Source organism: Drosophila bipectinata, chromosome XL (genome assembly GCF_030179905.1).
Source record: "Drosophila bipectinata strain 14024-0381.07 chromosome XL, DbipHiC1v2, whole genome shotgun sequence".
Taxonomy (NCBI): Eukaryota; Metazoa; Arthropoda; class Insecta; order Diptera; family Drosophilidae; genus Drosophila; species Drosophila bipectinata.
The window spans coordinates 14,005,785-14,070,431 of NC_091734.1; the positions used below are offsets into that span (position 1 = coordinate 14,005,785).

The 64,647-nt window shown below is 43.9% G+C and overlaps 16 protein-coding genes and 1 long non-coding RNA gene across 29 annotated transcripts in view; 8 read left to right on the forward strand and 9 right to left on the reverse strand.

Annotated features, from left to right (window-relative positions):
- Positions 1–1,205: 1,205 nt before the first annotated feature.
- Positions 1,206–8,733, forward strand: LOC108129041 (uncharacterized). Of its 2 annotated transcripts, XM_043209823.2 has the most exons (5): positions 1,206–1,247; positions 1,309–1,900; positions 2,910–3,060; positions 8,416–8,532; positions 8,598–8,733. In XM_043209823.2, the coding sequence occupies exons 1-5, from the start codon at positions 1,212–1,214 to the stop codon at positions 8,713–8,715; spliced, it is 1,014 nt and encodes a 337-aa protein (XP_043065758.1). In that variant the 5' UTR covers positions 1,206–1,211; the 3' UTR covers positions 8,716–8,733. The 2 variants fall into 2 exon arrangements, with proteins under 2 accessions (XP_043065758.1, XP_043065760.1); XM_043209825.2 differs by lacking the exons at positions 8,416–8,532; positions 8,598–8,733 and adding an exon at positions 3,295–3,405.
- Positions 3,682–7,085, reverse strand: LOC108129039 (uncharacterized). Its single transcript, XM_017246955.3, has 3 exons — positions 6,559–7,085; positions 5,766–6,410; positions 3,682–5,707 (listed from the first exon to the last, which is right to left on the reverse strand). The coding sequence occupies exons 1-3, from the start codon at positions 6,773–6,775 to the stop codon at positions 4,086–4,088; spliced, it is 2,484 nt and encodes an 827-aa protein (XP_017102444.2). The 5' UTR covers positions 6,776–7,085; the 3' UTR covers positions 3,682–4,085.
- Positions 7,708–9,978, reverse strand: LOC108129043 (uncharacterized). Its single transcript, XM_017246960.3, has one exon. The coding sequence runs from the start codon at positions 9,713–9,715 to the stop codon at positions 8,972–8,974; it is 744 nt and encodes a 247-aa protein (XP_017102449.2). The 5' UTR covers positions 9,716–9,978; the 3' UTR covers positions 7,708–8,971.
- A 94-nt stretch (positions 9,979–10,072) lies between these two features.
- Cdk7 (Cyclin-dependent kinase 7) lies at positions 10,073–11,548 on the reverse strand. The gene is made up of 2 exons (XM_017246956.3): positions 11,372–11,548; positions 10,073–11,307 (listed from the first exon to the last, which is right to left on the reverse strand). Exons 1-2 carry the CDS (start codon positions 11,435–11,437, stop codon positions 10,315–10,317), a joined length of 1,059 nt encoding a protein of 352 aa, XP_017102445.1. The 5' UTR covers positions 11,438–11,548; the 3' UTR covers positions 10,073–10,314.
- A 376-nt stretch (positions 11,549–11,924) lies between these two features.
- Positions 11,925–12,886, forward strand: snf (U1 small nuclear ribonucleoprotein A snf). Its single transcript, XM_017246901.3, has 2 exons — positions 11,925–12,401; positions 12,458–12,886. The coding sequence occupies exons 1-2, from the start codon at positions 12,049–12,051 to the stop codon at positions 12,753–12,755; spliced, it is 651 nt and encodes a 216-aa protein (XP_017102390.1). The 5' UTR covers positions 11,925–12,048; the 3' UTR covers positions 12,756–12,886.
- Positions 12,887–13,060: 174 nt separating this feature from the next.
- LOC108129006 (uncharacterized) lies at positions 13,061–14,351 on the reverse strand. 2 transcript variants are annotated; one of them, XR_006245953.2, is made up of 6 exons: positions 14,109–14,351; positions 13,979–14,065; positions 13,650–13,920; positions 13,517–13,595; positions 13,299–13,461; positions 13,061–13,235 (listed from the first exon to the last, which is right to left on the reverse strand). It is a non-coding gene; the product is annotated as an uncharacterized lncRNA (long non-coding RNA). The 2 variants fall into 2 exon arrangements; XR_001773534.3 differs by having other exon boundaries at positions 13,979–14,050; positions 14,109–14,350.
- An 850-nt stretch (positions 14,352–15,201) lies between these two features.
- TrxT (Thioredoxin T) lies at positions 15,202–16,248 on the reverse strand. Its single transcript, XM_017246981.3, has 2 exons — positions 16,105–16,248; positions 15,202–16,033 (listed from the first exon to the last, which is right to left on the reverse strand). Exon 2 carries the CDS (start codon positions 16,022–16,024, stop codon positions 15,500–15,502), a length of 525 nt encoding a protein of 174 aa, XP_017102470.2. The 5' UTR covers positions 16,025–16,033; positions 16,105–16,248; the 3' UTR covers positions 15,202–15,499.
- Positions 16,105–21,645, reverse strand: LOC108128979 (uncharacterized). The gene is made up of 6 exons (XM_043210058.2): positions 21,416–21,645; positions 20,764–21,357; positions 20,490–20,698; positions 19,871–20,416; positions 16,527–19,811; positions 16,105–16,467 (listed from the first exon to the last, which is right to left on the reverse strand). Exons 1-5 carry the CDS (start codon positions 21,560–21,562, stop codon positions 19,259–19,261), a joined length of 2,049 nt encoding a protein of 682 aa, XP_043065993.2. The 5' UTR covers positions 21,563–21,645; the 3' UTR covers positions 16,105–16,467; positions 16,527–19,258.
- Positions 16,796–18,866, forward strand: LOC108129057 (trichohyalin). The gene has a single exon (XM_017246980.3). The coding sequence runs from the start codon at positions 16,796–16,798 to the stop codon at positions 18,686–18,688; it is 1,893 nt and encodes a 630-aa protein (XP_017102469.2). The 3' UTR covers positions 18,689–18,866.
- Positions 21,646–21,845: 200 nt separating the features above from the next.
- Positions 21,846–23,359, forward strand: Sas10 (UTP3 small subunit processome component Sas10). Its single transcript, XM_017246896.3, has 2 exons — positions 21,846–22,441; positions 22,500–23,359. Exons 1-2 carry the CDS (start codon positions 21,950–21,952, stop codon positions 23,304–23,306), a joined length of 1,299 nt encoding a protein of 432 aa, XP_017102385.2. The 5' UTR covers positions 21,846–21,949; the 3' UTR covers positions 23,307–23,359.
- A 560-nt stretch (positions 23,360–23,919) lies between these two features.
- Positions 23,920–27,503, reverse strand: Rnp4F (RNA-binding protein 4F). Of its 2 annotated transcripts, none has more exons than XM_017246997.3 (10): positions 27,392–27,503; positions 27,186–27,264; positions 26,746–27,122; positions 26,509–26,684; positions 26,278–26,447; positions 25,455–26,217; positions 24,951–25,388; positions 24,765–24,885; positions 24,608–24,704; positions 23,920–24,556 (listed from the first exon to the last, which is right to left on the reverse strand). In XM_017246997.3, exons 2-10 carry the CDS (start codon positions 27,201–27,203, stop codon positions 24,248–24,250), a joined length of 2,469 nt encoding a protein of 822 aa, XP_017102486.2. In that variant the 5' UTR covers positions 27,204–27,264; positions 27,392–27,503; the 3' UTR covers positions 23,920–24,247. The 2 variants fall into 2 exon arrangements, with proteins under 2 accessions (XP_017102486.2, XP_017102487.2); XM_017246998.3 differs by having other exon boundaries at positions 27,386–27,468.
- Positions 27,504–27,704: 201 nt separating this feature from the next.
- Positions 27,705–29,652, reverse strand: LOC108128978 (uncharacterized). 2 transcript variants are annotated; one of them, XM_017246868.3, is made up of 2 exons: positions 29,523–29,652; positions 27,705–29,445 (listed from the first exon to the last, which is right to left on the reverse strand). In XM_017246868.3, exon 2 carries the CDS (start codon positions 29,327–29,329, stop codon positions 28,094–28,096), a length of 1,236 nt encoding a protein of 411 aa, XP_017102357.3. In that variant the 5' UTR covers positions 29,330–29,445; positions 29,523–29,652; the 3' UTR covers positions 27,705–28,093. The 2 variants fall into 2 exon arrangements, with proteins under 2 accessions (XP_017102357.3, XP_070134297.1); XM_070278196.1 differs by having other exon boundaries at positions 27,705–29,461; positions 29,523–29,584.
- A 188-nt stretch (positions 29,653–29,840) lies between these two features.
- Positions 29,841–32,733, forward strand: Mcm3 (minichromosome maintenance 3). Its single transcript, XM_017246953.3, has 3 exons — positions 29,841–31,357; positions 31,423–31,656; positions 31,725–32,733. The coding sequence occupies exons 1-3, from the start codon at positions 29,999–30,001 to the stop codon at positions 32,583–32,585; spliced, it is 2,454 nt and encodes an 817-aa protein (XP_017102442.2). The 5' UTR covers positions 29,841–29,998; the 3' UTR covers positions 32,586–32,733.
- Positions 32,734–32,778: 45 nt separating this feature from the next.
- LOC108129038 (protein DENND6B) lies at positions 32,779–35,677 on the reverse strand. Its single transcript, XM_017246954.3, has 3 exons — positions 35,387–35,677; positions 34,190–35,322; positions 32,779–34,126 (listed from the first exon to the last, which is right to left on the reverse strand). The coding sequence occupies exons 2-3, from the start codon at positions 35,294–35,296 to the stop codon at positions 33,287–33,289; spliced, it is 1,947 nt and encodes a 648-aa protein (XP_017102443.2). The 5' UTR covers positions 35,297–35,322; positions 35,387–35,677; the 3' UTR covers positions 32,779–33,286.
- Positions 35,678–35,830: 153 nt separating this feature from the next.
- On the forward strand, positions 35,831–38,265 carry XRCC1 (DNA repair protein XRCC1). The gene is made up of 5 exons (XM_070280173.1): positions 35,831–36,138; positions 36,197–37,465; positions 37,528–37,619; positions 37,679–38,013; positions 38,072–38,265. Exons 1-5 carry the CDS (start codon positions 36,088–36,090, stop codon positions 38,200–38,202), a joined length of 1,878 nt encoding a protein of 625 aa, XP_070136274.1. The 5' UTR covers positions 35,831–36,087; the 3' UTR covers positions 38,203–38,265.
- A 315-nt stretch (positions 38,266–38,580) lies between these two features.
- CanB (Calcineurin B) lies at positions 38,581–40,182 on the forward strand. The gene is made up of 3 exons (XM_043209959.2): positions 38,581–38,729; positions 38,974–39,031; positions 39,124–40,182. The coding sequence occupies exon 3, from the start codon at positions 39,174–39,176 to the stop codon at positions 39,684–39,686; it is 513 nt and encodes a 170-aa protein (XP_043065894.1). The 5' UTR covers positions 38,581–38,729; positions 38,974–39,031; positions 39,124–39,173; the 3' UTR covers positions 39,687–40,182.
- Positions 40,183–43,975: 3,793 nt separating this feature from the next.
- Positions 43,976–64,647, forward strand: part of SK (small conductance calcium-activated potassium channel) — a 65,300-nt gene continuing 44,628 nt past the window's right edge. For 6 of the 9 annotated variants that reach the window (XM_070282314.1, XM_070282316.1, XM_070282295.1 and 3 more), the window contains exons 1-4: positions 43,977–44,705; positions 44,812–45,426; positions 55,842–57,098; positions 60,141–60,242. In XM_070282314.1, coding sequence (XP_070138415.1) covers positions 55,842–57,098; positions 60,141–60,242 — 1,359 coding nt within the window. In that variant the 5' untranslated portion in view covers positions 43,977–44,705; positions 44,812–45,426. Of the gene's footprint in view, positions 44,706–44,811; positions 45,427–55,841; positions 57,099–60,140; positions 60,243–64,647 lie in introns of all 9 variants that reach the window. The other 3 variants (XR_011443482.1, XM_070282320.1, XM_070282312.1) reach the window with 3 other exon arrangements.

Genomic DNA, 64,647 nt, shown 5'->3' on the forward strand with positions numbered 1-64,647 from the left:
AATATAACTTTATGGCCAAAACAAAGCGCCAAAAAAAGTCAATGGCCAAAACGGCTAAAAAACAAAATGTAAATATTTACTAAAATGTTTTTGTTTTTTGCATTTTTGAATGAATCAATTTTTGTTTATAGGGTTTTTAGCCAGATGAGGGCGGCTAGAAAATGGAAATATTTAAAATGCACTGAAGAAAATTAATATAAGTAGAATTGAATAGAATTTTAAATACTTGGTGAAAGTTGGTTTTTAAAAATTAAATAAATAAAATGGCGAGAAAGAAAAGACTTCTATTTTCAATATTATATTATTAGTATATGTCCCCCTTTTTTCTTGCAGTGTTTATTTGGCTTTTTAATGAGAATCGAACTTCCAGCATCTGCATATATATTTTTAGCCCAGAAATCTGTTTAATTTTTTTGTTTTTGATTTTGTTGGGGGCCGGTCCAGACCCGGGTTCAATTGCCCGCCGTAAACCCGTTTTTCGTTCCGTAGCCCTGCTCTCCCCCTCCCTGGATTGTGCGTAAACTAGATGATGCCATTAAAAGTAATGTTTAAAATTGAAAACTCTTGAAAAAAAAAATGCAACAAAAATTACAGTTTTTTACTTTTAACGCCTTGACAGGCCAACAAACATGTTTAACATAAAAGATAAGCTACAAAAAGGAACGAATTCATAAAAAAAAATAAGTTAATATTGTGTATAAGTGTGTGCGAGTGTGCGTGTGGGCCTGAATTTATTTATAAAGGGCTCTTGGCCATAAAGTCGAAAAGCAGATCAGGTGGACGTCCTTGCAATCTGCGGTTAATGCAGCCAGTACGAGGTACACTAGTTTAAAAGGCTTGGGAAAATGGATAAAAATATATATACTAAAATATGGAAAATATGCAAGAAATATTTGGAATATTATAAATAAAATATACTATAAACAAAATATATATATACAAAATATATATACATATTTTAAAGCATAATAATAAACACAAAGTCATTAGTTTTATAAATTATATTACGATTCCTGGTTAAGTATATAAAAATATTAATAATATTAGGACCACTGTCTTGAAAGCCAAAAACTTGTTTTCGGCCCAAACGACGGGCCAAGAGGCCTCAAGTTAAGGCCCTCCGTCGAATGCCACAGGCCTCCATTTGCACCATTTATCATGTCTCGTGTCCGATTCCTTTCTAGGCAACCTTTTGAGGAGTCATCGTGGGGATGTGGATGCCCAGTACCATAACCAGAATGATGCTAGTGAGTATCCTTAAATCAAAGACACTATCTTACCACCTATAACCAAAAAAAACCCAAACAGTTAGCCGTCCTTGCAGCCTTCTTGGCAACTGAGGTCCAAGGACATGGCCGTTTGATGGATCCTCCGGCCAGGAACGCCATGTGGCGCTTTGGCTACCCTAATCCCGTCAACTACAACGACAACGAGCTCTTCTGCGGCGGCTATGCCATCCAGTGGGAGAAGAACAGCGGCAGGTGCGGAGTCTGTGGAGATGCGTACCACGTCAAGTCCCCCAGGCCCCATGAGGCTGGCGGGGAATATGCCAAGGGAATCATCTCCAGGTACTACACCGCCGGCCAGGAGATCGATGTGGAGGTGGAGCTGACCGCCAACCACTACGGACGCTTCGAGATCTTACTCTGCCCGAACAACAATCCCCGCCAGGAGGCCACCCAGGAGTGCTTCGATCGGTATCCGCTTCTCATCTCGGGCAGTCGGGAGCACCGCTACCTCATTCCCCGCGACGCCAAGAAGAAGGACATCTTCCGCTACCGAGTCCGCCTGCCTCCCTACGTGACCTGCACCCAGTGCGTCCTCCAGTGGACCTACTACACGGCCAATATGTGGGGCACCTGCGCGAATGGAACCGAGGCGGTGGGATGCGGCAAGGCTGGTGAGTTACAGGGCTACATAAAATCAATTATAGGTCTAAAATCTAAAGGGGGCTTTGGAAATGTTGCTCAATGTTGGCCAAAAGTTCCTTTTTGGCCATGACGACCTCAACTTGGTTGATTCCCATTTTTTTCATCAGACCAAAGGGCATAACTTGGCTTATATTCCTCTGATCAACGAATGCTATACCTTCCCGAACTTGTATCATTGAGTTTAGTAACAGAAGCTGGCAAAGAAATTTTTCAACCATTTTTAATTTTTCCAAGGGGTACCCTCATAATTTTTACCAAAAACTGACCCAAAATTTTTTTCGTTTAATATTTTTAATCTTTTAATGCAGATCGAAGGCAAATAAAACTCTGATTCACAAATGGTATTTCGTTTTTGAATCGGCAGCGAAATAGTAAAAATATTCACTAAACAGTCCATAAAAAATTTCGATTTTTCAAACTTAAAAAATTACCTAAAATGATTTAAAAATTTTTTGATTGTTGTGATGGTTAAATGAGCATAACTCGGCTAATACTTGGAAGATCCTTAAGTGGTATACCTTCTCGATCTTAGAACTCCTACCAGCATTATTTTTAATCAAAACATGTGTAAATACTTTTTGACCCATTTTTTCAAATTTTTTCAAGGGGTACCCTCATGATTTTGACCAAAAATTTGGATACATTTTTTTTGTTTTATATTTCCAATCTTTTGATGCGAATCGAAGGCGAATCGAATTCTGATTCACAAATGGTATTCCGTTTTGAAATCGGTTTTGAAATGGCTAAAATATTTTCTAAAAAGTATATACAAAATTTTTATTTTTGATAAATAAAAAAACCCTATTTTTCATTTTCCAGTCTTTGAATTTTTTTGATAGAAAAATGTGTATAACTCCGCTAATACTTGGAAGATCCTTAAGTGGTATTCCTTCTCTATCTTAGAACTCTTAGGAGTGTTATGTTTAATAAAAACATTTACCGTTCACTCTTAAGAAAAATTTATTTCTTTTTTTTCAGAAACTTTCCGTAACTGTGCGGATATAGCCATTATATCCAATACAGGCGGTGGAGTTCCCCCGATCTTTGTGAACAACAAGTCACCATATCTGCTATACTACAGGGACTACAGGGCACCATCGGATAACAATATATTCCCACTTATTGTGCGGTAAGTGTTGAAACTTTGCTATCTATATCTTTAAGATTTAGGATCTGTATCTCTTTAGTTTTTTCAATTCTCTGACAAACTGTCGCTCTACAAGCTTCTCAAGACTTTTATCCTTCTTCTCGATCTTTCATTTTCATCTTTCGACTTTCATTTTGAAAGTCTCTACCTTCTTAATCGGTTAAGTTTGAAAATTTTGAAAAAAGAACGCTTTCTAACTCTTGCTTTGGTTTCTAGCAATGCCACGCGGCATGCGCGCCAACGAGGCAAGGTTTAACCGCTTACCCGCTTAACCGCTTACCCGCTACACGTTCGAAAAAGCTTTGAAATCGTTTTTCAGGTTGCACAATATATATAGACACACTCATTCCATTGGAGTCCAGACTGGAAAATCGTACTAATTGGATATTGTTTTGAAAAAAAACAAAACGGGTAAACTTAGTTTAAGTTTTTGGTTTTTGGGATAAAAACACAAACACACACACTGCTGTATATAAAATAAATGCTTAAATAAACTTTTAAAATTGAATATTGCTCTTTCAGTTTAGCTTAACCGATTCGCTAGAACCGATTCGCTTGGTGTTGGAAAATCAATGGAGAAAAAATGGAAAACAGTTCAAAATATCATATTGCACATGAAATTTTATTAACATTGATCGACTTGGCATCCCTTTCCCCTAATCCTTTTCTTCGTCTCTTGCTCTTTCTTTCTTTCTCCGTTCGTCCTTTACCTTCAGCTATCTGTCCCCTTTCCTCTTTCGTTCTACAAGCCATCGATATTAAGTTAACGAGAAATTCAGAAATTTAAGGTTAAGAACTTGATATAACCGATTCGGATTCGGGTCTCGAGAGCCCCGAATCGGGTAGGGTTTGCTCCAATATTTAGGTTTCGGCGATCTTTCCAAAATGCTATTTTTTGCAGCTTTTTTTCGAGGGGGTTTTGGGGCACAAGCTCTCCGATGAACTTCGCGTTTTTTTAGGTTATGAAATGTAATTTGTTGAATCTGATTTGGGTCTGGAAAATGAACTTAGCAACTTATATCCGGATAGGTGAAGGCCATGATCAGGATAAGGAAGACAGTCACCTGGACCATGCCCACCAGAACGGTCTTGAGCAGTGGCATCCGCACCTTGGGCTCTACATTGCGACCGTTGGCGATGGGCGATTCCGGTGCCACCTGCCTTCCTGTGGGCCTCACCATCGATCCGGAACTCTTCTTCTTCAGCTTCATATTATTATTATCCTTATTATCGTTGTTTTTGTTGTTATTGTTGTTACTGGGCTCCGGTTGAGTGTCTTTATATTTTGGGCGGCGTTTGGTTGTGATCGGTTCCGGGTCAGATTCCGGTTGCAGTTTCGTTGCCGGTTCCTGTATGGCTCTCTTCAAAAGCTTCAAGCGGTTCTTCTGCATGTCCTCTTCCGTTTCCGGTTCCTTTTTAGCTGCTGTATCCGCATCGGTGTCCGTCTTGGCGTCCTGATCGGTTTGGGTTGTGCTGTGGACGACCAAACTGCTGCTTATCTTCCTCAAGAGGGAATCCTGAGCCTCCAGAGGGAATCTACCTTTATTGGCAACTTCCGTTACCACCGAGAGACGCGAACAGGCCATGGCACCGCCTCCGTAGTTGATGCCACCACCCCCCGCCTCTCGCTCCAGTTTCAGGGAGCTGCCCCGCATCCCCGCCTCCGCCTTGGGATCGACGTAGGCCAGGCTATTGAAGAACATCTGATCCTGGTCGATGAGGTTGAAGGTGGGTGGCGGCTTCTGGGCCGGACCATGGCTCAGGGGTCGCAGCTGCTGTAGCAGGAAATTTGGATTCTCGCGCAGCATCCGGAAGTTGGTGCACTGCAACGGTCCGCCACTGGCTTCTTCGACGGCGAGGGCCGAAGCCACTGGCTTAGCTACCGGATGGCTCCGATCCCGGAGCGAGGGCAGGTAGAAGCACTGCGAATCGTCGGCGGTCTTTAGCTCGTTGAGGGTCTTGGTCTCGATGCGGTACTCCCGGACAATACCGAAGCTATGCGAGAAGCCCAGGATGCGGGCCCGCTGGCAGACCATCGAGCAGTGCTCCACCCTCAAGTACCCCACCCGGGTGATGGGCAGCTCCTCAAAGTGGACGGGACCGGTGCGCGGAGTGTAGAAGACGCTCGAGGATTGCTTGTCCGGTTCGGCTTCTACCACGAGGTTGGTTAAATTCAATTCTGGCACGGCAACTTCTTTTTCTCCCACTTCTCCTATGAGACCTCCTCCGGTCTTCCTCTGTGTTGTGGCTGTCACCCGCAAGGTGGCTTCCAGCTTCTCTCCCAGCTCCTGCAGCATGCGGATCTCGTGATGCAGAGCCGGCAGATTCTGATTCTCTGCCTCTGGTCGCCGGTTCTTGGGGCTCTGAGTTTGCTCCAGCTGGCGCAAATGGCACTGACGATTACGCACCTCCTTCAGTTGGCGGCGCAGATCCTGGTTATTGGCGGCCTCAACCCGATCCTCTAGCTGGGTCTTTACGGTGGGGCTGTTCATTGGGCTGGACGCCGAACTGGAGGAGTACTCTTCCATATCCATCAAGGGGGCCATATCGAAGATGCCGGCATTGGCGGCATCCACCTGGCCCGCCCTACTGCGCAAAGCCTCCTCCAGAATGGAAGGACGGACTTTCCCTAAAAGTGTTATGATTGTATCTTAAGCAGGACAGAACTGTGTGTCATCTGGACTTACCACCCTGCTCCTTCTGATCCATGAGGTGTTCGCAGCTGGTCCTCAATTTCCGAGGTGTCAGGATCTCTTTGACCTTCCCCTTCTCCGGCTTGCACAGGTAGATGAAGCTCTTGTTCTGCTCGTCCGGCAGCCGAATGGCTTTCGCCAGCTTAATCTTGCGGCGGTCGGAGGAGCAGTTGCTGCCCCCGCGATCCCCAGGGTGACGCACTGGACTGGTGCTCTCGCTACCATGTGGGGTATTCATCAGTTGGCTGTGGTTGTAGTGGGGCGTCTGAGGATGACTGTGTACCTCGTTGTGACCGAGGTGGGCTCTGTGCTGCTCCACCTTGCCGAGATCCGGCTCCAGGGTCCGCATTCGCTGTGGTATGTTGCTCGGCATCGGGGCAGCCCGCTCCGCGGCCTTCGGAAGCTGTCGCTTAGCCATCCTGGGCAGGAGACTGCCCCGGTGCTTCCTCGGTGACGGGATGTTGGTGGAGTTTTGGTTGTTCTGGTTCATCATTGGTGCTGGAGGTGGGGCGGGGGTTCCCGGTGCCGCGGCGGTCTTTGTCTGGGGATAACGTGCCTTGGGAGACAAAGGGGTCAGAGGTGGTATCCAATCCTGGCCAGCTGCAGGACATTTAAGAGCCGAACGGCGAACTGTTTGAGCTAAAAATTGAGATTTTTTTTGTTGGTTATTTGTATTTTTTTTTTTTAGACTAAAAACTCTAAGACTATACTGTTCCTAATTTCTAAAACCCTAAGGTGTCTTTGAACTCCAAACTAGATATGGTCCCACCCCGCTAGGATTACTTACTGGTGGGCAATCCACGAGCCAGAAGCTCTGTCCTGGTGTACATGGTCTTGCGGCGCAAAGCCAACTGTTGAGCCTGTGTGATGGCTGAATTCTTTCCCTGATCCAGGTCGTGGGCTCCTGTCCCTCCTCCCGGCCCGTTATTCATCTGAATAACCTGATGAAGACCATCGTGGGCACGATCGAACTGCCTCATCTGGTTGAGGCGATTGCGATTCATTTCTGCAACATCAGCTGGGAGTTTGGTTCTATTTTCTTTTCAATTTTGAGTGGCTGGAGATTGGATTGGGGTTTTGGATTGCGGATTAATGGCTGTGGGGATATAGTCAATTATCTGCCAATCAAGGATGTAGAGAATTATGCTGTTCTTGGCCCGAAATGTTGAGATGTTATTGGAACGCTGGTCGAGTGCCTTGAGTAACTTTTTTAGCCGTCTGGTGAAATAAACAACATATATATGTTTGAATATATATATCGACCGGAGCTCAGATGACGTCCATTCTGGATCGAAATCAGACTGACAACAAAAGCACCTACAGCCCAGATTCTGAAAAAATGGAAATCTCAATTTAGCAAAGACTTCTTGGATAATTATTTTGTAGATTTATTTAGGAGTAGTATAGTACAGGACAGAAAATTTATTTTCCATAAAAAACACTCATAACTTGAGCATTTCCTATCTGATTTTTAAAATGGAATACCATTTATTAATCAGAGTTCCATTCTTCTTCGATCTACATCAAAATATAGCAAAAACCAAGCAAAAAAATATTGTCCCAATTTTTGGCCAAAATCCTGAGGGTACCCCTTGAAAAAATTTGAAAAAATGGCTCAAAAATTGTTTACTCACTAAGATCAGGAAGGTATACCATTTGAGGTTCTTTCAAGTATTAGCCGAGTTATGCTCATTTAACCACCACAAAAATCCAAAAATTTTAAAATCGTTTTAGGTAATTTTTTATGTTTGAAAAATCTGAATTTTTGCAAAAAATCATGAGGAAACCCCCTAGGAAAAAATGGGACACAAATTCTGCTGCCATTTTTTTAGGACCAAATTGTAGTTCCAGAAAGTAGAAGATCCTCCTGATCTTGTATAATCTGACATTAAAAGGCCAAGTTATGCCCTTCGACCTCATTGCAAAAAATATACTCTAGAGTCTAAATATACATTTAATTTCTTCTTTCGATCATAATTAAACTTTGGAACACCCTCGATGGTCTGGGGCTATGAGAGATCATTTTCTTCGCTTTCGATCTGGGCCCGGGCCTCGGCCAGAGCCTGTTTCTGCAGTTCCTCGTACTGGCTGACATTTGATTCCCTAACGATGAGGAATGGTATTGGTGAAATCCTCTTTTTCTTGACGATCTTGGGCGGAACCGGGGGCACGGGGCGTGGCCAGGAGAAACTATTTAGCTGCCAGCTGTAGGCATTGCTGGTAGAGCTGGCGCGGAAAGTACTTAATGGGGATATGGAAGTGGCGGAAGGAGGTCTCTTTTTGCCACGCAGCTTCCCTCCGTTCCCAACCAGCCCCTGGGCTGGATTCTTGGGAGACTGGAGCTGAAGCTGGAGGCCCATGTTGCAGGCGGAGATGGCGTTGCCGTAGCTGATCCTCAAACCCGCCAGATAACGGCGACGAGCGGCCAGGCGACGCGCCTCCTCGACTGCGGTCTCACCTAGGTGGCTGTTGGTCATCACCATCCTCCTCCGCCACCTACTCCACCTTTTCCGTCTCCAGTTTTCAGTTCTCTTTTCTGTGAAAGATATTAGACAGATTCCACCCAGGTGGCTCCAGATCAGGATATAACAGATATACATATCTAAAAATCGAAACTAACCCCCTAAAAATCGTATTCTTGCAGAGATCAAAAGTGTATTGGAGCTCCTGCCTTTAGGACTCTTCCTGGCATCGACAACTGGTGCGAAATCAACTGCCTGCGTTATCCTCCCAACTGCCCGGAGGAAGCCTGTCACTGTCCGTGAGTATTGATCCTTATATCCTACACTATATCGATGGTAATCCAACTCCTTATTCGAATTTCAGGCAAGAGTGTGTGGCCATTGGAGAGCTGGAAGGCCAGGAAGGAGCCGACACCTATTGCATGGACCAGTGCCTCAACTACAAGTCAGAGTGTCCTCCAGATAGATGCCGCTGCTATTAACCAGCTCCACTACTTCGAACTTATGCTACTGCCTATTCTACTATTCTACTACCTATTCTACTACTATCTAGTACTATTAACGCTCCTATGTATTGCTACTGCCCCCCCATTGCCCAGTGATGTTGCAACCAAGGTGTACGATGCGAGATCCAATGAATTTGAATTTGATATTGATTTCGATTTTGTTTTCACAACAAATGGGTCCATTTTGGTGGGAAAATTTGAAACGGGGGAGCTCTAAAAATGGTCACTTCCGCTAATGCCGCTTGGAGGCCTCGTAGAGAAAGGGCCGGGTGAAGGCCTCCAGGAGTTCACGCTGCTCCCGCAGCCTCCTGGTCTGAGCCACTGGTGACTCCTTGCTGTTGATGTAGCGCCGGGCGCGAAACAGGGCCGACACTGTACTCCCCAGCTGCTGCCAACGTTCGGTGGCCCGCGATTCCATCTGCAGATCCGGTATGGTCTTGGGCAGCTTGATCTGCGCTGGCATGGGCACTTGTTCAGGATCTGGGTCCGTGGGGCTCTTGGCACTCGGGTAGAGGAGCGTAGAGGCGTCAATCGGTGCCATGGGCATGGTCTGACTGCGAATAAGGACTTCGGCGCGCTCCTCACGGGCATCCTCTTCGCTATCCTCCGGCGGCAGGGCGGCACAACTTCCCGTGTGCAGATCCCGGACATGGGCGAAGCTAGATGCGATCCTGCGCAGAGGTACTTCATTCGGAGCATACAGTGGTGTCGGCGCTCTGTAAGGCAGCCGTGCGACCGCAGCCGATGGAGGCGTCGCAGCGGAGGCAGTTATATCCTTCCTACTATCCAGCCCCGAGGCGGTGTTGGCATTGGTGACACTAGCAACAGTCTGCCGCTGCCGCTGCATCCGGTTGAGATTTATGCTGGAGAACTTGTTACCGTAGCTGCGGCGCATCTCGGCCCGCTGGCGGCGTGCCTCCTCCGCGGTGATGGCCACGAGTTGATCCCTGGCCAATTTACGCTGTTGCGACGCCATGGCCTCCAGAATCCAAAAAGCGGAAAAATCTTAATTTAAACAATTATCGAACAAATTCAACTAAAAATTTGAAATAAAATATGACAAAAATGAGTCCGAAACGAGCGCTGGGAATTTTGGATTTTTTTACGAGAGTGTGTCGCGATACTACGAACAAAGGTTTTGTGTGTGGATCGGGCTGTCCAGGCAATGTGCTGCGATGGCTGGGGACGATTAACTAGATGGGACTCCCCCGCACAGAGAAACGGGATCGTCGGGCGGAATTCGCCCGGTCTACTGCGATTTTCCATCGAAAACTCGACAGTATAGTTTTACTACTTTATGGAACTACTTTACATAAATGGGCCAGACCTCATGGTCTTTTGATATATCTTTAATAAATCTTCCACATCTTAGAGTCTAACCGTACTTACAACAATATAAGTTACAGGAATGAAAAAAAAAAAATGTAAACATTTTCAAATATTTCTTTAGTGAATTTTAGAAATATTGCAAAAAAAAAATCAAAGTGGTTTTGTTTTGAATGGGGGAGTGAGAAGGGAGTTGTCCTCACTCCTTGAGATATATGACTGACTACCTAAAAGAACATTAGTATGTGATCAGAACTGCAGGCGCTTCTTTTGGGGCAGACTGTGACCACGAACAGTCGTCTCGATTAGTTTTCGTTTGAGTTGCGGCTTATCGTCGGCTTGGGCATTGGCGTTCTCCTTGGCGGCGAGAACGGACGAAGGCATGGGCAGCTTGGGGCCCACTGTTGGGGCTGGCTTGTTGGCAAAGTATTGCATGCTGAGTGCCTGCTGGCAGGAAACACGCCTTAGCGGATTCATGGCGAAAAGGCAGCGCATCAGGTGGATCAGATCGTTGTCGGCCGCCGTAAAGATGTTCTCGAGCGGTGTTCCCGGAAAATTGCGGAACTGTAGGTAGTCATTGAGCTTGCTGATATAGGGCCACTCGGTCTCCGATGGTGTGCCAAGGGTGGCAAATATTCTGGTCAGTTGATCCAGGTCAGAGTCGCCCGGCATGAAGGGAACGCGCAACATAAGCTCCGCCAGAATGCAACCCACAGCCCACATGTCCACCCCGGTTCCATATTGCCTGGCGCCAAAGAGCAGTTCCGGCGATCGATACCACCGGGTCACCACGTGGTGGGTGTAGACGCGATTCGGCGAGCCAAAGGACTTGGCCAAGCCGAAATCACCAATCTTAAGAATCCCATCGCTGTTGACTAGCAAGTTATTGGGCTTCAGATCCCTATGCAGGATCCAGTTCAGATGCAGATACTCCAGGCCCCGCAGAGTCATAATGGCGTATGCCTTTATGTTAGCCGGCGTAAGGATAATCTTTGTGTCCTTGATTATCACCTCCAGATCGGTGTCCATGAAATCAAACACCAGGGAGACATTCGACAGCTGGCCAAATACATCCACCAAACCGATAATGTTCTCGTGCTGCAGCTCCTGCAGGATCTTGATCTCCCGCAGAGCTGTCCGGTTAATGCCATCCCTGGCTTCCTCACGTGAGCCTTTCTTGATTTTCTTTACAGCCACAATCTGACTGGTAACTGCATCACGGGCTTTATATACAATAGCAAACTAAAACATAAACCAAGCAAACAATTGATTTGGGGTTTTTGTGTGGCCTATAAGGACTTCTCACCTGTCCCTCGCCCAAGAAGGATAGCTTAGCATATCGGTCTTTTTTGTCGCTGGCGTTGGGCAGCATATCACAGGCGTATCTTTCGTTTTTAATCTATAAATAAATAAATAAGACAAAATATAAACCAAGAAGTGCCGGCGAATTTGCCAGTGTGACCCGATAAAACTCGTGCGTCGCAGACTAAACAGTATTGTTAATAATACTTAATCGTTGAACAACACACAATATTGATAAGCTTCATGTTTTTTGGGTTTTCTTGAATAAACCATTTTTTTTACACTAGGCTCAATAAAATATTTTGTTTAAAGGTATGTACCGCATTTTTTTATATCAAATTGGTGTCTAGAATTGGTCAGAATTAACCATGAGAGTTAAAACCTTTAAGTCTAAAACAAAGCAACATATTTAGAAGAAATTTACTTAATTTTTTTAATGTAATTTAGGTAAATATTTTGATTAATATTTTAAAACAATATTTTTATATTTTATATGTATTAAATTTTCTTTTGTTATCGATAGTTATCGAAAGAGTGGCAACTCTTCAACCGCTCGCGTTTTACAGCACTACCTACCGGGAGCATTTTTCTTGCTGTTTTCTTTTTTTCGGGAGAACTTGTCTTGTCCTCTCAATTTGCTACTGTATTTTGAATTAAATCTAAAAAAGAAAGGCCAACACCATGGACGTGCGACCAAATCAAACCATTTATATAAACAACCTGAACGAAAAGATCAAGAAGGAGGAGCTGAAGAAGTCGCTCTACGCTATCTTCTCGCAGTTCGGCCAAATCCTGGACATCGTTGCATTAAAAACCCTCAAAATGCGTGGCCAAGCGTTTGTTATCTTTAAGGAGATTGGTAGTGCCTCGAATGCGCTGCGCACCATGCAAGGATTCCCCTTTTACGACAAGCCCATGCGGATTGCTTACTCCAAGTCAGATTCAGATGTCGTGGCCAAGATGAAGGGCACGTTCAAGGAGCGCCCCAAGAAAATCAAGCCACCAAAGCCGGCACCAGGAACCGACGAAAAGAAGTAAGTATTGAACATCCCGTCATATCAAAACAAATTGTAACTTTTTTGGCTTGCAGGGACAAGAAGAAGAAGCCGGCCAATGCCGAGAACTCGAACCCGAACACACAAACGGAGCAACCTCCCAACCAGATTCTTTTCCTCACCAATCTGCCGGAGGAGACCAACGAGATGATGTTGTCCATGTTGTTCAACCAGTTCCCTGGCTTCAAGGAGGTGCGTCTGGTCCCCAATCGCCACGACATCGCCTTTGTGGAGTTCACCACCGAGCTGCAGAGCAATGCCGCTAAGGAGGCGCTCCAAGGCTTCAAGATTACCCCGACGCACGCCATGAAGATTACCTTTGCCAAGAAGTAGGCTGCTACATACTACACGACTCACGTGTAAACGGCTGTAGCAACTACTCTTGGCGCGACATGCTTTTTTTTACAATCTTAATTTAACGAATAGAATAAATCGTCTTAAATATACCAAAACCATAGAAACAACGTGTGTTATTTTATCTTTGAATGGATGTTTATCTATTAGATAAATATTGCTAATATTGCTTAATATTATATTATATTTAATATTATTTTGTTCATCTTAGGTCTGCTTGGAACCCAAGGAATACCCACTTTCCTCCCTAAAAGCCATTAAAGAACACCAAAGCACCATTTTTTTTGGCCAAAAGATTATTTTTTATTTGATTTTTGTAACACAGAATTTAGGTGGCTGTAGTAACACTTCTTCATTTAAAACCTATTCTGCTAAGGGAGGTATAGTAAGTCATCAGATAAGTCATCACCCCGTTGGATCCCCAAACATGGTCAAACTGGAGTCTTGAAAAATGTCAGTCTGTGAAGAAAATGATTTAATTAATTAACTATTTAGTATTTAGTAGTAGACAAAAATACGTACGAGGAGAAGTTCGTGTCGAGGAGAGTAGGAGAGGGCCACTTCATTCTCTTCATACATCTGAGATCCGCACATTTTAAAAATCCTAATTTTTTAACCAATTCTTATTCTTTCCGGTAGGATAATGTCTTACCCGGAGGATCAATTAATAAATTAGAACAAGTTACTGTAAAGAAGGAACATAGAGAAGGGTTGAAGGAATTTTTCGAAGAAATACTCACAAATAATTGGTCATCTTTGAGCTTAATGCTAATGTGGGGAGTATTATCCCCTTTAACACGTCATGCTTTTTTAAAAAACCTAAACAAATATTTAATAATATTAGCTTTGAAAACTTTTTCAAATAAAACTTACGTTGCTTTTTTTTTTTGATGGAGATTAAAGCAATATACATACATTCCTGTAGACTAGGATTCTTCTTTTATAAAAAGCCTTGTAGTTAGGGTGGAGGTTTATTTTCAAAACCCCCGTTTTTGGGGACCTAATGTCCACTTTTATTATTTTTTTTTGTCCCCTTGGGAACGGACTGTCCGAAAACTAGATCCGATATGGTACTATACAATTTGTATGTTACGATAATCGTATTTTAATTTTTATACAATAGCAGAATGATCCACCCCGTGACCTGTAATCAATAGATTTTAAGTTAAAGCAAGAAAGTTAATATCTTTGGAGAAACTCACTTCGATATCCGGTTTCCATGTGGCTTTTGTAAAATTCAGGCGAATATAGAAAATTTTACTTCTGGCATTAGTCTTTAATAGTATTATCTTTAATATTTTTCTTCTTTTGAATTGACGGGATAATACTCACCGATAAGCTTTATGCAAATTAAACACAGAATTTAAAAAAACAAAATCGCTCGCCTTTTTTTACAATATCGAATTCCACTATTTTACAAATTTTGAAATAGTGTTTAGTTTTTTATTTACCGACTAGATTTTTGGACCGGGAAAATATTTTTTCCAAATATGAAATGCCAAAAGGTTTTTACAATTTTTTTTAAATTTTTTTAGTGATGTTAGCACTACAAGTGCTGGGATGCGACTGAAGCTGTTCGGGTTTGAGCTCCCCTAGCTCGAATGGAGCTGTCAGACAAATAAATTCAAGGCTAACTTGTTTCTAAAAAAAAATCTACTCTAAATTGTACATGAAACATTTCAGGATGAATGTGAAAATTAAATAAATAAGAATAGGAATTTTTGGGATTTGAAAAAATATTTTATTAAAGCTTTGGGCTCTAGAAAAAAAACAAAATCTCTCTTTTATATTTCTAAATACAAAAAAAAATTATTAGAATCTAAAGAGTCTATACCATTTAATATCACCTCTATATTATATATAATTTGATTGATTATTTCAATTAGAATGATTTAAAATATGAATGTTAAATGATAAAGTCATGCGAATTTTGGGGACTTGAAATAATATTATATTGGAGCCTTGGGCTCTTATTTAAGCTCTCAAATCCTCAAGAAATTTAAAAAATACAGAATCTAGCTATTAAGTCTCTTAATAAAAACTAATTAGACTCTAAAGAGCCTATACCATTTAATATCACCTCTATATTATTCAAAATCTGCTTGATTATTTCAATTAGAATGATTTAAAATATACAGAAACCATTCAAGTATAAAGTACTTAAAATAATATTATATTGAAGCTTTGGGCTCATATTAAAGCTCTTAAATCCTCCAGAAATTAGAAAAAAAAACAAAAGAATCTCCTTATTATGTCTCTAAATACAAACTAAAAACTAGAGCCTATACCATTTAATATCACCTCTATATTATTCAAAATCTGCTTGATTATTTCAATTAGAATAATTTAACAGAAACCATTCAAGTATAAAACCAGCGCCTTATTTTAACCTTCCCTTCATTAAACTTAAAATTATGTAAATTTTACAATTCAACTTGTGTACTTTATTTAAAACAGCAACCATCAGTACCATTTGAAATTTTTCATCAGTCGATTGTACATATTTCCGGATGGGATAGTGTTTGGTGTTACAATAGATCAGTATGGCATTCGAGTAATGGTTCGTTGTAGTTCTTGTTATAGTGTAGCATTCGAGAATCAAAGCAAAAAAGCATTATATTATTATGTATACCTTCCATTTAAGTGTATAGTGTAAAAAGTTTGTTTGTTTCTTTGAAGGGGGTGGTGTTTAGGTGAAATTCAGCACATTCTTGACATCCTAATTAGTTCTCCAAGGCTGCGCCCTTGGCCTCGGGAACAGCGCATCCTGTATCGCGATCGCCCAGCTCACAAATGCTGACGTCGCCACTGGTGGCGCTCGGCCCGGCACTGATGCTGTCCATCTCCGACTCGTTCAGAGACGATCCGCCGTCCAAGTGGCTGGACGAGTGGCCGTGGATGCTTTGGTCGGGATTCTCCACCGATTCGCCTACGTACTTTTCCATACACTTGGCCAGCTTTTCGGAATTGCCGCCAACGAAAAGCTCCACTACTTCGCCGCCCTTGATGAAGACGAATGTCGGCATGCTAGTCACGTTGTACTCAACGGTGATCTCCTCGTTCTCATCCACGTTGACCTTGAGGACGACAGCGCGGTCGGAATAGAGCTGGGCCAGCTCCTCCAATTTGGGCGCAATCACCTTGCAGGGACCGCACCAGTTGGCATAGAAATCGATCACCACCAGCTTGTCCCGGGCCTGGGCCAGCTTCTGCTCGAGATCGTCCTTGCTCCGCACTAGATACACCATGATTTTTTACTGCCAATTACAAGAAAACACAATATTATTTTTGAATTTAAAATTTTTTAGATCTTTTGCTCGACGTTCACCTTAGACAAGAAAAAAGAAAAATTATTCCAAAGACGATTGACAATCGAAGCAGTTGTGCCTCGGACGGAGAATTTTCGAGAATGATGGAGCTAACAGGAAGCACGCCGATGCTTCTGACGCTGCCTTGACTTTTCACCTCAACTACGTGGCAACTCTGCAAAAGGCAGCCATTTTGGCGAAAGCGAAGCTTGCTTGGAAACTCAATATTTGAATTGAAAAGAGATGCAAGAATATGCAAAAATTAAATATGATCCAGAAGGGGGGAGCATAATATTTATTTTTGTCTAACCAACTTTATAAACTTGTAGTGGTGTTGTTATGCACGTGGTTTCACATAACCTCAAATTTTGTAATGGATTGTTCTGGAAATGAAAATAAACCATGTAACCCCAAGTAGGCCATTTCCTCTATGTATTACTACTTTCGCCTCTAGCTTCCATCAGTACCATTTCAGTTCCCCGACAGTAGGCTACGGGTGGAGACGTCATTGGGTTTCCACTTTATAGCTGGCATTTGCAAACAAAACTTAAAATCACACACATGAAAAAATCTCTTTCGTCAGTCAACAAACCAAAAAACCTTTAGGACGCTGCTAAATTTTCAAGTGAAGCCAAAAGTAAATCCCAGTAAAAACCGTAATACCGTATAAACCGAGCCGGAAAATAAGAATTGACGGTGCAGGGACTAACTATGTCGTATCAGATCAAATCCACGCCGTATTTCCGGCGCATGTTCAACAACAGCAAGAAGAACGGGCAGCTGCAGAGATTGCGGGAGGAGTACGAACGGATCCAGGAGTTCAATGACCGCACCATCGAGCTCAAGATGCGCCAGGTGCGACTGAAGCGTCTCTTCAGGGAGATCGAGGATATCAAGGACGGCGGAGCTGGTGGTGGTAACAACAACGGCAACAATGTCGGCAATATGGGCGGTGGAGCAGGCGGTGCTGCCATCGGGCAGTCGGGGCAGGGGCATGCCCGAGATCGCTCCCGCGGCGGCTCCTGTTCCAGTGCCAGGGTGCGAGTCATGCGGCGTCGCCACCTCAGAACGATGGCGGTGTCAACGCCGGAGCAGAGACGTCACCACCAACGGGTGGAGGCCCTGACCCGAGCCCGGGAGCTGGGCAAGGAGATATCGCGCCGGAACGCCGAGATAGCGGAGACCGGAGGCGGGGGGTACCTGCGCAACGAATTGCGCGTCACCGCCAAGATGCAGGCGGTGCAGGACGCCCGCCGGGAGGCAGTGGAGCGGAGGGAGCGGGCGGCCAAGCGGATCAGCTACGGGAACGATCAGTCCCGCCAGAATCTGCTGCGCCAGCTCCAGGTGCGCCAGAAGCGCCTAATGGGTGGTCAATCACCGATGCGTCTGGTCCAGCAGACAGCGCGTCCGGCACAGGTGGGACCCAGTCGGGCTCATACTCACATCCACCAAGGCCATGTTCAAAGCCTTAGTCATGGGCAGCTGACGGTACCGCGTCCGAGTCGCCAGAAGCACAGTTCGCCCAGGTATCTCAACCGATACCCGGACTTCCGCCAGTTGACGGACAGCCAGCTGGACTTCCTGGCCAGCCAGGCGAGGGAGGAGCAGCAGCTACGTGTCCGGCGCGAAAACAACGCCACCTACAATAAAGCCCACTGCGAAGAAGTCGAGGAGGAAGACTTCAACACGGAAGAGCTGGCCGAGCTGGGGCTAGAGGAAGAGCGCCTGCGCCGGGAGATGAACTACTCAGAGGAGGAACGCCTCCAACGACACCGGGAATACTCTGACGACCGGCGGCGCCAAAGACAGACGAGTGACGAGCCGACCGATCTTGATGGGGAGGAGGAGAGTCAGGAGGAGGACCCCAACGACGATGGTCGTGAGGAAGTGAGCGGGGAGCTACCGCTCAACGGGAAGCGGGTACGTAAGACGGCTCTGGAGCAGGAGTTGCAGCTCCGACAACAGGTCCAGCAGGAGGACGAGGCCGAGGAGGCGGAGGAGCAGCGACGACGCATGCACCTGCGCGAGGAGACCTCACCCCTGCGGATGGCCCGCTTCTCGCTTAGCTCCACCACCACCACGGCCACGACAACCACACCTAGATGCGTCCAGGCACCACAACGCGGTGACGATCCCTCCGATGACTATGAAATGGTTACGGCGGCCTCCCATTCCGCCACCATAGCCGCCCACCAGCCCACTTGTTTTGTGCCGCCGAACGCAGACATCGATACCGATGACGAGGACAAGAAAGACGAGGAGCAGAAAGGAGAGTATCGTTTAAAGAAAGACGCTGGGGTGGATCCCATGCCGTCGGTGAACCACTGGCGAAAGATTTCCCTAATGATGCCCTTTATGAGTAGCAAGTCCAGGACCAGAACCGCGCCCACCGTAATCGAGCACCTCGACGATGCTGCACCCAACGTGTCCGGCATTTCCTATCACGGTATGGAGATCCACCAGCAACAGAGCCTGTTTCAGCGCCAGCAGGATCAGCCCCAGTATCATGTACAGCAGCCCCAGCGCCAGGCTACAGTTTACCGGGCGCCACACAGCGAGTATTTAATGTCCACCATCCAGTGCGTGGATGCAGTGGAGCTTTAAAAGGGATCCCCAACAGCATCCCCCTACCCTTCCTATGGAACAGAGATCCTGGATCGCCACAGTCACCTGCCCAATCTCCGCCAGCATGGGACTGGCAGCAGATTTACGAAAAAAGATCGAGTCAAAGGCAAAAAAATTAAATTTTTTTGTTTAATAAATTGGTAGTATTGAATAGATAGTATTAAATAGTTTTTATTTTTTGGGGAAAATAAAAACTTTATTTAACAGATTTCTTATCTGCTATAATGGGATAACCAAATGGTATAAGGAAAATAATAAATTGTGTGGTTTTGTGGTCAAGATTGAGGTCAAAAGTGTTTCCTTATTTAAACAAAAAACTTTTAGAAAATAGAGAGATGCTATGAGTCTGTTTCCTAGACAATATTCTAGAAGTCCTTCTTACAAAGTTTCAAAATATTAACAAAAAAAAAAAAAAATGCTAGTTCAAAAGCATGCATCCTACTTCAAAAGTACCATTCTTTTTATGTGCGGCCCATATCTCCCATTTCTTCCTTGGGTGCTCCTCCATTTTCTTATTTTTCTCCTCTTGATTCTCCATTTCGTTCTTTTTCATTTCTTGCGTCTCCATGTCCTGGTTTTTTGAAAAGGGAAAGAAGGTTCCCTTTTCTTTCTCTGAGCCTCCAGTTCTTTCGTGATTTTCTGCTCCAGCATTTCCTTTCTTTCATTTTTCGCTTCCTGCATCTTTATTACTTTCTTTTCCACTTTCTCCATCTTTATTTCATTCTTTTCCGGTTCCTTCAGCTTTATTTCTTTCTTTTCAGCTTCATCAATCTTTGTTTCTTTTTTTTCCGCTTCCTCCATCTTAGTAGCTTTGTTCTCCGTATCCTCCATCTTCAGACCCTTCTTTTCCGCTTCCTCCTTATCGTTTCTCCTCATCGATTCTCGCAGAGAATCTTTGTACTTTTTAATCCACGATTCCTGCTCCTCTCGGTATGACTGCATCCAGGCGACCAGCGCCTCTCTTAGCGTAGCATGGAATGGATTATGCATCGGCGGGACCTCATAAGAACTGTGGAACGATGGCGCATAGACTATTTCGTCGAAGATGTCCTCGAATTCCTCGTCATTCATGGGATACAGCCGTGACTCCAGCATCTCAAAACTGAAAAAGAATAATAAGGAATTGTAGAAGAAAACACCCAAAATATATTCCATTCTTACGAAGGCAGTCTCTCACGAAGATAACGAATCCTGCGCCCACCATTGTAATCGATGTCATCTTTGCCAAAGTGGTGACTCCGGCCCGCCAAGCCGGCCTCCACCAGCAAACGATTCAGCGAAGGCGCAAAGTCCTTGTCGTGCGACAGGCGCATGGACACGACACCATTCTGCGAGTCCACCTCGTCAACAATTGCATGAATTTCTCGGTCTTCCACCAATTGCCGGAAATGAGATATGGTATCCGGTGGCCAGTGCCGACCCAGAGGATGAACATGTGACAACGATCCTCGAAAAGCGAATGCCGGCTCATGTGCAAAAGACCTGGGAAGAAATTTCAGGTTTTTGGGCGACACATCCTCCCCACATCCAAAGTCCATATAGTATACAGATACAATGTCGCTATTTGGTGGCGGTGTCGCCACGATCCTAGCCCGGCGCCAAGCGGAATTCTTACTGGCCGCGCAGATGTAGCCCTCTTTGAGGAAATAAGGCGTTATCGGATAATCGTAGTCTGCACTCTTAGACGAACTTTGGTTGTAGAAAAGGCTATCAGAAAAATAGGAGCGATCAGAAAAGGAGCGATCAAGGATAGGTAGCGAGGATAAATCACCAAACTTACGCAATATCACTATTCATATCCCTCAAATGTCTGGTATCGTGCATCTCGTTTGACAAGTTAAACCAAAAGTGAAAAGGACCATAAACTTCAGTAACGAAGATTTGAATATTGGCGCCGACAGTGCAGATATTTTCGAATGACATAGGCGGTAGCTTCTCGCCCGGTTCAACCGCATCGTGGGGCCTGTCCATCTTGAAAACCGCATCGGTCTGTTAACCAAAAAAACAATCAAAATAGGGAGAATAGAGAGAAACTCTACGGCGAGGGGTCTTACCAAACAGCACTCTGGCACAGCAACATGAAATTGCAGGCGTTGGTCAAACAAAGCTATCTGCTTATCCGGATTCCTTCCATCCTGATTCTTTTCGCACGATGTTTCATCCCCCAAGTACTGAGCAAAAGGATTTGTGCCTTTTGCCACAACCTCTGCATCGTTGCTATCTATTGAGATGGAATTTGGCAATGTCGAGTCCTTGTCAAGGTCTTCAGGTGGCGACTTCACCGCTGGATCTGTAGGCCCAATGTCTGTGGGATCAGTTTCGCGGTTCGACCCATCGGGAGGACTTGCCGTCGACTTGAGCCATCCGTCTATGTATCCTATATAGTCCGCAGGTATGTCCTTGGATTGCTCAATGTATCGGTCGAGTTCCAGTGCATTCATCTTTTTCTGAGCCACCCAAGCAGCTAAATTGTCGTGTTCTGAATAGTAGATATTGATGGGCTTCTTAAGGGTAGATGGATTCTGATAAGGAGACTGTTCCTGCTTCGGGGCTTCTATGGGCTTTGAATTTGGGATTTCCCGGGGTGATTGAGAATGGGTTCGACCCTTTGAACTCCATTTTTTCGAATCTTGATAATGAAAAACAGCCTAAATGCAAAAAAATGTTGGTTTATTTAGTTGTCTTCCGAGTACCATAAGAATTCACATTTTTTTGGTCCAGCGAAGCTTTGGTTGGTCTGGGGTTTCGCAAGCCTTTTTGGCGGTTATATACATGTTGTTTCTTTCGAAAAACTTTTGGCGGATGCCGATCTCTCTGGGGTGCCAAGTAATATTTCTTCGATTCCTCTTCCATTTCAAAATAATATTTATAATCGTTAGCTTATAAGGCGTCTTCCATGGAATGATGAATTAACTGTAATTTGAATTACCAACAGCGTGGCAGCACAGTACCATGTTGCCAGAAAAACCACTCAATCATCGGAAAAAGTTATATTTGTCTGAAAATGTGAGAGATATGTTCTCTTATTTGAATATTGCACTACAATTACCTTAAAAATAATAATTATTAAATTTTTAGATTAATTATATTAATATTTTATGTTTATAAATCGTTTCACACCCACCACTAGTTTGTGCAGGTCTGGCAACACTGGCTTTGGGGTTTCGGTTTGTTTACGGTGCACGTGTTGCCCAAGAAGTCCAATTCTGACTTAAATAAGTGCACAACTATATCACAAAAATGGACAGCGAAGCGGATGACTACGAGATGAGCGGCTCCGAGAAGGAGTACGACGAGGAGGAGCGCGAGATTCTGGAGGATCTGCGTAAGCAACGCAAAAAACGACAGGAACAGGATCCCCGCCAAGAAGTTTTGGCCTTTAGCGACGAGGACGACGATGAGGATGAGGATGAGGACGGGGATGTGAAGGAACTGATGCGCGACAGCGACATCGAGGGAGCTGAGGATGACGACGCCGATCTGCCCAACACAATGGACTGGGGTAGTAAACGAAGCACCTACTACAACACAGACTTTGTAGACCAGGACTACAGCAGCTACAATGCTCAGGAGGAGGACCTGGCCCGCGCCGAGGAGGATGAGGCCAAAAGAATCCAGCTGCGTCTGGCCAAGCGGCTCAGCGAGGCGGATTTCCAGTTGGACGACGTCAAGGCAGACAGCAGTGGCGATGAAGAGGATACGTCCGCCAGTAAGTCGGCTCCGGGCATTAAAGTGAGTCTGAAAACAAAAATTATGTAAATATATGTTAAAATTTGTGTGGTTTTTGCAGATCACTACCGACCTGACAGGCCTTTCGGCACGTGAGCGACTCCAGCTTCTCCAGAAGGATTCCCCAGAGTTCCTGGGGCTTACACAAGACTTTCAGAAGCATCTAGAGGAGGTTAAAGAGCTGTTAACGCCAGTTTTGAACTATGTAAGGAACCATGGTGTGCCCATGGTACCGCCCTTGAAGTTCGCCAGTCTCTACCACAACGTGCTCGCCACCTACTGTTCCAACGTAGCCTTCTACTTGCTTCTGAAGGCGCGACGCAGTAGCGTCAAGTTCCATCCGGTGGCTAAGCGTCTCGTCCAGCTTAAGCAGCTAAGGGATCAGTTGGCGCCGCGCTACGAGGAGTACATACGGCCCCAGCTGGAGGCTCTGCTGGAAAGGATTCAGGACGGAGATGCCTTCACAGTTTTGGATGTATCCCAGCGCAAGGCCAAGCTTCAGATCTTGAACAAATACAGCAATGGCGAGGTGGCCGCCAATGAATCGACCGATGATGAGGGTGCTACAAAACAAAGGAACGATGGAGACCAACTGGAGGACGGCGGGGAAGAAGATGAGGATGAGGAGCCGGATGAGGAAGACGCACGCCGTGGCATCACCTACCAAATGGCCAAAAACAAGGGTCTCACTCCCCACCGAAAGAAGGAACTACGCAATCCGCGCGTCAAGCACCGCGGCAAGTACCGAAAGGCTCTTATCCGGCGCAAGGGTGCAGTGCGCACGGTACGGAAGGAGGTTCAACGCTACGGAGGCGAGATGTCCGGCATCAAGGCATCCGTCACCAAGAGTGTCAAGTTCCGTTCCTAGTAATCCAGATAGTCCACATTTTAATCAAATAAAAATCCAAAAAATATGTTTTAGTTTTGTCCAAATGCTAAGTTTAATAGGGAGTGTAGCTTGGAATCATTTTGGATATTCCACTCAAGGATCAGATGGATGTTGGCCGAGTTATGGGCTTTCGTATCGAGGCTTAAGATCGGATGGATATTGCCCGATATGGATATGGATATTGCCCGAGATATCAATATCTTCCCAAGGACGATATTTTGGAGTTTCATGATTTTCCCCATTTTTGAAGGGTATCCATAAAAAAAATTTGAAAAAATCGGATCGAAAATTATATTTTTAGGTTTTGATGCAGATCGGTGGAGAATCGATCCAGAAATCGTTTGAGGTATTACTCTTTAGGATCGGATGGATATTGGCCGAGATATGGCCTTCCCAACGGGTCTCAAGGGTTTTCTTAACTTTCAAAAAGAGTCTAGATCGGATCGAAAATATTATTATTAGGTTTTGATGCAGAATTGAAAAATAAATCTAGGAACCATTTAAGGTATTCCCCCTAGGATAGAGACAGATGTTAATCCCTTTCGAGATATACCTACCAATGGTTCAAAACTTCCCAAGCCGATTATTTTTTTGCTTTTATTTCACGTCTCTCTTGATTCATTTCAAGTTTACATTCAATTCTTCATTTTGAATTTGTACGTGTCAGTAAGTGAGGTGTTTTTTAAGGAAATACAAAAAATAAAAAATGGTTCAAAACAAAAACGGATGTAACTTACAAATATTTGTAAGCTCGTTCTTTTCAAAGAACGAAACAAAATGAAAAAGATGTTGAAACAAAAAACGGATATGTAACTTACAAATATTGGTTTGTAAAGCTCAATTTTGTACATGCGCTCCTGGCTTGGCTATAAAACCAATATCTTATAGGTACTTAATTACTAGAAGTTCGGTGGAAGCCTTCACAGATTCAGTAGCTTTCTGAAGTCATCGTTGGACTTCGAAGTTCCAGCTTCCTCCTTGTCTTTTTTCGAATCTTCGATCTTTCCGTTTGGTCCTGCCTCTGCGGATTTCTGCCCTTCGGTGTTGTCGTTTAGGCGTAGCTTCTTTTCGGCCACCTCCTTGCGCACCAAGGCCGTGGGAATCAGTGTGGTCGGCATGCGACGCTTAGGCGCCACCTTGGCCTTAGCAGAATCATTCGACGAGGACGTCCACTTCTTGCTCGGAGACAGAAGGTTCCTTGGCGGCGGATTCGATATCATCACAGAGATCTGCAAAGGCTCGACTATTAAAAGGGGAATGCGTTTACGGATTTTACTCACTTTTATGCCGCCCAACAGATACCCATCTCGTCCAGTCACCGCTGATTGGGCAGCAGATGGCACATCAAACTCCACGTAGGCGATACCCGGTTTGTTTCTGGAAGTAGGAAAGCGAGTTAAATCAGAGGAATTATTTTTCTCACCGACAATCACTCACTGTTTTTGTACCAAACGTACATCCTTAATGGTGCCGAACGGCGAAAAGAGGTTCTGCAGTTCTACCTTTGTGCAATCATTGTGCAGATTCTTCACAAAAATCTTATTAGTCTCCAGTTGTGCTGAAAAGAAATGTGAAAGGTTGAATGTCAAGTCCATAGACAGAAACCGAGCCTGGAAGCCTTACTTGAGTACTTAAAGTGGGATTCACGCGTCTCTGAAACGGCAATACGCTTTAAGGCTGCTTTGGCGGCAGCTGAAGTCGAAGCCACTGGTTCTTTGGCTTTCGGAGGCTGTTTCTTTGGTTGACGCTGATTAACCGAACTCTTCTCCTGCTGCTGGCGAGGATGGGCATTCCTCCATTTCGAATGCATTGGATTGGGAAGCAATTCATAATATTCCTTGGGTAGCTCCATACCCTGACAGGCCGCAATGGAATCGTAGCTGCCGCAAGATCTTTCGTAACGGCGAAGCATTTCCTGCACCATAAGACCATCCTTTAAAGTCGGCTGCTTGAGTGCCTCCAAAAGGATACCCCGAGTTTTACGGCCCTCAGGATTATACTGAAATTCCATTTGGGCAAAGTTGTGCCAAAGAAGACCATAGTGTGAGCTTTCAGGATACGCTACAGATTGTTAAAAGGGTAAGATATAGAATACCAGCTTTTTTTCTTTAAGCGTAAGAGACTCACCCAAAATTTGGCGCCAAATAAACTCGCCGTTTTCCGGACTAGCTAGCTTCGAGTACTCAACCTGCGCCCACAGCTGCAGAATCTCGTAGCGAGTGTCTGCCTGGTCGCCATACCAAGAGGAAAGGTCGTCCCAAGCCTTCTGGAAAGCCTCGCGAAGGCTGGCAACCTGCTCCTCATATTCGGATTCAGTTGTTCGCACTCTATAGGCGAGATAGTCCAAATGCAGCTCCACTGTCATACACATTTTTAGCCTTATGCGCGCCAGCATCGCTTTAACCTCGCTATCGATCTGATCTTTCTCGTAACAAGCGTCAAACATTTCCTGGAGGTATAGGTGGTTTAAACGGACGCTGGGACAGCGCTTACTTCCACGTTTTGCCAGGTCCACAGATTTATTACTTAGATATCCACGGCCGATGCGGCGCTCCAATAACTCGCGCGCATTTGGACATTCGGTGAAGTCTTCTGAACCGTCGAGTTCCGACACGAACCGTATGTATTCGATCCAAAAGGTATCATCGGAATCAAACTTTCCCACCAAACGCTCAAAGATGTAACGAACGATGGCGTTTCTAATATCCAAGCTGACTTCTGCGCGCTTCACTTCCTCTATGTTATATTTGTGTAACCTTTTCCACTCCCATGAAAGGTCAGTCGGCTTTGTGGTCTTTAAGTCAAAGTTGAAGTCATCCACAAGCATTTTGATAATATTACGTTCCTCCCTTGAGCAGTCCCAGGTGGTACAATGATGCTTCAATAGCACCTGCATAGATTTTTCCCCCCTTTTTTATACTGAATACTTGTTAATGAAATCTAGACTTACCCGAAACGACATCTTGTTTTCGTCTTTCTCGAGAAGCTCACGTAGCTTTTTACCGAAATCCGGTCGCTCTAAGTCGTAGTCACTGAGTAATCTGGCCCAAAGGACATGGTTCTCCTCTACGTTGCCTTTGTTCACCAGGTAAGTCACCACGAATTCGGCCAGCGCTGTATCTGGAAAAGTTTTCAATGCTATGAGTAAATAATTTCGGGTTCACATTGTATCGCATCTTACTGTATTCGACTTTCAGGGCAGTGGCGCACTTTTTCTCAAACGCCTTACGTTCCTCGGAGGTCTGGGTGACCACCAACAACATCTTGAGGTATTTTAACCAAATGTGAGCCGGAATGCCCCTATAATTGTCCATCATCTCCATAGTCCACTCAAAACGTTCAATGTCATTGAGTTTGCTGAAAGATAGGGTTATGTGTTATGTTACTTCCATATAGAATTTGAAAATGTTAAACCTACAGGGCAACGTCCGCCATTTTTTCGAAATGGTCTGTTGATTTCTTCGGCGAACAGAATAGCTTTTTGAAGGTGCGTTCTAGCTTAATTTCTTCCGAGTCCGAATCGGATTCGCTTCCGTCCTCGGACCCTATAGTATCATCAGATGATCCGTCATCAAGTTCATGGGAAACCTTTGGTTTGGCGCTTTTCCCGGAATTCTTAAATGGCTTCTCATCGGTCTCAGAGGATGAACTAATCTCAATGGTATCATCTGGCTGGGAAGATGGTTTACTACCCGATGCTACCGGCACAGGGTTCATCAGATCGAACTCATCGTCGAACTCTTCCAAGTCTTGGACCGGCATCTCGTCCAGCTCTCTCTCCAGCTCCTTTTCCAGCTGCCATAAGATTTATTAAGATTAAAGCCATTTTCGCGCTATTTCTATTTCCCCGATGCTTACCTGTCCGTCGCTGTCCATTTTGTGTGCAGTTTTCACAAAGTTTCGGATTTTCCTGGAAAATCCTAGCGTCGTTTGAATTCTGGGAAGTCAGAACCAGCATAAAAATCAGAAATGCGCATCAGGACTGGCCAAGCCACAACAGCTCGACAAATGGTATTGCAGTTTATTTCACTTGTAAGTTAATGTTCAAATGTGCTTACCCGTACCTTGAAAATTCAACTTATTTCGTTAGCTTTCGTTCTGAATAGTTGTCGAGGTCTGATGCAGCCCTCGCTAAAACTGGTGGAATTGGGTGCTGCCAGATGGTCTAATTCCCGGTGACTAAAGTACTATCGATGCAGTTATCGATAGCTATCGATAAATGAAAGTAGTCATTGCTTATACGATAAAATGATATTTAAACCTTCAGTTGAAATTTCAAAATTTGTTTTTAAATCTGAAAATATAAAATCACACCAAGCCCCAAACCTGTGAAAAAGTTTTAAATTTAAAGTCTTAGATGTACATTTTCAATTATTTCATTTTATTTCAAAATATCACGGTACATAGCCTCTCGAAAAGTTGTTAAATTCGAATTTTTTGTATAAATATTTTACATTTTATAGCTTCTTGACATTTGTTAATTTACTTGGCCTTTGTAAAGGTGTTAATAGGTACAGGTACAGATTTTTCACATAAATATGCAATTACATTTTAGTGTTTAGGCCTAAGTGTTCATAAATTCTCCTTCGTTACATAAAGTTTATATGGTTATAGGTTTAAAACCTTTAAAAGTCTATATATTTATATCAGTTCTTTAGATTTCTTTAGATTCAGTTCTTCCGAGGATTGTATATGGTCTTCTTGTCTTCATATATCGTTTTTTAATTTTGATTTTGTTTTATATATAGATCCTATTTTTTTAAATATTAAGATGCGATAGGAAAAAGCTCGAACTCGATGCAGAAGTTATCAAAGACATGTAGTTGTTTGGTCAATGGTCCAAAAGTCAACTTCAAATCGGGGCGAGTTAGCATGTCGGTAATAAGGTGTTTCTGAGACGTATCCTGGACGTGGAAGTTCAGCGGCTGGGTACGATGGCGCAAGGCTCTGTTTATGTTTAAGATCGAGGACTGGAAGAAACTCATATCGACCAGCTTTACGCTAATCATTTTCAGCTGTGGGCACAGGTATATTAGGTCCCAAAAATGATTACCAGTTCCACACATGTTCGTGCGCTTCAAATGTATAACCTCGAGGCGCTTGAAATGCTTAAGCACCTGACTATATTGCGCACGAGCCTCAGTATCATCAGTATCGGGCTGAATATCGTCAGGGCTATAGCACATCCAGAAATCGCTAAGGGTGATGGAAAGGACGTCGTGTGCCCTAGTCTCAAGCAGACTCCGCAGCGGGGCCCAGTTTTGGCCAACTTCGTTACAGCAAAAGATGCACAGCTTGGGAAGCTCGGTCAGTAGCTTTAAGGCATTCTCCTTGTTAATGTTTGTGGCCTTGATCCAGAGTTGCTCCAGATTCTTCAACGAACATATAGCTTCTACGTAGGGAGTCGCTTTCAAGGTGTACTCGTCATCGAAATCAATGGAGAGCGCTGTAATATTTTTTGCGCTATCGCATACTACCCAAAAGTTGTGCGTCGTCCAATACTCTGAGGCCTTCACAACGTGGAGATGAGTGAGGCGATTCCATTTGGAGAAGTTTCGGCCGGTGGGAGTACAATTTTCACCGTCCACAAGCAAACGCTCGATATTGGGAAAGCAATCGGCAAGTACACCAATTTCCCAGTCGATGCTTGTCCGCATTTCAAATTCATATACAATTTTCACTATTATCGTTAAGATACGAGCCTTGGAAAAAATGTGTCTACGGAACACATTTAATTGTGGTTCCCGATCATCGCCCATTGTTAGATGAACTTCTACCACAGTGGAACAAATGATCGACAAGAAGGTATTTAGAAGCTCCAAATCGGTAAAGTGGTTCAAGTCGATGTGATGGTTGGTTCGGCGCCTCCAGGAATAAGAAGTAATATCCGCCAGGCGGGTTGTTGGCTCAGTAGCTTTCCACAGACGTAACTTATCCTCCGTGTTTAAGTAATCCATAATATTGAGCAAACAATAGTTGTTGAGATCCGCCAAGTTCATCATGTACGCCAGTCAGTAACAAAATTTGAAAAAGATATTGTCCTGTTCGTTCGTGTCAGCTTTTTTTCACTAGGGATGCGCTCTTCTAGAACGCTCTTCTGCCTCTGAAGATGGGCCCTCTAAAAACTCACGAGACTATCATAAATGTAATCTCTAACAGACTAGAAACGATAATACTGTTATGAGGAGAACTTACTTAATTTGATATTTAGGAATTGTTTCTTTCTTATTTATTATAATTTTAATTGATTTTGTTTTGGAGTACTTGTTTGGAGTACCTACTTAGTTTTATATTTTAAATTTTGGAAACTTTGTAAAGAAATAACAGTGAAACCTAAGCCAAATTTTAGAAAAAAAAATTGTTCATTAATTGTAATTTTATTTGCTATATAATTATTTTTTAAGTTTATAATATTTATTATGTCTGCTAGCTTCTTCACAGGGTTGTGTTGTTTATAGCCAGGGTCCACTGCTCTGGCGTTTATGCGCACTGAATTTGGTAATGCCTGGTCACACTGCTTGCGATTCCCGCCAAAAACATTGCATACGGCGTGCAATTTTCGCTGGCGTTTTGTTTTGTGTTTACTGCTGAGCGGAAAGGAGCGCATATCCCCGAAAACTACTTTAATTACTCCATCAGCCGCTGTGTAAACTACTGTCAATAGCATCGAGATGGCCCACGACGGGGAACAGTTCATCAAGGATATTCAGCGCGAGTATGTGGACTTCTTGGACGATGAGGAGGACCAGGGCATCTATGCCGGTCACGTCAAAGACATGATAGCCGAGAAGAGCAAGCGTCTGATCGTGAACGTCAACGATCTGAAGCGCAAGAATCCGCAACGGGCTCTGGGCCTCCTGAGCAGTGCCGCGGACGAGCAGCTGGCCTTCGGCCGGGCCCTCAAAGAGTACGCCTCCACGGTGGACCCCAGCTATGCCAAACTGCACGAAGATCTGTTCGTGGGCTTTGAGGGGTGCTTCGGCAACCGCCACGTTACTCCCCGATCCCTCACTTCGATCTACTTGGGCAACATGGTCTGTGTGGAGGGTATCGTCACGAAGGTGTCCCTCATCCGGCCCAAAGTGGTGCGCAGCGTCCACTACTGTCCCACCACCAAGAAGGTTATGGAACGCAAGTACACAGATCTTACTTCCTTTGAAGCCGTGCCCTCAGGCGCCGCGTATCCCACCAAGGACGAAGATGGCAATCTGCTGGAAACTGAGTTTGGCCTGTCGGTCTACAAAGATCACCAGACGCTAACCATACAGGAGATGCCGGAGAAGGCTCCGGCGGGACAGCTGCCGCGTTCCGTGGACATTGTTTGCGACGACGATCTCGTGGATCGGTGCAAGCCCGGCGATCGGGTCCAGATCGTAGGTAGCTACCGCTGCTTGCCGGGCAAACGAGGCGGTTACACTTCAGGCACCTTCAAGACCGTGCTCCTGGCCAACAACATATCGCTGCTGAGCAAGGAGAGCAACCTGGACATCTCGCGCGAAGACATTATGCTCTGCAAGAAGCTGGCCAAGAACAACGACATCTTCGAGCTCCTCAGCAAGAGCCTGGCGCCCTCGATCCACGGCCATGCCTATGTGAAGCAGGCCATTCTGTGCCTGTTGCTCGGCGGCGTGGAGAAGCTCCTGCCCAATGGCACTAGGCTGCGTGGCGACATTAATGTGCTCCTCATCGGCGATCCCTCGGTGGCCAAGTCCCAGCTGCTGCGCTACGTGCTGAACACGGCTCCGAGGGCGATTCCCACCACGGGCCGCGGCTCCAGCGGTGTGGGTCTGACGGCGGCCGTCACGACGGATCAGGAGACGGGTGAGCGACGCCTGGAGGCGGGCGCTATGGTCCTGGCCGATCGGGGCGTAGTCTGCATCGATGAGTTCGACAAGATGAGCGACATCGACCGCACAGCCATTCACGAGGTGATGGAACAGGGCAGGGTGACCATTTCCAAGGCCGGCATCCATGCCTCTTTGAATGCGCGCTGCTCGGTGTTGGCCGCCGCCAATCCTGTCTACGGCAGGGTAAGTTTTCTCATAAAAATCTCTCCCAGAATACTTAGCAACTCCTCTCTGGTTATCCCCTTCAGTATGATCAGTACAAGACCCCCATGGAGAACATTGGTCTGCAGGACTCGCTGCTCTCCCGTTTCGATCTACTTTTCGTGATGCTGGACGTGATCGACAGCGATGTGGACCAGAAGATTTCGGACCATGTGGTGCGCATGCACCGCTACCGCAATCCCAAGGAGGCCGACGGCGAGCCCCTGTCCATGGGCAGTTCCTATGCCGATTCCCTGGCCTTTGTGTCCCGAAACGAGGAGGTAAGTCCCTTGGATAAGGTTCCTCCTCCTTCAGAAATAACCTGAAATGGTGTCCTCTTCCCCAACAGAAAAAAGACACGGAGGTTTATGAGAAATATGATGCCTTGCTGCATGGAAAGTCCCGGCAGCGCCACGAGAAGATTCTGTCCGTGGAGTTCATGCGCAAGTACATCCACATTGCCAAGTGCATGAAGCCCAAGTTGGGGGAGCAGGCCTGCGAGGCGATTGCCAACGAGTACTCCCGCCTCCGTTCGCAGGAGGCCCTGGAAACCGACGTGGCTCGCACCCAGCCCATCACGGCCCGTACTCTGGAGACCCTGATCCGTTTGTCGACGGCCCATGCCCGCGCCAGGATGTCCAAGTCGGTGACCATCGACGACGCCCAGGCAGCCATCGAACTGGTGCAGTTCGCCTACTTCAAGAAGGTCCTGGAGAAGGAGCGCGGAAAGCGCCGTCGCAACAGTGGCTCCTCCGACGAGGAGGACGGCCAGACCACCGCCACCCAGAGGTCGCCGTCGCGTCGCACCAAGAGGACTCGCACCGAAGCGGCTGGCGTCGACAGTGACGAGGAGGAGATCGAGACCCCGCAGCCGGATGCCGGGGATCTGACGCGCCGCGAGACCCGCCGCTCTCTGCCGGCCACTGGACGCTCGGCTGGCTCCCAGCTGGCGACCTCAAGCGAGGAGCAATCGACACCATCGGCCGGTCCGGCCACCATCACCGACGCCCGTCTGGGCGCCTTCAAGAACGGATTGCAGCGCCTGTTCCGCGATGCTCGCGAGCAGAGCCTGGCCCTGGCCAGGATCACCACCGCCATCAACGAGGGCAATGTGGAGCCATTCAGCGGCGGCGAGATCGAGGCGGCCGTCCACCGTATGACCGAGGACAACCAGATCATGGTGGCCGACGACATCGTCTTTCTCATTTAAGATCCTCACATTCCGGAAACTCTCCAGTTCTTCATCCTCATCGTGCACCGGAAACCTATATTTTGATGCTCTCATGTAGCGGTTAAGTTGTATTTTTGTTTCTATTTATATGATAATAAACACTTTCGAACTACCATTGGCCAAATAATTATCCTTCGTCCTTGATTCCCATCTCCAGGATGAAATCCATCGCTTCAGTTTATGGTTTACTTATATTTGAGACAGTCGTAGACACAAAAATAGGATTAGAACAAATACATAATTCAAATATTGGAACAGAACTGGCCTTGGATCGCAAGGATAATCCATGGTTGATAAAAGGATATTTTAGCATCACATTTGTGGCGAATGGGAATTCGTAGCTTGAACCCGTATCAAGATATATCGATGTGGTTATAAGGTAGAGTTGCCTATTTGAGATAGTCAAAGGACATGAGCATTTTCGTGGGGATCTACTACAAGATTTTGGAATAAAATATGAATTATAGTTAATACTTGGCTTTCGCTAACATCTGATGCTGTAACTATCCATAAATATTACAATTAAACTAGACACGGCTAAATACAGCGACTAATCTCTTGGTAAAACTTATGTACAAAGGACCTCGCCACACAGACTGACAGGACACACACACACACTCACACAGACACACACTGAATAACAGACAGACCCCGGCAGGGGGAGGGGATCAGAGCCAGGATCAGAGGTTCACCACATTCTTGAGATCCGGCGGCAGCAGACCCTTCATGCATTCGATTTGGGCCCTGATCTGCTGCTGGGTGCCATTCGGTCCTCCGCCTTCCAGCGCGGCAGCCTTGTCGCTATAGAGATTCAGTTTCTGCTTGAGCTTCAGTATCATGTCGATGATCTCAACCTCCTGCTTGTCGTGCGCCCAGTGCTCCAGGTTCGCCTCGGAGAGGGCCTGCAGCTGGAGGTCCTGAAGCGTCAGCTGCAGCTCCCGGTGGCGCGCCTCGTACCATCCCCGGAAGTTGGGTGAGCGGAAGAAGCGGCGGTACAAGCCCTTCCAGTCGCCCTTCAACGGTGACGTTAGCTGCGGCCCGGCAGTCTCCAACGTGGCCAGGAAGTCGTCCAGCTTGAAGCTGCTGGCGTTGGGCGCCGATTTGAACGGACTAATGTCCTTTTGGAGTGGCATCAGCGAGGCCATGTACCGCTCCAGCGGAATCATAAAGCTCTGGGTCAGCTCCAGCAGATTGCGGCGTATGAGGGCGGTCTGGACGTGCTCCGGTCGTTTGGTTTTCATGCCCAGCAGCACCTTCTTGATCAGGGACTTGTCCTTTTTCAGGTAAGGCTTGTACTTGCTGTGCAGTCCGGCGGCGGAGCTGTCCCCTGTTCCGCCGATGCCACCGCTTCCGTTGGAGCCGCCTGAGACACCTCCTCCGTTCAATCCCGCGCTGGACTTGGCGGCTCTGGCAACCAGGTCTCCGGCTGCTCCCGACGAACTGGAGAACGAGGTGGCCGAGGCTATGCTTCGAGCGTGCTTCTGGCTGAGCAGCAAATGCTGTTGTTGTTGCATGTTTTTCTGAAAAAGAGCGAGACGGGTGATGGTGAGTGAAAGGGATGCCATACAGCATGTATACCTTACCTGGTTGTCCACCAACCGCAGCATGTGCGGCCAGTCCTTGAGGAGCTTCACAAAGAATGGATTCGTAACTCCGAGAATGCAGGCAGGCAGCGATTTGGCGTTGGAGCACTCCTGGGTGAACTCGCGGAACTCGCTGTCGTGGATCGTGAAGTAGGGTCGCGCCTCAGCGCAATACTCCAGGGGGGCTATCAGCGCCAGGAGCGACTGAACCATGTAGGAGCAGTCGGCGGGCGAGGTGCCCACCACGACAATGGGCTCGCCGGTAATCACCAGCTCCCAGAGCGTGTACAGCTGCTCCATGACAAAGTCCATGGAGCGGAAGAGCTCGATTTCGTTGACGGAGGGCAGGACCTTTTGCAGTCCAGCCGGAAGCTGGGGTTCGGCTGGTGATCCCGTCGATGGTTCGGTGGTAGTGGTTGCATTAGTCTTCCTGCTGGTCGTCGCCCTGGGAATGCTGATCTGGTAGCAGCAGTTGAGGAGCGGCAACTGCAGGAGACTGCCCACTCTGAGGCCGGGCCACTGGCTGTTTATTTGCTCGCTGATCAGTCGGATGGCGTCAATGCCTTCCTCGAAGTAGCGCGGCGCCAACTGGTTCAGTATGTCGTAGTAGAGATTAAAGAACGGCAGCCGTGTTATGATGATAAAGCTCTTCTGAAAGTATCCACGCGGCAGATTGGGGTCCCGCTTTTGGCGAAAGTAGACGAAGCCCCAGAAGTGCGACGCATCCTGGCGCAGTGCGGGCGAGCACTCCGCATTGTATCCTTGCAAGGATTCCTGTCTGCGAGTGCATCGCAGGCGCATGTGAAACTTGGTGTCGCCCATGCAGCCGGAGTTGGAGTCCGGGAAGGCCATGTAGCAGATGTTGCTCACCTCCTGGTCGGTGGGCATAAACTCGGCGGGATACACGTGCTCCAGAGCCTGCCCAAGGTTCAAATCGAAGGTAACCACGCAGAAGCAGTGAATCCACTGCGAGAAATTCACCCAATCGGTGACGCTTGGCTGGGAATTCGAATTGCATTTGTCCGTCTCCTTGTCCGCCTCGGATGCCCCTCGATCTCCAGCTTCTCGCGAATCCATGTCCTTGATCCTGGCATCCGCGCTCATCATAGGTTGTTGATATTTACAAATATATTCTACATTTACAACAGTGCAATGGCAATTAGGGATGTGCGATAGCTGCTACCTGTTATCAGTTACCTGTCACGAACCCAAAGCGCGCGCCAGACACAACTTTTGATTATTTATTCGGAAAATATTTTAAATTTAACATCACATTTGGTATGTAAGTTAATATTTTAAATAAATAATTGTTTCAAAATTGGCCATATATATGCGTTGATCCATATTTTTTATAGGGAGTGGTTATGTTTTTGATTATTTAAATCACAGATAGTGAGAAAGCATTGCTCATCTCTGTTATGAGGAATTATCATATCAAAACTTTCCCTTCTTGTTTTTATTTTGCACTTTCGCTGGGGACTGCCAACTTAGTTTGCAAGAGCTACCAGATTGGCAACTATCGATAAATATGGAATGCCAACTCAGTTTTTGAGGTTACCGGAGTCTTAAAACCATCGATAACAGCGATGGACAACCATCAGGAGGAAAGTTGCCAGATGGATCAAGCTATTGATAAACCGTGTAAGGCCAAGACTAGTGATGGTCAAGATATGATAACAATATTTGGTTATTTAAAAAAAGTATTAAATAAAAAGAATTAATTTAACAACCCTGACGCCATATGAACTTGATACACATTCATACTCATATAAAAGAATAATTTAGTTAGCTGTTAGCTATTATTGTCCTCCCTTTTAAGCAAAAACGACAGTAAAATCAGCGTCATTTCGCGCCGAAAAGAGCGGCATCTGTTTGTTATTGTTTGATGAAATTGCGAAATGCCAATTGCTGTTTTTAAATCCGTTCGCGAAGTTAGCAGCGAAGATTCGGTATAACCCACACATCAGAGAACCCTTGAATTAGTTGATTATCCTCTTGCAATTTTAGGTGCACTCTGCGGAGAACCTGCTTAAGGAAAATGCCGGCAAAAAGTGGCGCATCAAGTCCAGTGGCGAGAAGTCCGCCTATGTCATACTGGAATTCCAGGAGGCTCAGCAAATTACGGGCATTGATATTGGCAACGAGCACTCCGCCTTCATAGACGCAAAGGTCAGTCGGACTATGGCTTCGGACGATTTTAAGGAATTGTTGCTCTCCAGCTCATTCATGACCCCGATCGAGAGCAAAAACTCCAGCAACCAGAACCGGGTACGCTGCTTTGGCGCCTCTGCCCTGAACGAGGACGCTCTCAAGGAGAAGTGGACGCTACTGAAGATTACCTGCACGCAGCCGTTCAACCGTCACGTCCAGTATGGTATCTCTTTTGTCAAAGTTCATGTGGTGGCTGCTCCAACAACGAATACTTCTGCTGCGGCTGCTCCCAAAGTGAAGTCATTGCTTCCAGAAAAACTCATGACGTTTGGTGGTTTTAAGTTGCGTGAAGATTCGCCCGACTCTGAGTCTGATTCTACGCAGTTGTCGCGATTCCAGCGCTGGAAGAAGGAATCACATCAGCAGAGTCCAGCTGCCACCACAGCAGCTGCCATCCGAGATGCGGGATCTTCCGCATTGAGAAGATTAAGCAATGGTATAGCCGGAACATCCAGTGGCGCGTCCACAACATCACCCGCTGCCGCTTTTGGACGCTCTGGAACTGATTCGCCGCCTGTCTCGGACGCTAAGCGCTTGGATCGCAATCGAGAGTCCCTGCTGTTCGGTGAGGAAGACGAGGACGAGTCCTTGGGAGAAATCAGCGCCAAGAAACGGCGCTTGAGCAAACAGCTGGAGGCGGACAAGGACAGGCGACGAATCGAGCAGGAAAAAGAGAAGGAGCACAAAAGTAGCAAGTCGAAGAGGCTTTCCCTGGATAGGTCCTCTTCTAAAGAAGCCAACCACACTAAAAAAGAAGATAGATCTTCGTCCAAGGAAGACAAAACTGCCAAGAAAGAGGACCACTCTTCGTCCAAAGAAGTTAGAACTTCAGAAAAGGAGGATAAACCATCTAGGAAGGTTGAAAAAGCTGGACAGAACAAATCTCATGATGTCTCCACAACTAAAGTCAAAGAAAGTCCACGGCCATCCACCCAGAAGCGCCATTCATCGCCTTCTGGACGAGCTGCCACGCCAGCCAAGAAGCAAAAAGTCCTTAACGATACCATTCAATATCGTCCATTCAATCAATTGCTAAGAGGAGTGGTCCTGGTGATCAGCGGAATTCAGGAAACTATTATTTTGGAATGATTTATTGGCTAATACTTAACTGACACTCTGTTTTCCCACAGAACCCCGATCGTGCTGACCTACGTTCGAAAGCAACCTCTATGGGCGCGAAATACAAAGCCGACTGGGAGCCAGGATGCACTCATTTGATGTGAGACCCTACATATGGCTTCTAGATTCTCTTGATCCAAAGATTTCATTCTATTCTAGTTGTGCCTTCAAGAACACCCCGAAATACAACCAAGTCAAGGGAAAGGGAAAGATTGTGACACGCAGCTGGCTTGAAAAGTGTCATTCCCTCAAGAAGTATCTACCCTGGCGACGATATGCCCTGGACACGGCCGATCTTGGCCAGCCGGAGAGCGATGAGGAGTTGTGCGATGAGACGATGAAGCCACGTCGTGAGTCCAGCGATGCTGATGATGTGGTTGTGGTAAACGAGGATAGGAAGATGGAGGTCACCTATGATGGGGATAAGAAGGATGTGGGACAGGAGGCATCGTCTGGAATCGATACTGAAGATGAACTGGAAAAGGTGGCGCAAAGTAAGGTTCTTTTTATTCAAGTTTTTCTCCTTTTATAAAAAATCTTTTAAAAATTTAGAAAATTCTGAAAATAAAAAGAAAAGAGTCAAGAGTCCAGTTATGACGAAGTCCGACGATATATACGATGCCAGTACCGATGAGGAGGATTATTTGGCGGAAAAAAAGAAGCAGATTGTAGTCCTCGACTGAGTTCCTCGAAATATTTTTAAATTAAGTATAAATATTTAAATTGTTTGTAAGTTGTTTTTCAAATTCTTGTTAGTTATATATTTTTTTTTGGAATAAAACTAAAAGTAGGATTTCGAAAAGGCAGCTGTCTTTAACCCAAAAAGTAGGCTTACATTTTCAGCTGTTTTGAAGAACGTTTTCGAGAACTGCAAACTGTAATTAGTGCTGGCAACGCTGCGCTTTGGACAATAACGGTAAAACCAACCCCCTGGAAAACAGGTGGCAAGCAACAGCTGGCTGCTTCTGACAGTTCCACTCTCTTTTTCTCTCTCATTTTCGTAGCTTTTGGGCGCCCCGACTCGCTCGCACACGCATCCCTGTGCCTGGCGGACAAAAAGAACCCTCTTCGGGCCTCTCGCACGGACCCTGGCTAACGGTGAAAAACTCTCTCCCGTCCAGGCAGCAGTCGTGTGTTTGCTGTCGAGCGAAAAAGAGAGCCTCATTGGGAGTTTTTTCGAATCGAATCGCAACTGGATTGTTTATTTATGGTAAATATATCCAACACCCAGAATCCCCATCAATGGTATAGCCGAGTGCTATCCGAGATTCTGGGGATTGTAGTTTCCAAATCCTTGGTAATCCCTCTCAAGTCCCCCAGTACTCCAGTACTTGGCCGGAGCGGAAGAGAGACGGGAAACGGAAATGAAAATCCCAGTCGAATTGGAAAATCGATACAATCGAGCTATAATTAAAAATATGCTGATTACTTTCAAACTTGTTTCCTTTTTTAAGCACTTGGATTAGTAAGTGGACTGAGTGCTACAGGATCTGAAGGCCAAGAGAAGTGAGGTATATATTCTATCCCTGTACCAAGCCATCCATCACCCACAACCCACCCACTCCCCACAACATGGGAATACATTTTAATAGAATTCTCTTTACAGATCGAAAAAGGTTCCATTTATCAAGTTTGAGACCTAGACCTTAACAAGATGGGTAACGAGACCTCCCTGCCCATGGACATGTGCTCCAACTTCGATGCCGACGAGATCCGACGTCTGGGCAAGCGTTTCCGCAAGCTGGATCTGGACAACTCGGGGGCCCTGAGCATAGACGAGTTCATGTCCCTGCCGGAGCTGCAGCAGAATCCCCTCGTCCAGCGGGTGATCGACATCTTTGATGCTGATGGCAACGGCGAGGTGGACTTCAAGGAGTTCATCCAGGGCGTCTCCCAGTTCAGTGTTCGCGGCGACAAGCTGTCGAAGTTGCGTTTTGCATTCCGCATCTATGACATGGACAATGACGGCTACATTTCCAACGGGGAGCTGTTCCAGGTCCTCAAAATGATGGTCGGCAACAACCTGAAGGACACCCAGCTGCAGCAGATCGTGGACAAGACCATCTGCTTCGCCGACAAGGACGAGGACGGAAAGATATCGTTCGACGAGTTCTGCTCGGTGGTCGGCAACACGGACATCCACAAGAAGATGGTGGTCGATGTCTAAGGACGGTCGGAATTCCGAATTTGAAACTCTGAATGTGCGTGTACCTTCCGTTCAACCTGTTCAGCTTTATATACATTTAGTAAATACATATAGTAAATGGATCCCGTGTATGTATGTATGTCTGTCTGCGGTCTGTGGTGCCAAAGCCAAAATCCAGAATCCAGAATACAGAAACCACAAAAGGAATATATTGTCTATTGGATGTAGTTTGTACTCATATTCGAAACCACCGGCAACGGACCACTACAAGAGCATACCCCTCGCGTCCCCCATTCCTCCCGCATGCGCCGGCCCTGATAAGTATGCTATAGATGACTTAAGATTGAGGACATCATCCTAAACTAACTCTAGTTTGTACTATATCCTAACTCTACGTTCAGTTTAAGTTCATCTTTCGACTAAATGTTGTGTATAAGATATATTGTATGTAAAAAATCTAAAGAAAAGAAATCTACAACAACTACAAATTAAAGAAATGTTTATCGAAAAAGCAAAAGGCATTCAACATTTTTGGGGCTGGGCTTGGTGGATCTACAATGTCCTCGAACGCACTTGGCCACGCAGTCCTTGGGTCCTTGAGTCCCTTAGTCCTTTAGGCGTTTGGTAACACGTGCGTGTCTCTCAGCTCGTCTCCCAGAGCTTCCGAAATCCCCTCCCCCCCAACAAAAAAACAATAAAGAACAAACCCTCGACAAAAAAAAACCACGAGGCGGCCAACGCAACCAAAAACTTTTTGGCCGTTGGCAACGATTAACTGTTTTGTAGGTCACCGATTTTCCAACTGTCAGGGTGTGTGTTAACGCGCGTGCATGTCCATGTGTGTGTGTGGTTTCCCCTGTGAGGTGTCATACAGGTGAAGAAATTATTAGGGGGTTTTATGGCACTATAGGATTACAAATACCAAGTTCTTTCTAGTGGTAGATTTTTTTTAGAGTTTTTGAAACTTTATCATATAATTTGGACTGGAAAATCACTTGAATTTATGACGATTATCCGAATATATTTCTCAAAACCTAAATATTACGAATACGTATACGTTAAAAACACATTTTTAAAGATAATACCTAAGCCTTTATAGCTTAAATCATAAACCAAAAAATTAAAAATAAAATAAACCCAAAAATTGAGCCACTTTTTTTTAATATTAAGTATACGCAATGTGGTCTTTTAAAAACAGACTTGGCTTTTAATTTAAAATTAGTTATAAACAATAATAATATAATTAAACTATAATCCACAACTCTAGAACTTCCAATCCTACTCAGATATCAAGTATACGCCAAGTAGCCTACTCAAATATTACGTATACGCCTCATAGCCTCATAATACTTTTTCAAAATGATCTCTAAGGTTTCTTTCAGTGCCAACAGGAAGCCAGCAAACTAAAAAACTAAAAAAAAAAAAACAACTAGCTTCTAGGTTCCGTGGAGAACTTGTACGGCAACAGAGCCTTGACCAAGGACCTCGTAGTGCCTGCCAAAGTCCCCAGGGGCGGCCATAGTGTGAGTGTGTGTGTGTGTGTGTGTGGGTGTTAGAGAGAGTGTGTGTGTGCTTGGTATCAATAAATTATTATATGCTGTCTGTCGCAAGCTGGTTCGTTAATCATTTTCGCCTAGGCCCTGCCCCTTGAACTCCTACACATGCCAGCCCCCTTGCTACCGAAGCCCAATAACGGTATTTCCATTTTGAAAATTAGTAGGGTTAATACCGGGGTTACCTGCCTACCTGCCGGTGTCTAATTCCGCCCCCGATTTTCACCCCCTAACCCACCTTTCTATCAAAGGCGCTCCTGTTGCTGCGTCACAAGGTGGCTTCGGCATCGGCATCGGGACATCGGTTTTGACCTTTTTCGGTTTTCGGTTTTCGGCTTTTTGGTATTAATTGTTTTGATTAATGTGCTCCAATTTTCGGATGGTACGTAACAGCGCCGGGCCCCAAATAATCGGGCATTTTGCCTTTCCGACTCTCGTCTATCATTTTCCAATTCCCGGCCGGAAGGAGGCGCCAGGCCCAGACAGGCAGGACTAATTTCCATCGAACCATGGATCGGATCCATCCGACAGAACAAAACTAGATGTCAAAATCCATTGTCAAGCCATAAAATATATTGGCCATAATAGAGTAATAATGCCCGTATATTTTAATATCTTTTAGCATCTTCTTTTATTGATTTCTTTTTGGGTATTTTTAGTTTTAGTTTCGGTTCGAGCCTAGAAACTTATTTCGCTTCAATGGAAACTATTTAGACCGAAAGAGGCCTTTTTTTTATAAATTATGTATAACAATTTTTCCCAATTTTAATGGGCTGTTGAGCAGAAGGGATATAACGGGCGGGGTGGGGCGGTACGGGGAGTGGCCACCACACAAATCAATATACGTTTTATTTATTTATTTATTGTTTTTTTTTTTGGTTTTTTTTTTGGTAATGAAATTCAGACAGGTTGGGGATATCATATAACCTCAAAACGAACAAAAATTGTCAGCTTTTATATTCAGTAGGCCGGAATCTCGGGGCTCACCGGAGCTCTCCAGATCCCCGCTCCAGAGCCTTCGAGAGCCCCTGGCTTTGGCATTAGTTTCCGACCGATCCCCCCCTCCCAGCCCCCGGCGCGAGTAAAAGCTTTTTAGTTTATTCTGTTTTTCTGTTTTCTTTGTGGGTTGTTGTGTTTTCGCAATAATAATCGCGGCATTAAGTCAAAAGCGGGCCTGCAAAAACAAATGCCAAATCAATGTCCATGTGTGTGTCTCCAAGGCAGTGGCGTGGCCCTGCAGGGGGATGCTAGCTTAATTATAATTAATTAATTATTTCATTTCCATGCAGAGTATCTCCATATTTGTGTAAAAAGAGGACGAATCCTTGATCTTTAAGGGGGCACTCTGAAAAAAAAAAAACAAAAGTTATCAGACATTTCGAAAATGTAATTAAAGTTCTGAATTAAAATGCTCAGAGGGGGGGTTGGCGGGAGTCTCCCGCGTACGCCTCTGCGTGTGTGTGTGTGTGTGTACGGTTGAGTGGCATGTGTGTGTATTGTGCGATAAAAGTTGACTCGTGCCAGTTTCGAGCTGTAACCGAAAACGCATACAAAACAAAAAGCGCCAAAAAGGAGGGGGTGGTAGGTGACAAAGAGCGGTGGACCTCCAAAGGGGGTGGTGCAGGGCGGAAGGTGTGGTGTGGGCAGCGGGAGCCAAATACAATGTGAATGGGAATTACAAAAACAAGCATCAACAACCACCGTTAGCACCACTCTCCTTTTGCCCTTTTCTCTCCTCCGTGTCCTCGTCCTCTCTCCCGCTCTTGCTCGCTCTCTGTGGGTTCGCCCATCTGTTACCGCCCACAGGACCATAAATTCACCATTACCACGCAGCTACCTCAACACTGCAGCCCTATTCCCACAATTCCCGCTTACCAATTCCCCCCAACCACCATCCCTCGTCCTTATTAAAGAGGTGGCAACTAGCAAACGCCGGTGACGCAACGGAACTCTGGCAGACCGATTCCGATTCCGATTCGGAACCCGATTCCGTAGCCAGGACCTGACCCACTAACCCTTCAAAAAAAGAGGCCACAAATTCCAGGTTCCAAATGGAATGCTCACTTTAAAATAAATTCTATAAGAAATTCTCAAATTGTTTCTGAATAATTGGTTTTGAAAAATTCTCTTTTTTGAAAATAAGTTTTTGAAAATCCAAGATGTCTGACCCCAAGCAGGGTCTACCGTTAGTCGTTCCCTATTCCCGATTCCCGATTCAGTTGCATGCATTAAGCGAAGTGCCTTGTGTTATGTTTTTCTTTTCGTTTTTCGGCCCAGTGGTGTAGTCCAGAGGGGTCCCTACAACATCACTCATACGACATGTTGGCTTGACTTTTTTTTTATAATTTTAATTAATGAAATAAAAGCTCAAAAACGGATATTAATAGTTTTTTAGGCTTAGTTTTAAGTGAAATTTGATATATCTTGAAAATCAATGCTAAAAATAAACGTTAATAAACAGTAGCATACCTTTGCGGGTTACTTGGGAAACCCAAAACCCGAAACCGGGCTTCAGCCTCGGCCCGTCTCCCCCCTTTTTGGAGCCGAAAAAGCCAGCCACCGCCACCGCTGCTTTGGGAGCGAAAGAAATGCCGGAGAGCGGTGGGCAAAAGGGAGAGAGACCGACTAACCGACCGACTGCCGAAGCAGCAGCAGCAGCAGTAGCAGCACCAGCAGAAGCAGCAGCAGAGGCAGCAAGCAGCAGGCAGCAAGCAGCAGGCAGGCAGGCAGCAACGCTGCTATATACACGGTGCCGAGCAACAAATTGAGTCAGTATCGCACAAACAACACTAACGGAAACATCAACGTGAAAGCGACGAGACCGAGACGGACGCCCTCCGTCCGTGTTTTGTGTCTGTCTGTGCCTGTGCCTGTGCCTGTGTCTGTCTGTCTGTGTGTTGAGTTGAGTTCAGTTCAGTGTTCACTTTAGTCGCGCTCTCCAAAAGAACTTTAATCAGCAGTTACCAACTACACACACACACCACACACACGCACTCACGCACTCCAACACACACATGACACACACGCACTCGTACACACAGGAACGCATATAAGGTGGAAAACAATAATACAAGAAAGAAGAAGCGCAGCCAAGAGCTCGGCATCAGGATCAGCGCGGAGAGAGCGGCTTTTGAGTGTTAGGATCGCAGAGGATAGAGAGCGAGATAGCGGGCAAAAGAGGAAAGGAGGAAAGGAGGCAGAAAGCCGAGGACTCTGCGAGCGCCCGAGGGCGGTGAGCAAAGTTTGACGTTTGCTAACTGCAATCGGCACTTAGCACTTTTGAAAAGTTTGCCAACTCTCCCTCGGGCTATCAATAAAATCATCCCAAGCAACATAGCAGGACAGGCTATATTAATAGACAGGGGCAAACATCACAAAAAAAAAAAAAAACAGAAAAACCAGAAAGTAAAAAACTGCAAAAAAAAATGCATAAAAAAGCGTAAAGGAAGGCATCGAGAGCAGCGGAGTCGCCGTCGTCATATGCGTCGTGGGTGTCGTACAACGTACATATCGTATATATAGATGCATATTCCCATCTATATATAAAAATAAACATAAAAAATACATCTTTTTTTTTTCTTGTTATTCTATAGTTAATAAATAGTTTTTGTGCAAGAATAAAAAAAAAAAAAAGCAAAAAATACAAAAAAAAAAAAAAAAAGCGCCCAAGGCGGCCAATGGAAATGCCAAAGAAAAAGCAACAAAATTTACAACGACACCAGCAGCAACAACAACAACAACAACAACTGAAACAGCAACAACAACAGCGAAATCAACAAAGGAAGAAGAAGCAAACATTGCAGTTTCCCGATACATAAGTCCACCGATACCGTTCCGTATACGCCCCGTTGTACCCCATTCCCGTTTTCCATTCCCCAGAAAGAAATTCCGATTTTTGCGGTACGTCTTTGTCGCGCGCGTTCTTACACACACACATACACTAAAACAGCCAAAGACACAGACACACACACACGCAGAGTTACACACATGCAAGTGCATAAATGGCAATATGGACGAGCACCAGCAGCAGCATTTGCGTTGTATACCAGCACAGTGACACGCGCGTGCCAAATATTGCCGATTTTATCAGGCGAGCGACACCAACAACGGCTAAGGCTATTAACTAAAGGGGCACCAACAACAACAACAGTAGCAACAACAACAATAGTTACAACGAAAATTGCTGGAAGGCGCCGCAAAATATCAAAGTGGGTACCACTACTATAACTACTAACACTACCACTAATACCGAAAGCATATCAACACTATCAACGCAAGATAGCCCACAACCCACACCCAAACACACACATACACTATATATGCACTCCTTAAATGCACCGCTACAAACAACAACAACAACAACAAGAAGAACAACACAACATTCGCAAACTACAATAGCGCCCCCCGCACAAACCAGCATTCCAACACGAACTACAATAACTGTAACCAAAGTGCAAGCAGCCAAGGGAGGCGGGGGGAGAACAATGGGAGAAATAACAGGACCTGGGGAGTGGGAGATAGAGAGAGAGAGAGAGAGTGGTGTGAATGCTAAATGAGTTATGTGTGCACATTCCTCACGAGCAAGGAGAGGAGTCAGCAGGAGCAGCTGCATTTGGCACGCAGAGAGAGAAAAGTCCCGTTAAAGCCGAGAGATCAGGCGACTGGAAAACGGGACTAATTAGAAACTTAACAAACAGGAGGATTGAAGGAAAGGGCACGAAAAAGGACAAAAAGCCAATGACATTTCGAAAAAAAAAACGAATTTAATTAAAAAAAAAAAGGTTTAAGGTTATGATAGACTTGGAAATAAATTCTAGAAGAATTCTTGAGATCCGTTTTGCACCGTGCACTATGCCGAGTATATGCAGATTAGAGCAAGTTGGGTGAGCAACCAAAAACCGCAAAACCGCAAGACCGCAGGAACAAGAGCCCTGTTCCAGTAGCGCCAGTTACAGGAGCTTTCAAGTGCTGTGCAATCAAAGGCAGACCCTGAGACCAGGACGCCAAAGCACCAAGAAAAGGCCCTACATCGTCATGGCTCATGCCTCGTGCCTCATTCCTCATGCCTCATTCCTCATCCTTTATGCTTTATGGTCGAACCCTCAACCTTTTCCAAACAGATGCCGATGACATGCTGCGGTCATGCAAATGCATAAGGATTAGAGTCCTCGAAAACGGAATATGAGATTTTCGTTGGCCCCCCACTCCCATCAGTCAAACAATGAATTCTCCGCTCCACCTCTAGAGAGACCTCCCCCATCCCCTCCCCCGACGCACATGGAAAATTCATGAAGAACCAAATTGAGTTTGTGGTCGAACCCCAGAAGCATACGACACACACATAACTAAAAATAAATTATTGAGTGAGCGATATGCCGACACTTTAAGACCCTTCGGGGACTTGAACTTTAAACTAAAACCCGAATGCCTCAAATTCTGGAACAATTAACCGAATGGGGTTGGTAATTAAATGCCAAAAGTTTAGTCATTACACTGACTCTGGTTGGCTAGAAGCTATGTACCTGCCGAAAGTGGGTTAATTATGGTACAAAAAAATGAGTCAAACTATTTCTGGACACCACACTAAAAGCTAAATGATTTATTATCGAGTGGATTAGATGGAAATCCCAAGAAATGTCTTTGATCTAGCTCTAGTAGAGTCTAGTAGGAGGAATTCTAGAATTCTAGTTAACAGCACTTTTAACGATTCCTTAACACTAAAACATTGTTAATTACCCATGCACCATCGCCAAGTTTTTATTGTAAATAATCATTAAAGGCCCGAAACAAAAATCCTCCACTCACCATTGTAAATAGAATGTCAATTGTGTTTATTTTCCAACCCATTGAAAGAAATAAAACAGAATATATAGACCTAAACACACACAAAATATACATTTTTTTGCACTTTTTTTTCCTCCTCCCAAGTAGCCACAAGATTTTTTTGCAAATCATTTGCATTCGTCTGGATGTCGTCGCTTTCGCTTTCTATATATATATTTTAGTATATATATCTAGTATATAGTATAGTATGCACTTGTCTGGGGGGGGGGGAGCGATCGTCTGGCATAGGAATTTGCCAGAAATAGATCCGATTCCCCAGAAGGCACATGCAGCTCCATATTTTGAAGTGGTCCCATCCTAATGGAAAACTCTATTGACAGCTTCTGATCGAATCTGGATTTATTTCGTTAATCTTTTGAATTTTAAATGTCGGCAGAAACCCCCCACCCTCTAGAGAGCCCATCGCGAATGGTTAATGACCAGAAAAGCGAGCAAAGTGAGCGTAATTAATGGAAACTGTAATCAATCATGCGCTCCAATTAACCGGAGCCCATCCTCCAGCCCATCCAATATCTCGAGAGTAAGACTATATAGCTGATATACTATATAAAATATATATACTGTCTGAATGCTAATGGCAGTGATGGGACTTGGGGTTTGGGGCAGGGCCACCCCGTAATGACACAAAGTGCTCCTTCTCCTGTTCGGTGTACATTTCAAAACTCATTACGATTCACTCACTCACTCAAAGTCTGAAAGTGAGTCAGTATGGGTGTGTGGGTGTTTGGGAGTGGGTGTGGGTGCGGGTGTGGGTGGGGCGGTGAGGGGGTGGACATCGTCGGAGACGAAGGACAGGCATATGTTCTGTGGTCATAGCCTTACGAGTCATCATTTCTGATTTCTTAATTTGTTTTCGTTTAATGTTTTTTTTTTCATATTTTGAAAAGTCTTTACTTTGAAATTGTATATTTGCATGTATGTTTCTCAAAGTTTTCAAAGGTCAATGACCCGATGACATAAATAAAATGAAAATTTAGTTGAAAACTCAACAGAAACGTGTATAAAAGCATCTTTGAAACTTAGATTGAAGGTGCAATCCTCATTAGAGTCTTCTATAAAGAAGATATAAGCTTATTTTCTTGTCTATTGCCTATCGATAATTATCGATAACCAATTATGGTGTATATCAAACAGTCTTAGAAGTTTGAAATGGCATAGAAAAGAGAAAAAAGCATCTTTGGAACTTAGATTGTAAATATATTCCTCATCAGAGTCATCAATTAAGAAGATATAGGCTTATACTCTTGTCTATTGCCAATCGATAATTATCGATAATCAATTTCTTTGTTAAAAATTTCACAGAAAAAAGAACAAAGCAATCTGGAAACTTAAATTGCAAATAAAACCATAAGAATTATGTAGGATATAAAGAGGATACACGGTTATCCCCTTGTCTGATTGTCGATACTTATCGATAACCAATTATGGTTTATCCCAAACAATCTGTTATCTGTTAGCCCATAATTGCATCCTCAAATACTTTCAATAATTGGAATTTGTTTGTAAATGACCAACTTATCTCAACAATATCCATAATGCTCCTTTTTTTTGTATTTATCATCCGTGTATTGATAAAGAAACATCGTTATCTTCTTATCGATAATTAATTCAGCAAAAAAGCACTTCAGCTGAGTCTTTTCAATTCGCCACTTGAATTCATGAATATCATGGGGGAGTAGCCAGTAGCCTTCGACTACCAAAGCCGTGTATTTCAATGCCGTCGAACAAGATTGCTATTCATAAAAATCGCCATAGAGCCGAGGAGTTTTCGGGCTCTTTTATTCATATCGATAATTGTTTGAACAATTTCGGTGAATACCAAAAATGAATTCATCGATTGCCTGCGGGCTTTCCCTTTTTCCCATTTTCCTTTGCTTTTTTTCGCTTCATTTGCTTTTCGGGTGTCCTGCTTGCGGAGGGAGAAAGGACGAAAGGAGGCGGGCCCGAGAGGAGCCCACAGGACCCGCATAACCTTTCGCCTCTGGGGACTTTAGATATATGTATATTTTTTCATTTTTTTTTTCATATTTTTTTTGGGTTGGACTGGGGTCGGTGAGTATTTCACATTTGCTGATTTTTGACGCGTCCATTTACTGTTGATTGATTTTGTTTGTATGTGCACCCGGTGGATGTGGGTGTGGGTGTGGGTGTGAGTGTGTACCATATATATACATACATACACACCAGTATGTGTGTGATGGCTGCATCTACTTAAAAATACATTTATTTTTGCGGCTTACATTATAAGCGGAGAGACATAAAATTCGTTCAAATATTTATACAGTTTGCATAGTTAATTCGCTCGAGTCCATCAAAAATCCGTGTGTCCAGCCAGGGGCTTAGGGGTAATGCTCATCATGAAAGGGGGATCGGGTTCTTTGCGATTTAATATGTAAATTAGGTGGGAAAAAGATAGGATTGTTGCCAAGGGCTCTCTCTTTAAAGGGTTTTCGTAGTGATTTAATGTTTGTTGGACAACTCACACCCCTCTGATTAGTCAGCCCAATTGAATAATATATATAATTTCGTTTTTTTTTTTTTTTTCTTGAAAAGGCCAACCCCCTACTGCCAACGCCCCTGCCTCGCAATTGTGTGTGTCTAGCCTTGTCCTGTCTCATCAATGTCAAAGCAATGAACCCGAATATCCATATTGCCAACGCTTCGCTTATTCAATTTCCCCGTCTGTCTAACAAACACGGGTCCAACTGCCCCTGCCTCCTGCCTCCTGCCACTTGCCTCCTGCCTCCTGTCTTCGTGGCTAATACCCTTTTCAAAAGCTTGGCGGCTCACTGAGCCTGGGAGTGGAGTGGGTCGGGGCTTAGGGTATTAGCAGCTTCGACTTGACGCATAGGAAAACATTGTTAATGTGTCTATATAAGCATATATATAAGAAAAGACACTACAGGATAGAAGAATAGTACTCTTGGGTTGGTTGAGGTCTTACAGAGAGTAGTTCTTATGAAACTTTCAAAGGGATATCTAAAGAAAAAGTATCTTTAAATATAATACTTTAAGATAAGTAGTCTTTTAGCTTCTATCTTGGTACTTAATTCAATAAATTTTTCAAGCTCAAGTTAGAAAGTATAGATATTACCTAACATTCTTATAGATAGTATCTCAAGTAGCTCTCAGTATTTTCCACCTTAAAAACCCTTTATAAGAAACACCTCTATACCATTCTGATGCCCCTGGCTGTACCCTCGCATATGTTAAGTATATAGCCACTCAATTAGAAGGGAAAATGTGGAAAATGGTTGAATCGTTTATGACTCAGCACTGGCGACCCCCCGCCCCGTTTCGGCCATTAAAAATGCCAAGGCATGTGTAATTGTTTTACACACAAGAGATGCCCAAGATATCGTGCATGTTTAATGTCTATATAGTCGACAATACATATATAACATATATACATATATATAATGTGCGTATATGGCAATGGATAATGGTTGGGGCAGGGTATATCGGTGGCATCTATCTTGACAGGTGCCGACAACTTTCAGATACCAATGTCAATTCTTGTCAAAACAATTTTCTTTGCCTTCCGATTTTGGTTCCGAAACAAGGATATATCCAGGTACACACATACATATATACATATATGTAGAGTCTACAAACCTGACACATTTGGGGTGTAAGTAGGGTTTTCTATTTCCATGATGGCTTCATTAACTTGGCTTGACTTTCGCTCTCCAGTATATACAACATGCTTTTTTTTCACAACCCCGACTGGCTGTCCATCATCTATTGTGAGTTGGCCTGTTCTTTGGACACTTTCTGATGGAGTTGCCCATGGCATTTGCGGTGGCTAGTAGGTTGGGGGATAAGGATAAGTCAGACCCATATCGAAAACGCCACTCCTCGCCTTTTCTCGGGCCAGGACCTTGGCAGGACGAAGTGGTAGATTACTTTGTCAGGTTGGGGCAACAAAAAAAAAATACAAAAAAAAATATTAAGTAGCTCTAGGCAAGTGTTTCAATCATCCGGCTCAAGTTGTAGGAAAGTCCAGGGGTTTATCCAAAGTGGATTAACATCTTTTGTGTGTTTTAACAAGATGCGGAACATTTTATAAACTGACGGCATGGCAGGGCAAGAAATTAAGGGGATATTCCTGGCATTTCAATTAGAAAGGAGAGTCTTGAAATGGATATTAAAATCTAGACATTTTTGATGAAAAATGGTAGAGATTTTTTAAAGAAGGAAAGTTTAATATTAGAGACAAGATTTATAGTCTTTAGATAATAAATCTACAGAGATGGACTATAAATCTAAAGTCTAATGTAGAAACTATCAACTAAATCTGGAACTAACTCTATACTTGCTTATCTCCTTAACAAAATTTACATTTTTATTTAATTTAAAGTTTATAACTTGGGAGCTCAAACCTCTATTCCCCAACTGGCATTCACATGTAAATTTCAAAAGCAATTTTCACAACAAAATTGCGAGAATTGCGAGATTTGCTGACTGCAGGGTCAGGTGAGATTTTTAATCTCAGGGCTTATTTAGTTTTTTGTGGCATATTGCAGGTTGTGTAGGTTGCAGGTTGCAGGTTGCAAGGCAGCATGGTAGCAAGTCCCTTTTGTGGCTCCCACCGATTGTCAAGGGTTTTCCGTGCAATTAGAGGGTGACCCCTCAACTTTGGCCGGATCCCCCGCAACCGGGAGAGAGAAAAAAAAAAAAAAATGTGCTAACAGCACTTTTGACGAATGCAACGAGGTCGTCGTTGAGGTGAGTTGGAGGCCATGGTGGGGTGTACTCTGGTTATCCTGGGCGTATCTACGAGGGCCTCTCGGACTCTGATGGTTTTTTTTTTTTTTTTGTTTCTTGTGCGGGAACATTGTGCAGGATAACAGTGTGGCTCTGGGCCAAGTTAACGATTTTCCGTGCCCGCTTTTTTGTTTTTCAGCTTGTTGTTTGTGCAAATGAAATTTATGTAGAGAGTCCTGAACCCAGATCCTGCCTCCAGCCCCCAGCCCCCAGCTCCTACTCCTGCCATCCTTCAACACAAAAGCCAAAAAGGACTCTGGCGTCGGTCGTCGGGTCGTTGGGCGCCTCTGATTTTGAGTTGTGCAATAAATTTTTATCTGTACATGCGAACCTCCTCGTTCGTCCAGAGTCCGACGGATTGAAGGGGTTCCGTATCCGGGTGCCGCCCAGGGGCACTGTTTGGGGTGTGGGTCCTAAGAAGGACCTGCTGCTGCTGCTGCTTCTGCTGCTGCTGACCATTAAACAACGCTGTCAGGTTTCAATGGGCAGGACCTGCAAAACCTGAAGCGGCCATTACACAATAGAATTTCCTTTTCTCGGTGTCGTAGTAGCCTCTCTTTTTTATTTTAGTGTGCACTTGAAGAAAATACTTTAAAAGAAGTATAAATTATGGTTATAGGACTTGAATAGTTAAGTTTATTTAAGGATATAGTAGTAACTTTCACCAGAACCCATAGGGATGTTATAGAGTTGGTCTTCTTCAAGGCTTAATTAGTACTTACTTCCAAGACCTATCTAGAGTTAAGGAAACCCAGATTCTTAAAGATAATCTCTTCCAAAACCTTATATTTTTTTTCTGAGTGCATTGAGAGTTGCTTGTAGCCCGTTCATTGGCGCTGGTGTTGCCTTTATTGTTATTGGCCAAGTTGTGTTGTGTTGCCGGCCATGTTTTAGCGCTGAGTGCTGAATGACATCTGGGTCACCTGGGGCTGCCAGGATGGTTGGATGGTTGGATCGTCGGCTTGCATACTCGTTTAACTTATTCCAAGCCCATTTCCGAGGCCCACAATGTCCCCTGACCATCGACGAGGACATTCACACTCCTCCTCCTACTGCCGACTGCCGGCTTTTATTTCTTTTATTTTTATTTCCATTTCTTTTGGATGCAATACAGTGCGGATCAGAGCCTTAAGGCGATTGATGGCTCAATGCCGGTGGCGGTCGGACACCGTGGATTACCGTGATTTGTTGTGCTAAGCAATCGATTTTGATTGGCTATTAAGAAAAGGGGGCCAGGTAAATTATCAATTTAAGTTGGCTTATGGGTCAGTGATTGAATATGGAAAGTAAAGCCATAACATATTACTTTTGGGGCTTGGTAGTGCTGGGCAAAAAGCCATTGAAGACCCATTGCTTTAGCATTTAATCGGCCAATAAACAGCCTTAATTAAGTTTACATTTCTGGCCAAATCTTTATGGCTTGTTAATCGCCAGATAGTGGATAGTACACTGCCATAACGCACTGTACTCTGTACAGTGTACTGTCGGTGCAGGCGATAAAGCAATCATTTTAATGGAGTGATTAAATTTTCAACAGGCCAACTCATCGGGCCAAATCGAAGTGAATCGCATTAAGCCAGAACCGGCAGCCGAGAGAGAGATGTTTATCAATTATTCCCCGTTTCCATCTATGAATGGGCTTTTTTTTCTGGTTTTCCCCCTTCGATATTTTTTTATTTGTTTGGCTTGTGGAACTGACAAATCAATCAATATGAAGCGTTATTTATAGATAGAAAATCCCATCAAGCAGGGTGGCTCATAAACAATTGAATTGCATTTGCCAACCGAAAGTAAAAAAGAATTTTAACCCAATTTGAAGCCCAAAAAGAATTTTTTTGTTGTTGATGTAACTACATATAACCATGTTGCCCTGTATCTTTGTATCTTTGTATCTGTATCTGTGAGGTTTCTGCCTGCTGCCTGGCACGAAATCGTCCGCTCATTTCGCTTTATTTCATTTCATTTCTGACCTGCCCGGTTCTTTTCTGGTATTCTGGGATATATGGGGCCCCCAACTATTATTAGCGGCACGCTCGACATGCAAACATATAATGGATTTGTATATATATATATATATCTATGTATGTCTGTTTGTATCTTAATATACATATATGTATGTGTGCAGTGTCTGTATAGTTTCAAGTCAAGTCAGTTAGAGCTCATTGCTCTGCAGGTGTTCAAATTTTCACATTTTCAGTCTGGCTCCCAAGCCCCTTTCGGAATGTCCTTTTTAACCCAAACATTTACCCCAAAACTATGACACTGTAAAAAAAAAGGAGGTCTTAATAAAATATAAGAATAAACTTTGAAAGTTTAAGAATTTTTTTAAAAAAGTACCGGGTATATAATTTATAGAAATACTTCAATTACTTTCTATTTCCATTATTTCTCTCTATTTCAAAGCCTCTATGTTTTCTTTCTGTGTACCCCCCTTGGTAGTTTATGAACCTCTGCATAACTTTCTCTGCATAATTTAAAATTCTCGCCTTGTATTTATAGCTAAATTATTGATTTTTATTTTGTAACATTTTGGAAAGTTGTTTAAAATTTTCCCAACACGGTACAGAATAGGTGGACTCTCCATTCACTCCCTCCAACTTGCGGTCAACGAGCTTTTCCCACTTAGCCGCTTTTCCTCGTGCCGGCCACATGTACGTATGTGCCACATGTGGCAGCCACGCTGGCTGACTTGGAAGCTTTTGTGGCTTATCAGTTCTTAGTCACTGGCCACTGGCCACCGACCACTCGGTTGGCCGCTTGAATAGTTTTCCTTTCTTCCGAAAGCTTTGTCACAGCTTTCCGAACCCGTCTGGGTTTTCCTTTTATTTTCCAATTTTCTTTATGGCTTTCCTAAGCCTTTTGTTCCCCGAAGAAACAAGTTCTTCTCCGATTTTCTTTCGATTTCAAGATGCCAATATGTTTCTTTATTTTATTATTTCATACTTGTGGTTTTTCTCCTTTCACTTTAAGACGCAGTTTTCTTCGTTTTTCCCGCGCGCTTCATGAAAATTGTACCTCTGAGGAAGGTTGTTTTTCTTGCAGTTTCCCTCCGGCGCTGTAGTTTAAAAAATTAAATGAGCTAGAAGCGTTTATTTCCATTTAATGTAATCACGTTTTATTGTGGCTCTCATTTTTTTTTTCCTCGCCACCAAATGTTTTCCCCCATTTTGTAAAGCTTAAGGCATTTATGACGTTCATCGCTCATACGCCGTGTGGGCTGTGCCCTTATATTTTATTAACGAGCTACTGGCGCTGTTTTGTTTCGCCAACAAATATGAAAACACTCCGTGAATTCAGAATGCCACGAATAATTCATGCAGTGTACATTAAAATGGTTTTCAGGGCCTGCGCCTCACTTTCAGGCACAATCGCAATATAAAGAGTTTAAAAATATCTATACTGCAATTCAGTGGCGAACTAGTTTAAGGTATAGTCACTTTATGGTTTCCTTTTTAGCCACAAACTATAGACTTATTACAAAAGTATTAAATGTAGAAATAATTTAAGGCATTGGTCTTAAGAATCGGATGGGTATTGGCGAAGATATAGTGGGAATATTTTCATAACTCCACTTTTTGAAGGGGACCCTCTAGAAAAATTTAAAAAAATGGATCGAAAATTTTGTTACCATATTTTGATGCAGATTTTCGGAGAATCCACGATCCACGAGTCTTTTAAGGTACTCCTCTTAACAATCGGATCAGAATTGGCCAAGATATGGGCTCCCCAATAGGTCAAATATTCATAATTCCGGATTTTGACACTTTTTGAAGGGGACCCCCTAGAAAAATTTGAAAAAAATGGATCGAAAATGTTTTTCCCATATTTTGATGCAGATTTTCGGAGAATCGACCCACGAGTCTTTTAAGGTACTCCGCTGAAGAATCGGATCAGAGTTGGAAAAGATATGGCCAAGCATCTTCTCAAAAGAAAGAGTTCTTTTCATGGTGGCCTTCGTCACCTATTTCTTTCATAAATTTTACTAATTTTCCTTCCTTGGTTTTTGTTTCAGATGTCAATTCAGAAGCTCAACGACGCCTCCAACTCCGGGTACGTGAGCTCCGAGGAGACGGACTCGCTGCTGGTGAGCAATCCCAATCCCGGCAAGGGCGGACCCCGGACTGCACTGCTCCGGCAGGTGAAGAGCAGCTCGGCGAATGGACCCACCGCCTCCTCCTCGATGGGCTCCGTGTCCGTATCGGTGTCCTGCTCCGGCTCGGCCTCCGGCTCCGGATCGGGGGGCGTGGCCAGCAAGCCGACACTGATGCGACAGGACCGCACTTCCACTTACCTGACCAGCCCGCAGCAGTCGCAATCGCACCAGACGCCCGGCGGCAGGATGGGGTCCGAGGAGAGCATGCGGCATCCGCAGGACGAGGACGTGGAGCAGGGACTGATACGGAACAGCATAGTGCCTGACATCGAAGTACACCAAGAAGAGGACCAAGAGCACAGCCACGGTCAGGGCGGGGGTCACGGCCAGCACCAGCACCAGACCCAGTCCCAGACCCAGGCCCAGGCTCAAACCCAAAATCAGACTCAGACGCATAGTCAGACCAACAATACGAATACGAATACAAATCCGGATACAATGAATCCATCGACCAAGCAACCGACCATATCAATTATGAATTTAAGTTTGAAGCCCGGAGACATGGCCGGTGGCCACGGCTCCTCGCACAGTCATCCGAATCTGGGGACGTCCTCGTACCAGAATCTGGCCTCCAGCATACCACCCAGCGCGCCGAGTCGGTGCCGGGCGTGCCGGAACTGCAGCCGCCGGGCTTCCACAACGCCCCTCTCCACGACGATCGGTATCGATCGGTCGGCGTCGCGGGACAGCGTGAAAAGTGCCTTCCAGCAGGGCAACCTCTCCAACTCCATGGCCATTTGTATCTCCAACACGGCGCTGCAGCAGCAGCAACAGCAACAGCAGCAGCACCAGTATCAGCTGCAGCCGCACCAGTACCAGCAGCAGCAACACCAGCAGCACTACCTGCAACAGCAGCACTTGCAACAGCAACAGGTGCCGCCCGTTCTGATCACCTCATCGCCGACGAACGGCTCTCGGATAATACGGCAGAGCTCCCAGCCGGAATCGAGCAGCACGGCCATCTGTTGCGGTCCCCACTCCGCCTACGGCTCCTCCCACTCGCACACCGTTCCGAACGTCTCGCTGAAGCAGCTCCGGGAGAGCACTACGGACGGAATAGCCGGGATTGCGGCCGACTCCCTGAGGATCAATGGCGGAATGCGACCCTTCAAACAGGTGAGTTATAAAGCCCTATTTAGAGGTATATACTATAGGAATGGAATCCAATTTCAAGACCTTTCAAGACCCGGAATATTAAGTATTACCTTTCTATTCGAGAATCGCCTTTGATAAATGGAAGCTTTTTCTTAACTCCGAATCAAAAGCGATTATCGTATATATTTCCCCCCCCCAAAAAAGTATAAAACCCCCCCCTCTCTTTTGTACATAAAACATGTACATAGTCATCCCATAAGTGTTCCAAGGGACCTCTTTCAAAAAACGAGTCCTTCTTTGTAACCTTAGACCTCAGTGTGTACACCGACCTTTATGTATCACCTACTATGTATACCGAAACAAGCATAAATACAATATTTATATAACATATATATACCTAAGTATATACCATATATATTCCATAAAACCAAAACCCGTATCATTCGATGTCCTGTAGCCACAATCGCACATTGGATGTTTTTGTAGCTCGAAATATTCATCAAAGAACTCGTCGGGATTTGAATATTTAAGAAGGGTGTTTCATTAATATTAATTGTATATTTTTTAAAATAAATATTTTTCAAATAAGAAAGCAAATATTAATTTTAAATTCTTGTAAAATATGAATTCTAGTAGAAGAAAGTAAAAAGTAACTTTTTTCGAAAGATATTATAAAAAAAGGTCTTACAAATTTTAGTAAAATATATATAAATATCTTAATTATTTGGCAAAAATAATATATTAAATATAACAGATTTTTTAACAAATTTTTATAATATTTTATTAAAAAACTAATATATAAAGTAAAGAAATCATAGCCTTTTGTTTTTCCCCAAAAGTCTAACATTTCTTATAATAGGACTCACATTCCTCATTTTTTTTTAAACCATCATTGGCCATAATTCATTTTAGCCATAAACTTGCCGCAATTGCCTCTTGACCTTATTCTTGTTTTGGTTCTGTTTTAATGCTCAGTTCGGATTTCTTTATTTATTTCATAGATGTTTTCTAATAATCATAAAATAGCTTGGGATCCTCTATTTATTTGCTTACATTTCATGCCTTGTGTTGTTGTAAATGTTTTCTTTTAGTCAATGTTGTTGTTGTTGATTTTATTAAATTTATTTCGAGCCAAGTTGCCATCCAGTCCATTTAACGTTTTTCGCGGGCTAAAATCCAATTAGTGAAAATCAATATTGCTCATACGCCGCGTTGGCTCAACAATTATTTTGTTCATTTGTTGTTCGCTTGCCACCTTCAATTCCTCGCTTGTTATTTCAATTCATTTAATTTTTCTGTTTTTTTTGTTGTTGTTGGGGTTTTAGGCATAATTAAAAATTTTTGTTTACACGCGATTTGATCGCGAGGTGGAAAAAGCAAAAAAAAAAAGCAACGCGGCAAGGGAAATGAAACTTAGTAGGTGGCCCAAAAAAAAGAAGCATTTTCCAAAAAAAAAAATAGAAAAGCAAAGACGATGGAGAGGAAAAGAAAAATTAGGTTGGAAAATAGGAAAAATGTAATTAGGCAATTTTCTTCTTTTTTTTTTTTGTAGACTTTGGCAAATTGATTATTCATGTGGCAATCGAAGTTCGGAAATTCCTAGACTCTATATAGCCATATCTTTCATCTCTTGCCCCTGCCTGAAAATAATTATAATTAATATCAATTTGGGCCCGAATGTCTGGCCTTTTCCGCCATAAATATCTTCCCCTACGTAGGTGTATATATCTCAATATAGGATAGGAAGAAAACAACAAAAAAAATAGAATATAATATCGCTTTCTCCGGACTGGAAGTAGTGACCTTACCATGATTGATGAATGTTTTCACTCTTTGACATTTGCCGTCGCGTTTTTCTTCAATTTTTTTCTTTTTTTTTTTGTACGTTATGCCCCACGGCCCCGCCCATTTTCTCAGTTTTTTATAGATAATTGCGTTGGGCTGTCTGTCGGTCCGACACTTGGGGTTATAGTCCGGGACCCGGGGGGATATTGTATGCCATGAAAACATTTGGGGAAGCTTTGGGCCACAAAACGAAAAGCTTTTTGGCTTTGTTAGGATTTTTTGAAAACTAACGGTAAAGCTAGTGGCTCAGTGGGAAGGAGATAGTAGCAAGTAGTACACTGTGAAAAGTTTATAAGCGAAATAAAATTACTTTTAAGAGAAAACCTTGAATTAAGCTTCTTATTATTATATATTATTATTGTTTTAAATAAAAATTTTAAATTTGAGAAATTTCGCACAGTGTAATTAACAGTTTCTTTAGCATTTCTCATGCAAATAGCCAAAAGCTTTCAAGCCACATTTAACTGTAATAAAAAAGGAGACAAATTTATATGCAATTTACCGAAAAGCTTTGGCATTTCAACTTACAGGAGCTTTCCTCGTGGGGGGATGGTGGCGCCAAAGGGTGAAAATGCAAAAGCTTTAACGTATTTCAAGTTTTTCAATTGTCTTTGGTTTTTCCTTCTCGTGTTTTAGTTTTTGTTGAAAAACTATGATTTTTTTAAAAGAAAAATAATGAAAAGCTTTTTTCTTTTAAATTATGCAAAAGGCATAGATTTTGAAATCCAGGAGTCAAACCCGAAACCCCTCATTATATTTGAACTTTTCATAATTCAACAATTAGTAGAGGAACATGTAACTTTCATAACTTCATTTATATTTAATAAATAGACCTTATGTAGTTGCGATTGTGTCTTTGATAATAACCTATATATCTTTCCATAATAACCGTATTTGGGGAACAGTGTGTTTTGAAAAGATTACTTGGAAAATAAGCTTATTTTTAATTATCTAAAATTTCTCTATTCAAAACACACTGCATCCTCCAATCTTGAAGTCGATCTATATCTAATTTTCATAGATGTACAACTATATGTATTATCGCTGCTATCCATCTGACTTTCCAACGATCCTATGTCTCTTCCCCTTTGAAAACTCACCCAATAGCTTAGCAACTAACTAATCCTCTGACTACAAAACTACTGATCTTAACTAACTATCTGATTATCTGATCTCTGTACTAATCGCTATCGCATCAACTCTCGCAATTTTCTCCAGGGCGTTCTTCTAATGCCTCGCACCTTGTCCGAAAGCCGAAAGTTGCGCCTTCGAAGGGCTTTTACCGAGGCCACTAACGAAACGCTCCAATGCTCCAAAATGGTATTTAGTATTTAAATTCAAATTGCAAAAAAAAAAAAACCACGTTAATACCAAAACCAGAAACAAAAAAACCCAACAACTCCCCAAAAAATGTATATTTTTTTGGTTTTTTTAAGTGTACATAAATATATTTTAGAATGAAACAAAAAACAAATACCAAGCTTGTAGTTCCAAAAAAAAAAAACAAACAAAAAAACCAAATTAAAATTTCAATGGCACCCCCGCCCCCTAAAGCGGTCAAGTAGTTTTGTTTTTAATCCAAAAAAAATATATATAAAAAATAATAATTATAATGCTAAAATGCTAAGTGCTCGAAAAAAAATGGGCATTCGTTTCGTTACATTTTTTTCCTAGTTCGCACTGCGTCTATGTCCTTTTTTTTACCAAAAAAAAAACAACTCCCTTAGAAAGCTCACCAAAAAAACCAACAATTTTTAACAAAAAGAAAAATACCCAAAACAGAAACTTTGGAATGCTCTACAAAAATGTCGAGCATTTATTTTTGGCCGCTTGTAGCTCGAGTTTTGAACTTCCGCATCCGCATCCGCATCCCCTACTTCCACATCCGCATCCCCCCGCCCCCCAAAAAAAGACATGCTTCTGAATGTTTCGAAAGTAGACTGTTGTAGACTCGTAGTTCCGTAGTTTATATATAAATAATATATAAAATATATCAACATTAATTAGTTTATGTGGAAAACATTAAGCGGTGATTTATCGCAGCAGGTAAGATGTAGAAGAAAATGTATTCCCCCCCTATTCTTTGCACTGGTTTTGATATTGTTTGTTTTGCACTGAAAACAAAATGTTTATGGTAATAATATTTATGCCATTACCAAAAATAATAATCATATACTACCTGAAAGGGTATAGAAATATAAGTATTATAAATATTTTGACTAAGATTTATAAAGTATGAGGGGGACTTTGAAGAAATCCTGAGAAAGGACTCTTAGAAGTATAATATATATTATCTCTCAAGTGTTAATATAGGGTATTTCTCTATTCGGTACTCTTGGTGGTTTCTTTCTTCCCAACAATTAAGTGGAAAGCAGGAAGCATTTAATATTTCCCCGGTAATAGCTGCACAATTTTCATTTCCATGACGTCGATGTGATCAGGTGTTCTCACCATTTTCCGCTCGCTCGCTCTCTCTCTTTATTTGGGGGGGCTGTAGGCTTGCGCTCTCTCTTTGGGTAGCATCCACCTGCTGCCGTTTGTTTTTCACTTGGATTCCACATTCCACTCGATCCACGCGATCCAGACGAGCAGCGACGCGTGCTGAAGGAAGTTTTCTTTCAATTATAGGGTATTTGAGGGTATGATGGGTTATATGATAATTAATATTAAAAAAAATTGATAAATCTTAGTAGTGTATGGTATTTTACACTTTCTAGATTAAGCTAGAGGTCATTAATTAAATTACAGGGTATCTCTTATTCGTTTCACCTTTTCTACCTTTTTGTCTAGTTTTTTCTTCTTGTTTCCGTTGAATTGGCGGAACCAGATAGAAATAAATGCAAAAACAACAACATAAGGCAAATAACGTAGAGCCAGGAGCCCACCAGATTGGAATATAAATAAAATTTTCGGTGTGCCGGCTGCCTCTGTCGTCGAAAGGGATATAGCTCTCGATCTACACACCACCTATATAGAATCTTTAAAAATCTATTAAGATCTTTTGCCATACGCTCTCCGTTCTCCGTTCACCGCTCTCCCTTCCATCTTGTCCAAATCGCTCTCTCACTCTCTCTCTTGGTAGACCGTTTACCGTTCTTTTTTGGAGATCGCATAATGGCAACGGCGAACGGTTTGTGGAAATGCTGAATTGTGTCTGCTTCCCGTTATCGTCTGGCGTTCCCATTCAGTTCTGTTTACATTTTGGACAATTACGCAGCCGAAAGTCCGAAAGGCCCAAAATAATCCCTCTACAACAAATACTACAACAAATTTCCGAATCCGAATCCGCATCCAAATTCACATCAAAATCAAAATCCAATCAAAACCCATTGGTTTTTCGTCTGCATCGGTTCGTCGTGCAAAAGGAAATCCTCATTCTATATTTCTTTAATAATTTATTCATTTTTATTTTTTTTCGTGTGTTTCGAGTTTCTGTGCCACAAAACACGCGTGTGAAAATTATTAAAAAATCTGCCGAAAGCACATTTCTTTCAATTGTTTCCCACAATGCTGAAATATTTCTATGAATTTCTAGCCAGTGACCCTTTTGAAATAAAGTGATAAAAATTAAACGTTACAAGTGCCTGAAAAGTAGAGATCAAGGATTCTAGTGTTTTTTTTTTTTTTGGGATCCTTCGAGATCTTTTAATACGTGGGAGCTGTGGAGCATGTCGCCGGCCTCCTGCATGGAGAACGATTGCAATCAGGGCGCTCTCTACCAGAAATGCCTTTCTCCGGACAGTGCCACACTTGCCACCCCCTTGCCGCCGCCACCCGTTGCGGCCACGCCCCCACAGATAATGTCACCGTTACCGGCGGTCTTCTCGACGTCATCAACACCATCGGGCAGCGCCACCAACTCCCCCTCCCATTCGCCAACTCCCTCGCCGTCGGCCAGTGTTTCGCAATCGCCGTCCCCGTCGCCCCAGTTGCGGCGAACCCTGACGCCGATGTCGCAGCCGCTGCCGCTGCCGCACCCGGCATCGATGCCAACGCCGCTGTGTGCCGCGGCGGCAATTATGACGCGAACGGGCAGCGTCGGTGGTGGCGCCACCAGTGCCGCTCGCAGAAACTCCCTTTGGCTGGAGACGCTGCGCAACACACGCAAGCTGTCCTACGCCAACGAACGGCCCATTCTGGTAAGCCAACACTGAGAGAAATTTCTAAAAAAAAAACGCATTTTATACGCATTTTTTTAAAAAAGGGGCCTACATGGCGTATGAGTAATATTTAAGACCGATGTTACGTATACGCCATGTAAAACAAATTTTAGGCCAAGCCTTTAAATCAAAGGCTTAAATCATTATGGTTTTATTTGAACTAATTAAATTATTTATACTAATCAAAATCTATAACTAATCAAAAATGCGGCCTATGGGGCGTATGAGTGATATTTAGATCAACAAATCACGTATACGCCTAGTATGAAAGAAGCATTCAACTCTTTTCATCGGAAACTTGAAAGAAAATACATTGTATGAACCATAAAGTGAAACTAATGAATGACGAATTAAATTTGGGAATTTCTATATTTCTTCGACGTTTTTTTTGCCCTCATATTCATGCATATATGTATGTATTTTTTTCGCCCAGTGCCATTGGAAAACTTATGACGTATCTAGCTGCTTGGCTCCCCATTTCATGACCATTTATATTCGCCATTTCGCTGGCGTCTTCCACGTGTCCGCCTGCCTTAGAGTCCAACTATAAAAATAAATAAATCGCGCGAGTTGTGGCCCTCTCTTTCGCGCCCCATTGTCTTGGCTGTGGTCCTGTCTCTTTCTCTTCTGTTGCCCCCTCTCTTTCTGTCTCTCTTGAAGTTATTTTCAACGAAAGCATCTGCAGAAAACAAAAACAAATCCCAAACACACGATGGAGCTCTTGGGGAAAATGTTGGGTAACGAAAGTTCTGTACCCTGCAAAAAGTTGCGAAAACTTTTTCGTTGCAAAAGTTTTATCGTGGCTTTGACTTTAAGAAAGAACGAAATAAAATTATTTACTGCCACTTACTTGGCACAATACAATTATATTTCTGAAGGGAATTAGTTGTACAAATTGAATTTCCTAAAATAAATATTTAACGAAAGCACCCCATGTGATGTATGTCCAGGATATAAATCAATTCATAAGAGGGAGGGGACTATCACAGCAATAACACAAAACAAATGTGGGAAATCTATATCTGAATTATAGCCAAACCCCAAACACAAAAGACAATAGACAGACAAGGGGGAAGATAAAGGAGGAGATCTTTAGGTTTTTCATCAGATTCCGAATCAAAATCGAAATCAGAAACGTAATTGTAATCACAGACCGAAACAAACAGAAAATACCCATAAAGTTCAGCCAAGTGTTTGGATCGTATCGCCCGATCCGTTTGTGTTTTGTGTATCTAGCTTTGATATATTGTTTACAAGGAAAAACAATTTCGATACAATTGCGATCACCCGATCATCATCATCATCATTATCATTATCATTATCATTATTATTGTTGTGGACTGAAATGGAAATCGATGGAAAATAAAGCCATTTCTTACGGTGTAAACCGTGGGGGCCTTGATTCCGGATGAAGATGTTCTTCTGGCAATTTATGTTTCCAATAGTTCGGTGTTCTTTTCATCGATGTTGTCGGATTGGATCGTGTTTATTGTACAATATAAAGATACGTATATATAAACTGGTTACATCAGCGATATATAGTTCTTTGATATATGACCTTGCCG

What these genes read in the sequence shown, in the direction of transcription:
- XRCC1 (XM_070280173.1), top strand. Translation starts at nt 36,088, where the DNA reads ATGCCAATTGCTGTTTTTAAATCCGTTCGCGAAGTTAGCAGCGAAGAT. An exon ending in CCAGGATGCACTCATTTGAT is followed by an intron (nt 37,620 to 37,678) that starts GTGAGACCCTAC and finishes ATTCTATTCTAG; the next exon opens with TTGTGCCTTCAAGAACACCC. An exon ending in ACTGGAAAAGGTGGCGCAAA is followed by an intron (nt 38,014 to 38,071) that starts GTAAGGTTCTTT and finishes TTAAAAATTTAG; the next exon opens with AAAATTCTGAAAATAAAAAG.
- snf (XM_017246901.3), top strand. Translation starts at nt 12,049, where the DNA reads ATGGACGTGCGACCAAATCAAACCATTTATATAAACAACCTGAACGAA. An exon ending in CCAGGAACCGACGAAAAGAA is followed by an intron (nt 12,402 to 12,457) that starts GTAAGTATTGAA and finishes TTTGGCTTGCAG; the next exon opens with GGACAAGAAGAAGAAGCCGG.
- LOC108128979 (XM_043210058.2), bottom strand. Translation starts at nt 21,562, where the DNA reads ATGGAAGAGGAATCGAAGAAATATTACTTGGCACCCCAGAGAGATCGG. An exon ending in CTGTGCCAGAGTGCTGTTTG is followed by an intron (nt 20,699 to 20,763) that starts GTAAGACCCCTC and finishes TTTGGTTAACAG; the next exon opens with ACCGATGCGGTTTTCAAGAT. An exon ending in GATATGAATAGTGATATTGC is followed by an intron (nt 20,417 to 20,489) that starts GTAAGTTTGGTG and finishes TTTTTCTGATAG; the next exon opens with CCTTTTCTACAACCAAAGTT.
- Mcm3 (XM_017246953.3), top strand. Translation starts at nt 29,999, where the DNA reads ATGGCCCACGACGGGGAACAGTTCATCAAGGATATTCAGCGCGAGTAT. An exon ending in CCAATCCTGTCTACGGCAGG is followed by an intron (nt 31,358 to 31,422) that starts GTAAGTTTTCTC and finishes TATCCCCTTCAG; the next exon opens with TATGATCAGTACAAGACCCC. An exon ending in TTGTGTCCCGAAACGAGGAG is followed by an intron (nt 31,657 to 31,724) that starts GTAAGTCCCTTG and finishes CTTCCCCAACAG; the next exon opens with AAAAAAGACACGGAGGTTTA.
- Sas10 (XM_017246896.3), top strand. Translation starts at nt 21,950, where the DNA reads ATGGACAGCGAAGCGGATGACTACGAGATGAGCGGCTCCGAGAAGGAG. An exon ending in AGTCGGCTCCGGGCATTAAA is followed by an intron (nt 22,442 to 22,499) that starts GTGAGTCTGAAA and finishes TGGTTTTTGCAG; the next exon opens with ATCACTACCGACCTGACAGG.
- LOC108129043 (XM_017246960.3), bottom strand. Translation starts at nt 9,715, where the DNA reads ATGGCGTCGCAACAGCGTAAATTGGCCAGGGATCAACTCGTGGCCATC.
- LOC108129038 (XM_017246954.3), bottom strand. Translation starts at nt 35,296, where the DNA reads ATGATGAGCGCGGATGCCAGGATCAAGGACATGGATTCGCGAGAAGCT. An exon ending in TGCGGTTGGTGGACAACCAG is followed by an intron (nt 34,127 to 34,189) that starts GTAAGGTATACA and finishes GCTCTTTTTCAG; the next exon opens with AAAAACATGCAACAACAACA.
- LOC108128978 (XM_017246868.3), bottom strand. Translation starts at nt 29,329, where the DNA reads ATGATGAACTTGGCGGATCTCAACAACTATTGTTTGCTCAATATTATG.
- TrxT (XM_017246981.3), bottom strand. Translation starts at nt 16,024, where the DNA reads ATGGTGTATCTAGTGCGGAGCAAGGACGATCTCGAGCAGAAGCTGGCC.
- Cdk7 (XM_017246956.3), bottom strand. Translation starts at nt 11,437, where the DNA reads ATGCTGCCCAACGCCAGCGACAAAAAAGACCGATATGCTAAGCTATCC. An exon ending in CCTTCTTGGGCGAGGGACAG is followed by an intron (nt 11,308 to 11,371) that starts GTGAGAAGTCCT and finishes TTTATGTTTTAG; the next exon opens with TTTGCTATTGTATATAAAGC.
- CanB (XM_043209959.2), top strand. Translation starts at nt 39,174, where the DNA reads ATGGGTAACGAGACCTCCCTGCCCATGGACATGTGCTCCAACTTCGAT.
- LOC108129041 (XM_043209823.2), top strand. Translation starts at nt 1,212, where the DNA reads ATGTGGATGCCCAGTACCATAACCAGAATGATGCTA. An exon ending in ATATTCCCACTTATTGTGCG is followed by an intron (nt 3,061 to 8,415) that starts GTAAGTGTTGAA and finishes GTATTCTTGCAG; the next exon opens with AGATCAAAAGTGTATTGGAG. An exon ending in GAGGAAGCCTGTCACTGTCC is followed by an intron (nt 8,533 to 8,597) that starts GTGAGTATTGAT and finishes TTCGAATTTCAG; the next exon opens with GCAAGAGTGTGTGGCCATTG.
- LOC108129039 (XM_017246955.3), bottom strand. Translation starts at nt 6,775, where the DNA reads ATGAATCGCAATCGCCTCAACCAGATGAGGCAGTTCGATCGTGCCCAC. An exon ending in GGCTCGTGGATTGCCCACCA is followed by an intron (nt 6,411 to 6,558) that starts GTAAGTAATCCT and finishes CTCAATTTTTAG; the next exon opens with CTCAAACAGTTCGCCGTTCG. An exon ending in GGATCAGAAGGAGCAGGGTG is followed by an intron (nt 5,708 to 5,765) that starts GTAAGTCCAGAT and finishes TAACACTTTTAG; the next exon opens with GGAAAGTCCGTCCTTCCATT.
- Rnp4F (XM_017246997.3), bottom strand. An exon ending in TATTTGGCGCCAAATTTTGG is followed by an intron (nt 25,389 to 25,454) that starts GTGAGTCTCTTA and finishes AACAATCTGTAG; the next exon opens with CGTATCCTGAAAGCTCACAC. An exon ending in ATCTGTTGGGCGGCATAAAA is followed by an intron (nt 24,557 to 24,607) that starts GTGAGTAAAATC and finishes GAGCCTTTGCAG; the next exon opens with ATCTCTGTGATGATATCGAA.
- LOC108129057 (XM_017246980.3), top strand. Translation starts at nt 16,796, where the DNA reads ATGTCGTATCAGATCAAATCCACGCCGTATTTCCGGCGCATGTTCAAC.